This window comes from Arachis ipaensis, chromosome B3 (genome assembly GCF_059453495.1).
Source record: "Arachis ipaensis isolate K30076 ecotype BB chromosome B3, ASM5945349v1, whole genome shotgun sequence".
Taxonomy (NCBI): domain Eukaryota; kingdom Viridiplantae; phylum Streptophyta; class Magnoliopsida; order Fabales; family Fabaceae; genus Arachis; species Arachis ipaensis.
Genome location: NC_142438.1, coordinates 114,381,039 through 114,443,408, shown reverse-complemented (window position 1 = coordinate 114,443,408; position 62,370 = coordinate 114,381,039). Strand labels below are relative to the sequence as shown.

General features: G+C 39.6%; 1 non-coding gene and 1 pseudogene across 1 annotated transcript; one reads left to right on the top strand and one right to left on the bottom strand.

The window, feature by feature from the left end:
- Positions 1-11,593: 11,593 nt before the first annotated feature.
- On the bottom strand, positions 11,594-31,346 carry LOC107633465 (ATP-dependent DNA helicase 2 subunit KU80-like; annotated as a pseudogene).
- Positions 31,347-49,556: 18,210 nt separating this feature from the next.
- Positions 49,557-49,660, top strand: LOC148572112 (small nucleolar RNA R71). The gene has a single exon (XR_015880299.1). It is a non-coding gene; the product is annotated as a small nucleolar RNA R71 (small nucleolar RNA).
- The last annotated feature ends 12,710 nt before the right edge of the window (positions 49,661-62,370 follow it).

Below are 62,370 nucleotides of genomic sequence, written 5' to 3'. Positions count from 1 at the left end.
CTTGGTTTTTTTCCTATCTCTTTCGTTATTCCTAGTACTCAATTTTGTTTTATTGAGTTTTCATGACTTAGGTTATTTTTGCGATTCGTTTTCTATTTCTACTCGGTCTTTTCATTTCAAATTATGAGTCGGAATGTTTCCGAGTTTCTTACGATCACCTTTTATAACCTCTTTACACCGACTTGTACCTCGTCGTTTTATCCTGACGACCATCTAGGTCGGTTCATGGGATTTTCACGTTTTGTCGAGCTTAAGTCGGCGCGTTTCATAGAAAGAGAAAACAACAAAGGAATTTAAGAGATATTTGTAAAAAAGATCTTTATTAATTGGGGAGGTACTTTATTGCTGCTAAGGATTTTTGACAGTCTATTTCCCTTAGCCCCTACTATGATGCCTCGTTAAAAACCCTTCTCCAGAAAAAACCCTTTGGTTTTGGGAAAAAATCATGAAGTTGGGAAAAGAGTACATCAGGGAGTAGAGTTCGCTTTTAGCTATAGTACCTTTTCATATTACAAGCATGCCACGACCTTGGTAACTCGGTGCCGTCCAGGTCGGTCACTTTATAATAGCCTTTTCCTAAGACCTCATTGATTTTGTATGGTCCCTTCCAATTTGCAGCGAGCTTTCCTTCCCCTGATTTGTTGACTCCAATATCGTTTCTGATCAAGACCAAGTCACTTAAGGTGAATGCTCTTCGAATGACTTTTTTATTGTATCTTGTAGCCATCCTTTGCTTCAACGCTGCTTCTCTTATCTGGGCTTCTTCTCGGACTTCGGGGAGCAAGTCGAGCTCCTCTTTGTGCCCCTGTATATTTCCGATCTCGTCATGGAGAATTACTCTTGGGCTTTGCTCGTTGACTTCTATTGGGATCATGGCTTCTACCCCATAAACTAGTCGGAAGGGTGTTTCTCCAGTGGTGGATTGGGGGGTCGTCCTGTAGGCCCATAGCACTTGTGGGAGCTCTTCAGCCCAGGCTCCTTTTGCATCTTGTAGCCTTTTCTTTAGCCCTGCCAGTATGACTTTGTTGGCTGCCTCGGCTTGCCCATTGGCTTGCGGGTGTTCCACCGAGGTGAACTGGTGCTTGATTTTCATACTAGCTACTAGGCTTCTAAAGGTAGAGTCGGTGAACTGGGTTCCATTATCTATAGTAATGGAATAGGGTATCCCATATCTTGTGATGATATTTTTGTAGAGGAACCTCCGACTTCTCTGTGCGGTGATGGTGGCCAATGGTTCTGCTTCTATCCATTTTGTGAAGTAATCTATTCCCACTATCAGGTATTGACTTGTCCTGGCGCCTGGGGAAAAGGACCTAACAAATCCATTCCCTATTTCGCAAAGGGCCATGGAGAAGTAATGCTGATGAGCTCCTCCGGGGGAGCCACGTGGAAATTTGCATGCATCTGGCACGGTTGACACTTTTTCATAAATTCGGTCGCATCTTTCTGCAAGGTCGGCCAGTAGAATCTAGCTCGGATCACTTTCCTGGCTAATGACCTTGCTCCGAGATGATTTTCGCAGATCCCACTATGGACTTCTTCTAACACTTCGGTGGTTTTTGAGGTCGGTACGCACTTTAACAATGGTGTTGATATCCCCCTCATGTAGAGAATATTTTTCACCAAGGTGTAGTGTTGTGCTTCCCTCCGAATTTTCTTGGCCTCTCTTTCCTCTTTCGGGAGGATGTCGAATTTCATGTATTCGACCAAGGGGTTCATCCATCCGAGGCTTAATCCGACTACCTCAAGGACTTCTTGTTTGTCTTTTTCTTTTACTTCGGAGGGTTTCTGGAGAGTTTCCTGGATCAGACTTCTGTTATTCTCTCCTGGCTTGGTACTTGCTAACTTGGATAGGGCGTCTGCTCTGCTATTTAGATCCCGAGTTATGTGTTTGACCTCGGTTTCTGCAAAGCACCCAAGGTGTTCCAGAGTTTTTTCCAAGTACCTTTTCATATTTGGGTCCTTTGCCTGATACTCTCCACTTATCTGGGAGGTCACCACTTGCGAGTCGCTGTATATCATCACCTTTGTAGCGTCGACTCTTCCGCCAGCTTCAATCCAGCAATCAAGGCTTCATACTCTGCCTGATTATTTGAAGCTGAGAATTCAAATTTGAGGGAAACCTCTATTTGGGTTCTTCTTTCGTCCACCAATATTATGCCTGCACCGCTTCCTGTTTTGTTTGAGGATCCATCTACATAGAGTTCCCATGTAGTTGGTTTTTCCTCTTGGTCTCTTGCGTATTCTGCAATGAAGTCGGTGAGGCACTGGGCTTTAATCGCTGTCTGAGTTTCATACTTCAAGTCGAACTCGGAAAGCTCTATTGCCCATTGAACCATTCTCCCTGCAATATCCATTTTTTGGAGGATTTGCTTCATGGGTTGGTTTGTGCGGACTCTTATTGTGTGAGTTTGAAAGTAAGGTCGTAGCCTTCGTGAGGCTACTACTAAGGAGTAGGCAAACTTCTCTAGTTTGTGGTACCTTAGCTCAGGGCCTTGTAGAACTTTACTGATGAAATATACTGGGTGCTGACCGGCCTCGTCTTCTCTTATCAGGGCCGATGAGACGGCCTTGTCTGCTACATATAAGTATAGGACGAGGTCTTCTCCAGCTATAGGTCGGGTCAGAATAGGAGGTTGGCTCAAGAATCTTTTGAACTCCTGGAACGCCTCCTCGCATTCAGGAGTCCATTCAAACTGACATCCCTTTTCTCAATAAGGAGAACAGTGGGAGGGATTTTAGTGCTGATCCTGCCAAAAATCTGGAGAGGGCTGCAAGTTGGCCATTCAGTTGTTGGACCTCTCTTAAACAAGTCGGGCTTTTCATCTCCAGGATAGCTCTACACTTATCAGGATTTGCTTCGATCCCTCTTTGTGTCAGCATAAACCCTAGAAATTTTCCTGCCTCTACCGCGAAGGCACACTTTGCGGGATTTAGTCTCATCCCGTGTAACCTTATGGTGTCAAAGACCCGTGAGAGATCAGACAAGAGGTCGACTTCTTTTTCGGTTTTTACCAGCATGTCGTCGACGTATACTTCCATTAGGCTTCCAAGGTGAGAGGTGAACACCTTATTCATCAACCTCTGGTATGTGGCCCCTGCATTTTTCAGTCCAAATGGCATGACCACGTAGCAAAAATTAGCTCTGGGCGTGATGAATGATGTTTTCTCCTGGTCTGGCTCGTACATCGGGATTTGGTTATATCCCGAGTAGGCGTCCATAAACGACAAGTATTGATACCCCGAGCTGGAGTCCACTAGGGTGTCAATACTTGGCAGTGGATAAGGGTCCTTGGGACAGGCCTTATTTAAGTCGGTGTAGTCGACACACATTCTCCATTTGCCATTTTATTTTTTGACTAGCACTACATTGGCTAGCCATGTTGGGTACTTGACTTCTCTGATGAAGCCGGCTTCTAGGAGCGCTCGTACTTGCTCTTCTACTATTAGGGCTCGTTCTGGGCCGAGCTTGCGTCTCCTTTGTTGTACAGGTCGGGAACCCGAGTATACCGAAAGCTTATGGGTCATGAGCTCGGGATCTATCCCAGGCATATCGGAGGCCTTCCAGGCAAAAAGGTCGGAATTGTCTCTTAGGAGCTTGGTCAACCCTTGTTTTAGGGTTTCCCCTAGGTTGGCTCCTATGTGAGTATTTTTTCCTTCTTCTTTGCCGACCTGTATCTCCTCGGTTCTTCCTCTCGGCTGTGGTCGTAGCTCTTCTCTAGCTTTTGCCCCACCAAGTTCTATTGTGTGGACCTCTCTGCCTTTTCCTCTCAGGTTTAGGCTTTCATTGTAGCATTTCCTTGCCAATTTCTGATCTCCCCTCACCGTTGCTATTCCTGCTGAAGTCGGGAATTTCATACAAAGGTGGGGAGTGGATACCACCGCTCCGAGTCGATTGAGGGTAGCTCTGCCGATTAAAGCATTGTATGCTGACCCTACATCGATGACTATGAAGTCTATACTCAGAGTTTTTGATTTTTCCCCTTTTCCAAAAGTGGTGTGGAGGGGCAAAAATCCCAGTGGCTTTATTGGCGCGTCACCTAATCCGTACAAGGTGTCGGGGTAGGCTCTTAACTCTTTTTCATCCAACCCTAGTTTGTTGAAAGCGGGCTTGAAAAGAATGTCCGCTGAGCTTCCTTGGTCTACTAGGGTTCTATGGAGATGGGCATTTGCTAGGATCATAGTTATTACCACTGGATCATCGTGTCCAGGGATTATTCCTTGCCCATGTTCTTTTGTGAATGAAATGGTAGGGAGGTCGGATGACTCTCCTCCGACCTGGTAGACTCTCTTGAGATGCCTTTTGCGAGAGGATTTGGTGAGTCCCCCTCCCGCGAACCCTCCTGAGATCATATGGATATGTCTCTCCGGAGTCTGCGGTGGTGGGTCTCTTCTATCCGTATCATCTCGCTTTCTCTTCCCATGACTATCCGACCTTTCTATGAGATATCTGTCGAGCCGACCTTCCCTAGCCAGCTTTTCTATCACATTTTTAAGGTCGTAGCAGTTGTTTGTGGAGTGACCATATATTTTATGGTACTCACGGTAGTCGCTGCGGCTCCCCCCTTTTTTTATTTTTAATGGGTCTGGGGGGTGGCAGCCTTTCAGTATTACAAATCTCTCTGTATACATCCACTATGGAGACCTTTGGAGGAGTATAAGAGTGATATTTCCTTGGTCTATCGAGACCGAGTTCTTCCTTCTTCTTGGTTTCCCTCTCCCTCTCTTTTGTTGAGGGAGGGTGCCCAGGTTGCCAACTCAGGTCTCTTAGCTTAGCATTTTCCTCCATGTTGATGTACTTTTCAGCTCTTTCCTGCACATCACTTAAAGAGATGGGGTGTCTTTTGGATATGGACTGTGAGAAGGGACCTTCTCTAAGCCCATTGACTAACCCCATTATGACTGCCTCTGTGGGCAGGTCTTGAATCTCTAAACATGCTTTGTTGAACCTTTCCATATAGGCTCGTAAGGATTCTCCGACCTCCTGCTTTATTCCCAGGAGGCTTAGTGCATGTTTTACTTTGTCTTTCTGGATAGAGAACCTCATCAAGAACTTCCTTGAGAGGTCTTCAAAACTGGTAACCGACCTCGGGGGGAGGCTGTCGAACCACTTCATCGCCGCTTTCGACAAGGTTGTCGGAAAAGCTTTGCATCGCGTAGCATCAGAAGCGTCAGCCAGATACATCCGACTTTTAAAATTGCTCAAATGATGCTTCGGATCAGTGGTTCCGTCGTAGAGGTCCATATCGGGGCTTCTAAAGTTTCTCGGAACTTTTGCCCTCATTATGTCCTCACTAAAAGGATCCTCCCCCCTAGGGGCGACTTTTCTCTACCGTCACGGGAGTTCCGACCTTTGAGGGAGGATTCTAACTTTAAGAGCTTTTCCTCTAATTCTTTTCGTCGATCCATCTCCTCTCTTAGGTGCTTTTCTATCTCTCTTTGTCGCTCCCGTTCCTGTTCTAGTTGTTCCAAACGACTTTGGTGGACATGGACTAATCCCATAAGCTCAGTTGCGTGGGACTGTCCGTCCTTCTCCGATTCACGGCCTTCTGAGGAATTCACCTTCGGGGTTTTGACTCCGGAAGTTCCTTCTTTGTGTTGATCATTGGTTTCCTGATGGAGGGTTAGGTCCGCGTCATTATTTCCGGTATCCAGATTCTCTTGTTCAGAATCTGTTTCCACATGACCCTCCTCAGGGGATCTGTCCACCATCACTGGTTGATCTCTCGGGTCCCCGGCAACGGCGCCAATGTTACGGTAGGTAACCGGAGATTAATGGGATGGATGGCGTTGGTTGGCCCAATCGTCTGAGGAAGGAAGTCTTTGAGAGGGTCTGCGCCTTGGGGGCCTCTGTCCGACTTGTGAGTATGAATGAATGGGGGGTGGTACCTGCAAAGACACTCCGATGCCTAAGTCAGCAAGAGTGTTAGCAGGTCTAGAGAGTATTGGGACTTAGAGATACCTGAGGGGTGTCAGTGTATTTATAGTGGTGAACCAATAACCACCGTTGGAGTAGTGCCACTTTTTTAGGGTGTTAACCGTCCCTTTATCTTAGGAAAGTTAAGATATGGCTCGTGGAAGTGGTTAGAGAGATTTTAGAGGCAGTTACTCATACAAATGAGCGCTTATCTGCTAGCTAACCCTCGTTCCCGACTTCTTTAGAGCAAGTCGTGGCGAATACCGACTTCGTAGCGGCTGATTTGGTGAAGGGTGAGGTCAACCCTTTGGATTGGGCCTTTTTACTTGGATCCTGGGCCTTAGCGTTGGGCCAGGGTATGAACACTATCCATATTATGTACGAATAATATTTATTTTGTTGTATTTATATCTGAAATATATTTTTAAATATAATTAACTTATAGAAAATAATCTTCATATTTTTTGTTATTTATACGAATACCAAACAATGGAATAATAATAATAATAATAATAATAATAATAATAATAATAATAATAATAATATCATTTTGGATAGTAGCTAGAAATTAGTGATATATTATTAAAAATAGTAATACATAATTCTCTAAATATAAGGTTAATTTAATAGACAAAAATAAAATAAATATATCAAAGACATCAATACATTATACAAAAATTGTGTGAATTATATTCATTGTACTTTTAATGTCTTAGATGTGTCACAAAAATTTATTCTATCAGAATTATTTTTTAAATATGTGACAAAAAAAATACATTAACCAATGAAAACATATCTAATATTACTTGTACATTTATCTAAAGTTGAGTTCTATACTTCTATTCACCGAGACAAATTTGTATTTTTCTTTGTATGCCAAAATCTAAGCATCATCTTAGGACAACTTATTCAATATACGCTCATGGTTGATAGGAATTAATATTTTGCACTTCAACATTCATTTTAAAAAGTATAAGTTTGTCTCTAAATATACATATCCGTTCAAGGAAAGATATTTGCATTCAAACACTTTCACAATATCAAATAAATATATTAATTATTATAGTATATTAAAATATAATGATATTTGAGTTATTTTAAATATTATTTAAATACAAACATTTTTAAAGATAAAACAACACATTTTATTACAGCTCATTTTTAAAAAATTCTGAGCCTCACACTCAATTACTATGAATGAGACATTAGTCTCATCAATAATTATAAGATATATTTTGTATTTAAATATATGTATATATAGGTTTATAAATAAAAATATCATGCCTCACTAATCACATTCTCTTTATAAATTTAGGAATTCGATTCATGTTCACACGCCTAGGCGAGAACGCAAAATATTTTTTTTTCATAGTCACCACACTCGTACTTTTTTCTAATATCTTTCAAAGATCTAACACATAACCACAGTATCACCACTCATACTTGGTCTCACTTTTCACTGTTTAAAATTGTGATATAAGATTCAATCAAGCAGAAGATAAAAAAAATATGTTATTTAAAACACCATTAAAAAACATGTGAAATTTTATTTGTCAAGAAACAACAGATTTTTATATAAATTTGTAGAATCAATTTAAGGTCGGTAATTGGTTTATATTCTATTATCTTTAAGAAATCTTCTTTTAATTAGTATGTTTCGGGATGCAATAATGGAGTGAGGTCTTGATTTGAGTTTGAAACTCCTTGAAGAAGTCTCAAGTGTTTGTTTCAATAAATCATTCTGTATATGTTAATTATAAATTCTTTTCTAAAAATAAAATTATTACATATGTACCTTGTTTTAAATTCTTACACTTGCAAAAATTCTCCATTAATAAAAACTTGAGTAATACCTATATCAGTTGTTAAAATTTTTAACATCAGACACTTTAGTTTCTTAAAATTTAAAATATATAAAATAATTCCTAATTTTTATTTTTATTAGATAGTATAATCTTCTTTCAATTTTATCTATTTAATTAAAATAACTATTTTAAAATATTTCAAAAACTTTTTTGAAGTTTTATTTAACTCTTTGAAGAGAGAGAGTAAATTATATTGTCTATTCGAGTAATTATGCATATACTCGATGAATTATTTTATAAAATTTTTTCATAGTGTGAATCTCAACTTAGTTCTACTCTTATAACACATAAAGACAAATTTATAAACATAATAATATTTTACATCAAATTTTAAAATATTTTCACAATTATTTTAATTTACCACATGTCATTAAGTTCTAACACAATAAAAGATATTGTATAAAAAATTAAAAAAAATGTAAAAAAAAAAAATTATAATACTCTATTTAATAATATATTAAACTAAATGTTAAAATATAACTCGGTAGTCATGTGAATTGCTAACCAAAAATATAAGATTTTGATTGAAATCTCACGACAAAAATATTATAAATTAAATGTTAGAACATAACCTTGTAGCCATGCCAATTGTTAAACAAAAATATAAGATTTTGATTTAAAATATCAAATATCATTATAATTTATCTAAAAAATAATTTATATTTTATATATATCTCATGTTCCTATATCTTATACAAATTTAAAATTAAATGGGTTAATGTTCAAATTGGTCCCCAAAAGATTGCACGATCATCAATTTTGTCCCCGAAAAAATTTTTCAATCAAATTAATCCTCGAAAGATTAGACATCAATCACGTTTGTCCTTCTGTTAGTGGGCTCGAAAATTCCGTTAATGGCAATACAGGTGGACTGTTAAGTGACACCTAGATTCATCCAAAAACGACGCTGTATAGTAAGAAAGGCTATTACTGAAGTAACTCTCCCATTCCCCTTCTCCCTTTCACTTTCACTTACACTTTTTCCCCTATCACCCAAAACCAACGAAGAGTCATCGAAACAGAGTAACAAGAAGACGCTACTTTGATCACCCGTGGAAGCAATAACCAGCGACGCCGTTCGCCTTGCGATCGGTCCTCCTCGTCACAGTCTGAAGGCCACCAGTCTTCTGCGGTGGTAGGCGCTGTCTCCGGTGAGAGGTAAGTTCTCTTGCATGGCGAGTTCCTTCTCTACTTCTTTTTTCTTTTTTTTTTTTATAAATGTGTGGGATGCTATTCGATGATTTTGAACATTGGTTGATTTTGGGTTAGGGTTTTTGTGATGGGGGTAGTTGCTGCTAGGGTTTTGTAATGGTTCAAACATTGTGTATGTTGAAAAATGTGGATACTCTCTGTTTTGATATGGCCGAATGCAATGTGTGTGGATAGATTAAATGATTTGTTTTGTTTAGTTTATGTGAAGACAGGGTTTGATTCTTTGTGGTGTTCATTTTAGATGAAAGTAGTTCCTGAAATATCATTGATGAAACATAAATAAATTGTACTAAAAAATAAAAATAAAACAAAGTGCACTCTCATGATTCATTCTTGCTATTTTTAATTTGTAGATGGAAAATCATCCAATGACATTTGTTTTTCATCATGGTGGAAAGTTTAAGAATGATAAAGGTGGATCAAAAATTTATGAACCAGACAATACAAAGGTGTTAGCGGGAGTTGAAGGGGATACGCTAGATGTTTTCTTTGTAAAGGGATATTATAAGGAGTTAGGATATTCAGAGGTGGAGGGTTGTTGCTGGAAAGTACCCGGAATGTCACTTGAAGTTGGGTTGAGGAAGTTAGAAGTAGATGCTGATTTGTTGGAAATGGTGAAGGATTGTAGAATGACTCACAATTCGATCAACATTTATTTTGTGCATAGAGTCTCAGAGCCACACATGGTGGAGTGTATGAGTGAGGATGATGATGAGTTAGTTATATTAGAGAACCAGAGCACCTGTAAACCCAAGGCCACAAATACTTCCCAGTTGAATAAGAGATACTGTTTAAGGCCCAAATCACAGCCACTATCCCAACCCAAACCACAGCCCATGTCTATGCCCAACAATACACTACCACTGCCAAAATTCCAGCCCAAATCACAGTCCATGTGTCAGCCCAAATCCCAACCCAAATCACAGCCTGTATGAAAATATTATGTATGAAATATTATGTATGAAAATGTGTTTCTTTACTGTTTAGCTGGGCAGCTAGTGAATTCTGTTTGATTTGTAAATTTGTGCATTTAGTGAATTTGGCTGAGCTGTTAGTAAATTCTGTTAGATTTGTAATTTTGTGCTGTTAGTGAATTTGGCTGAGCTGTTAGTGAATTCTGTTAGATTTGTAAATTTGTGCATTTAGTGAATTTGGCTGAGCTGTTAGTGAATTTGTGCATTTAGTGAATTTGGCTGAGCTGTTAGTGAATTCTGTTAGTGAATTTATGCTGTTGTGCTTATGTCATATTATGCAAAGGTATGCGCTGTATGCATGCCATCGCTGCAATTCAAGACAAGAATGACAAGAGGCCTGAGGAGTATTGCCACGATTGATTAACGATGGATGCGTATAGAAGAACATATTACTTCAATGTGAATCCAATAAAGGGGCAAGATCTATGGGAAAAAACAGGGTCGCCAGCACCGGTTCCGCCTCCAGTCAAGATCAAGCCGGGTAGGCCCACATTGAACAGGAGAAAGGACAAAGATGAGCAACCTGTTAGTTCAAAAACACGGATGAAAAGAAAGTATAACCCAATACGGTGCCTGTATTGTGGTGAAGTTGGGCACAACAGAAGAACGTGCAAAGTGAAGAAACAAGAGGAAGCTTCTGAACAAGCAAGGCTTATGCAACTTCAGCTTGCAGTAGTTGCTGCCCCTGCTAATGCTAATGCTAAACATGCACCCAATGGAACTCCGATTGATCTTGTTACCCAAGATCCTACCAATCCACCAGCAGCAACTTCAAATGCACCAACTGAGATGATCATTGACCAATCAGAAGGAGTTCCAGTTACACAAGAATCTCAACCTTTATTTGTTTTCAGCCACGTATAATACTTTATGTTTAATCTATCTTTTATTATAAATTATAATGTTCCATAATGTGAAAATGATTAGTCAATTTGACTTTATCCTTCATGATGATAAAATGCAGGATAAAGTTAGAGCAAGGCCTCCAAAGCTTCATGTTAAAAAAGGAAAAACAACAATCCCAGCCTCACCACAACCGCCTGCAACTACAACAATTCCAATTTCAGCTGAAACAATCAAGGGCACTAGTTCTGCTACTGCAAAGAAACTCGCTGGTTTCATGACTTTTGTACCAACTCCCGGATTCAAACACCCGAGGAAGAAAGACAACGATGTTTGAGTTATGTTGTTCATTAAGGGCTAAATTATGTATTTTGTAAAAGGCTGCTACTTTAGAATCTTTATGCATTATAGACATATTGAAGTACTTGTTCATATTTTGGTATAGCCCAAAATTAAGTAACTTATGTTTGATATTATGAAGACTTCATTAATAGGTTTGGTATTATTGTAAAGACTATATTAGCATTCTTATATGGACATGCAAATACTTTGATTTTAATACATCTGGTTAGACTTAATTTATCTTATGCAAAAATGTTTAGACTTATTTTTTATTCATCTATTTTCAGAATTGTGTAAAAATTTGTTAAGCTAATGTCAAAATATGCAGGTTGCATGATTGTTAATGGATATTCAAAAATGTTCAAACTGATTTATTACATTTCACCAATATTCTTAACAAGATACAACAAAACAACATCACCAATGCTTTTACAACTTTTTCACTTTCCCACTGATTTGACACAAAATGCTCCAACCACTAACATAAGCATTATTACTAGGACAAACATGAAAAAAAACAACATCTTCACTACTCTGACTTCAGCTTCCAAACTACCCATTCTCCAACCTAGTTTCACTTTCCAATCTTCATAATCACTTTCAACTTCAAACTCTGCTTCTGCCCCACCATTTGCAACTTCAAAAGCATCATATTCATTATCATCTACCCAACTAAAGTAGTTACAATGGCTGCCTTTCTGCACATGTGAAGTGATAAATTTGAATCTCATATCAATGGTGAAAGAGGGGTTCAAGAAACTATGGTTCATACCAATTTAAACTCACCCCATATCTTGGACAAGTGTGAAACAACCTTCCTGGATTTTCTAGTGTTGAGGATTTCTTGATCACAGTTTTCAGCCTACAGAAACAAGTTCTGTCCATCTTCATCCTTCTTTTTCGCATGGACGAGCTAGAGCCGAAGCTACCAACCAATCGCGGTGATAACCCAGCACTTTGACCTCCACCGGTGCTCTGCATCCGAGCTTCTAAACCTGTGGTGATGTCTTTGCACTGCAATACCACTCCTTAATGTTTCCGTTCAATTTGGGGGTTAGGGTTTATAAAATGGGAATAGGGATTAATTTGACATAATAAGTACAACATATCTTGTCAGCTTCCAACTGGGTACACACCTATTAACACACATGTCACTTAACGGTCCACCTGTACAGCCGTTAACGGAATTTTCGAGCCCACTAACAGAAGGACAAACGTGATTGATGTCTAATCTTTCGAGGATTAATTTGATTAAAAATTTCTTTCGGGGACAAAATTGACGATCGTGCAATCTTTCGGGGACCAATTTGAACATTAACCCAAAATTAAATTCATGTATTTGCATATCTCGTGTCGTGTCTTATCTCGTGTTCATGTTATTATCCATACGTCATAGCATTTAATTATAATACTTTTAAGATTAAAAAAAATTATTAATTAATAACATAATAATTTTATTCTTTTATTTAAGAACAAATAATTATGTAAAATTGTTGTATAATTTAAATTTAGCATTATTAGTAATAAATTAAAATATTATCTTTCTTCTAAAAATATAATTATATATATATATAATTAACTTTAATTAACATTAATACATACAAATTAACTTTAATAATATATAAATGTTTTATTTTCTCGTAATCTTATGTTAATATACAGGGTTCTTCCACAAAGTATAATACATTTAAGATTAGAAAAAAAATTATTAATTATGATATAATAAAGAGTATACAAAAGCATACTCAATGCATCAAGAAATAAAATATCAAAGTAACTAAATACATTTAATTATAATAATTTTAGAATTAGAAAAAAAATTATTAATTAATAATAAAATAATTTGATTCTCTAATTTAAGAATAAATAATTATGTACAAATCAACATTTTTTTTGTCGAAGTCTTAGGATAAATGCCACTCTATGCTAAATTTATGAAAGAACTGCTGTCCAAGAAAAGAATCTTCAAAGAAAATGAGACGGTAATTCTCATCAAGGAATGTAGTGTCATAATTCAAAGGAAGCTACCAGAAAAATTAAAAGATCCCGATAATTTCTAAATCCCTGCACCATTAGGATGTCACCATTGGCAAAGTTCTTTGTGACTTAGGGACAAGCATCAATTTGATGCTCCTGTCCATGATAAGAAAGCTACAAATTGAGGAGATGAAGCCAACAAGAATTTCATTGCAACTAGCCGACCGATCAATAAAGTTTTCGCATAGGATAGTGAAAAACGCATTGGTCAATGTTGGAAAATTTATTTTCCTGCTGACTTTGTGATCTTCGACATGGAAAAAGATGAAGATGCTTCCATCATTTTAAGAAGACCATTTTTAGCCACAGGATGAGCACTTATAGATTAAATTTTTATAATCTAGTGAAGTAGAAATATTAAAAATACGAATTTTGATACTAATTTTAAAGATTTTGACCCAAAATTAGACCAACGGACCGAACCGGACCCAAACCGAGCCAAAGGTCCAATATATATAACATGTAACTTAGCCTTCCTTCCCCCAAAATTAGAAGAAGCACGTTGAGGAAGAAGCATTCCATCAAGAACCCTAACCTCCATTTTCAACTTAATCTTCAATCCTCCGTATCTCTCAATTTAGAGCTCCGATCGCTGCACTGTTTGCGGCCACGTGACCATCGCGTCAAGATCTTCGAAACCATCTAAACAAAGTGATAAGAAATTTACAATTTTGAAAATTTTGGATTATAGGCATTGAGATTTGTGATATTTTCATGTTTTAGGATCAAGCTAGCTTGTGAGAATTTATTGTGTTTTATCTAATTGGTCTGTCGGTATGGTAAGAAACTATTGAATCCTTTTGAATCATTGAATGAGTAAATCCTATATTAATTGTAGCAGGATTGTGTGAATTAGATTGTGTTTCTTGTTGATTTGGAGTTCAATTTGGAAGATTGGAACAAGATTCTGGTGTTTAAGCTTGTGAAGATGGTAATTGGTGAATTAAAACTTGAAAAGGAAGGATTTTGGGGTGTTATGATCTTAGGGAGAAATCGGCCAAAGAATTGTTTTGGTTTCTCATAGTTAATGTGTAATGTCCTGTGAAAACTTAGGCTCGTTGACTGTAGGATATGCTGAATTATGTGTATTGTTCATGTTTTGTGGATATAGAAAATGATTGTGGAATTTTTTATGTGCATTGTGGTTGGAGATTATTGAATAGATATGATATATGTATTTGATATGAAGGGTTAGTGGTGAGTGTTGTATTTGGTGAGATTGTATAAATGAACATGTTGAATAGATAATATGATTTTGAGTGTTAGCATGTTGTGGTATGAATAGCAAATATATGAACCTGACTAGGGACATTTGGGACTATTTTGGTTATGAAATTGTTAGTTTGGAATTGAGAATTTTGAAAAGTTAGAGGTTTTGTAAATTTTAGTAAAACCTAATTTTTGACCAACTTCGGTGGGTGATAACTTGACTTCTAGACCCTCAAATATTGTAAAAGTTTTTTTTGAATAAAAATTGGATTCGTGAAGTTTACAACGTTCGAAGATGACTAAAAACAATTTCTAATGAAAATTTATGCACGTTCGAAGTTTGGTGTGTAAAAACTGATTTCTGCTGACTTAGCAGCTTTTTGAAGATACAAGGCATGCGTACGCGGAAACATGCTTGCATACGCGAGAATTCTCTTTGTTCAACACACTCTCATACACATGGGGTGGACGCATATGCGAATATGTCAATTTTACACTCATGCATACGCGCGAACGTGTATGCGTACGCAAAAGTGCCTCATATACACCCATGCGTACGTGATTGAGCGCCTGTGTACATGGGTACCCCTTTCTGTTTCATGAGCCCGCGTATGCGGAAGGAGCTCGCGTACGTGACTTTGGCATTTAAATACTCATCTGTACGCGAGAGTGGCCATGCGTATGCATGACCCCTGTTTTGATGAAAAATACAGTTTTTAAGTTTTAAACTATTTCTCTAGCTTTCCAAACCTCTTTAATACCTGTTTAGGGTCCAATAGTGAGTTGTTAAGCCTTAGAACAAGGGTGGGATGCTGAATAGGTTAAGTAGACATTGAAGGGGATTTGTAAAGTGATTAACTAGATAATGAGGTGTTGGTAATGCTGAAAAAGAAGTAATTGATAATGATGAAGATAATAATGATGAATTTGAGATTGAATGAGACATGATTGAGAATGATATCGACAATGATGAATTGTGATTAAATTATTTGAGACACGAGTTTTTCTGGGCACTTGCTCCACGTTGAGACTCGATACTCTGTTAACTCTCTGTCGCAAGATGTGACCGGACACTTTATGGGCATATATATATATATATTAATTTGAGCTTATGATTTTCCCCATGGATATTTTTGAGCTTGGGGATGCATGCACAGAGAGTCTGTCCAATGGTTAGCTACCAGGACATGTCGGGTTGGCTATATAACCGACAGATGAGACTCATCAGCCATAGGACAAGCATACATCATATGCATTTGAATGTTTTGATTGAATGTGCATTAGTTTTGATTCGCCTAATTGCTTATCCATGTTTATCTGCTAATTGCTTACTTGCTGTATCTAAACCCTAGCTATGTTTTATTTGTTTGCCTTATTTGCGTACGTTCTCTGAGAGACCATCTTTTGGCAAATGAGTGATGAGGATTGTTCCACCGATTTTTAGGAGGTTTGAAAGAAACAAGGGTGAAAAATTAAATTAAGTTTAATTTATAAGTGTCGAAATTTCAGTATTGCCTCTGCCTTTCCTGAAACCTTAGCTTCTATATTATCTATGCTGGCACCAATACCATGTTGAGAATCCTCGGTTTTCATTCCATACATATTTCTACTGTTTTTCAGATGCAGGTCAAGAGGAACCTCGTTGAGAGTCTGGAGACCCTCCTTACAAGCGAAGAATTATTTTTTGGGCTATTATATTTTTTTAGGCTTTGTTTGTATATATATAGATTCTCCGCATGTATATTTTTGTAATTTTCCCTCTTAGAGATTGCTTTTGGAGAAACAGGTGTTTTACTTATGTTTTGGAATAACTTTGGGTTATATATATATATATATATATATATATATAATGTATACTCTGGCCGGCCTTAATTTTGCAGGTCAATTTTGGATCTTGATATTTGTATTTTTGGAACTCTAATATGTATATATTTGCTTTTAGTCTTCTCTGCGATTTTGTTTTATCCGGTCACGAGTGTGATGCGATTTTCTGTTTTCACTTTTGTTTAACTTCTTCTTCAAGGCTCCTAGTTACAAACTTCTTTTAACTATATATTTTTACTTCTTTTCCTTTTACAGGTCGTAATACATCTCCACTTCTACTTTATAACTTAAGCGTAAGGCTCTGTGTGGTATGGTGTTACATTATGATATAAGAGCAGTTCGTTCCTGTAGAGCTTGAAGGATGGATTGACTATGCTTCTGGGCATACTCTAGGTGTGTGTATATACTAATTTTAGGATATCTAACTGATATATGTGGCATATTTGTTCATGAGCATGTATTTGGGACTTTGAAGCACTAGATTTGAGATATTGAGATTGATAATCTTGATATCACCTATTCGGTGTGAACAGGGACCAAATGACGACTCGTGGACGCGGACGCGGTCGAGGTAGAGAACGGATTAGTAGTGCAGAACCTGGAACATCTATGAATATGATGCCAGGGCATCTTGGCCAGTTTCACTGACCTTTTCTTTACTGTTTTTAGGTTAGTTTCATGCATTTCCTTAGGAAATAAGCTAGTTTTGGGCAGATATTCACTTACACCTTGATTCAAGCATACATTGTACATTTTACTTTATTTAATGAGGATTTTGCATAAGTTTAGTGACAAATTGTATGTTGCATTGCCCATGACTTGGACTAGAACTTTGATGCACTCTATTGCTTGATTTTAGGACCAAAGGAAGCAAGGAATGAGAGGTAACTTGCAAAGTTAATGAGAAAAGTGATTGCCAATAACGCTCTCGAAGCCATCATTGACCACGTTAAGAGTCACGTTTACTAAGTTAACGTGAACTCTAACGTGGAGAAGGGAAGTTGAGCCAACGTTAGTGACACTTAACATTGTCACTAACATTGGCAAATGCTCATAAGTGGCCACGTTAGAGTCCACGTTAACTTAGTTAACGTGGCCTCTAACGCTAAAGAGGGGAAGAAACGCCAACGTTAGTGACATTCAACATTGTCACTAACGTTGGCCTAAGGAGAAATATACCACGTTAACTCCCACGTTAACTTGGTTAACGTGGGAGCTAACGTAAGAAGCAATAGTGGTCGACAACGTTAGTGACACCCAACATTGTCACTAACGTTGGAAGCAACCACACAACCCCCAAGGAGCCACGTTGGCTTCCACGTTAACTAAGTTAACGTGGAAGCCAACGTTGATGAGTGAAAGAATGGCCAATGTTAGTGACACTCAACATTGTCACTAACGTTGGGGATGGCTAAGCATGGCCACGTTAGAAGCCACGTTAACCTAGTTAATGTGGACTCTAACGTGAGGCATAGGGGCACCTTGGAACGTTAGTGACAATGTTGAGTGTCACTAACGTTCTCGAAGGATGGCAAGCCCACATTAAAGAGCCACGTTAACTAAGTTAACGTGAGCAGTTAACGTGGGCTCTAACGTGGGAACAAAGGGGGCTTTTCAAAGTTATTGGAAATGTTAAGTCTCAATAACGTGTGCGAAGGACTTAGAGGCAACGTTAGTGGCAACGTTTATGCCACTAACATTGAAGTTAACGTGGATTTTACTTAGTAACGTTAGTGAGAAATTTGATTGTCACTAACGTTCTCGAACTTATATTTTCACTAAACGTTAACACCCCTAACGTCCTGAGCTAAAATCTCTGCCCACTTCACATTTTCTCTCTGCAAGTAAAGCCAAGCCCAAATAAAGAAGAGAACTACTTCAAACTCAAGATCCAAAGGCCCAAGACTTGAAGAGCCAACTAGAAGCTGAGACAAGTAGTATATATAGGAGTAGCTTTGAATTGTAAAGGAGAGCTGGAAGTTGGAAAAAGAGAACTACTCTCTGTATTTTACTTTCTCTGCAATTTCTAGTTCTATGATGTATTCTCCATCTTTGTTTTCATTTTCTAGAGCTATGAACAACTAAACCCCTTTCATTGGGTTAGGGAGCTCTGTTGTAATTTGATGGATCAATACTAATTTTCATTCTTCTTCTTCTATCTTTTCTCTTGATTTTACTTGAAAGCTTTCGATCTTCATCCAATTGAGTAGTTATCTTGGAAAAGAAGCTATTCAAACTTGGATCTCTTTTGAACCTTGAAAGAGGAATGAAGAGATCAAGCTAGAAATGCTTTCTCATGCTGGACCAAATTGGGTTTGGATGGGTATGTGATTATAACCCTCTCAATACTTGATTTGGGAAATGCATGTGGTATAATCAGTGACCATACTTCATCTCTTCTCATGAGCAATTGACCAAGGAATTGGCTATTGATCAAGATTTGAGAGATTGAATTGCAAGAAATTGTAATTCAATCACTTAAGATTGCCAAGGAGATCAATGAGTGCATTGATTGAGGAAGAGATGAAAATGAACTTGATCCGGAGAATTGCAACATCTCCTAAGCCCAATGAACTCCCCATCTCTGATCTTACCCATTCTCTTTAATTTCTGCCATTTACTTTTATGAGCAAATTCCCTATTTCCATTTACAATTCTGCAATTTATTTTCAGTCATTTACTTCCAGTCCTTTAATTCTAGCATTTACTTTTCTGTTATTTACATTCCCGCCATTTTATTTTCTGCAACTCTCAACCCAAATTCTGGATTCGCTCAACTAGAACATTCTTCTAATTAAAGTTGCTTGATCAATCAATCCCTGTGGGATTCGACCTCACTCTATTGTGAGTTTTTACTTGACGACAAATTCGGTACACTTGCCGAAGGGAGATTTGTTGAGAGACAAATTTTCCGTGCATCAGAATAACCCTGTGAACTTCATAAGTGCCCTGAAAAATATGGTTGCTGCTATGCAGGCAACGACTGAGGTCCTTGGTCAGCAATTAATAATGACAATGAGGATAACAGCAAAAATGGCCCGATGACACTAGCAAGTGTCATCGGGCTAGAGTCTTAATAATATTTACAATGTATTGTTATAATGGCCTAACAGAGATTTTATAAAAGAAAGAAAGGCCCTAAATATTTCAACACAACGAGTTAAGTAATCATTCAACTTTTGGCTCAGATTTGACAAAGAAACTTCTTGCTTCATCTTTAGTAACTCCATTGTAAAGTTAAACTAAATAACAAGTTATGAAAGAAGAAACATTGAATTTTAAATGGTCCAACCAAGAAAAACAAAAAAAATGCAAAAACCTGTCTACAACTTTTGATTTGGGGATCAAGTGATTCCTTTTGAAGAAAAGAATCACAAAAACCATGAAGGTTCTTCTCTTGACAGAAACTCCAAATATCGCAAATGAAATCATTGAATTGTTTTAGTTCCTTCACAGAAAAAAAAGTTATCATTGACCTCAAATACAACCAAGAGGAATAATAGAGGAATAAAAGTTGGTTAGACATGGAAAGTCATGACTAGCTCTATGGTGCAAAAGCGAGGAAGATGGGTTACCTGCTTATTGATATATCCCTTGCAGAGCACAGCTAAACATTCCAATACTTTCAAATTGTTATCGCCTTCGTGGGAATCCTCTATGAGATCATAAATTTTATTGGCCATAGCATCGGTTGCTTTTACAACCCAATCTGGATTATCTCTACGCACAAACATGGCTTCAAAATCTTGTACAGGAGTCAGATCCCCAATGTTGTCGAGTTCAACATTCGATTTATCTTGAAGGAGATTTGAAGGTAGAACAAGTATTTTTCCTTTATCATTTTCCTTACCAGAACCATATTTTTCCTCTCTCAATAAACGCCTTGACTTTTAATGTTATAAGATAGTTCAATTCAAACATGAAATATATACAATGTTCGTATAATGTAAAAGAAGTTTGATATTTTGTATAAACTAGGAGAAAAGACACATGTCTTACCCTCGAGCTTTCCTTTAACTTAAAAGACTGACAAAATTTTTCTACCACAGATTTGTTTTGTTGAAAGAGCTTATCATCAAGTTTTATGATTTTCTTGTGGGTATCATTAAGAGGGGGTACTACAACATTTGCATGCTTTAACTTGAGCTCAAGATAGTGATACAATCATTGAAAAGATATATGAACATTCTTATGCTGACTTTTACACAATGGGGTAATAACTGATTGGCTCAAATAAGGATAGCAAGGACAAAGCATAATTGAAAATTTTGAAAAATATAAATTCACTACCCATAAGAAACAACCATTAGATAAAGAAATATCATGTCATGAATATCAAAATATAATCTTCTTTAAAAAATAAATAAGAAAAAAATGGAGGGAATGAATGAAACACGGGATATAAACTAGAAAACATAAGTGAGGGAATTCATGCCTCCAGGACTCGATTTGGTGTAAAATCAGGTAGCAAAACTTCCTCTTTTCCTTGTGGTGCAAGATCAAGTAGTTTAACTAAGTTAGCTTCAACCTCAAGCTATTGTTCATTTGGCTGCATCAGTGTAGGAAAATTACTGAAAGAATAGAATTGAAACTCTCGCACATCCTCAGCAAAAGGTAGTACATTGAATATAACGAATCAGGCTGCATAGCATGACCATGCAACAAAGAAATTATTTCAAAAAAAAATAAAAAAATCATGTCAGTGGAGGTAGACTAATTAAAAAATAAATTAAAAAAAAAGATGGAAAAAATGTACAATATTTTCCTTGTTAGAAAGATTGGGCGTCAGGACCCAATGACGACATTCGCTTGTCCTTGTCTCCAAACACAATGTAGTATTGCCACTTTATTCATTTTCTTTATAGCCTTTGCTAGTAAAGAAAGTGCAAGTGTGCCTTTTGTATTTCCTATTTCAGCTATGAAGACATTGACATCTTTCATGTATTGGTATCCTTATCAGATGGTATAGGAGAAAAGAAAAGAAATAGCAGAAACAGAGTAAGAAAATCTCCATCATCAAATTCAAATCAAATAAAGCATATACAATTTTACCTTAATACATAACTTTTTTTAGTTTGAACTTAATAGCATCCTACTTAGCTTGGGATATAGGAACTATTTGAGGCCCATATTGATAACCTTTAATTCTTTGATCTGGTAGGACAACTTTATCAGGATCTTGAGAACTCTTGTACTCATAATCCACTTTGACTTCTGGTGCACGAAATTGTGATCACAACTGCGCCAACATCTTAGTACGCACGATTGTAATCTCAATTATTCTTCACAATTCCGCACAACTAACCAGCAAGTGCACTGGGTCGTCTAAGTAATAAACCTTACGTGAGTAAGGGTCGATCCTACAGAGATTGTCGGCTTGAAGCAAGCTATGGTCATCCTTGTAAATCTCAGTCAGGCGGATTCAAATGGTTATAAGGTTTTGATAATTAAAAGATAAATAAAATATAAAATAGGATAGAAATACTTATGTAATTCATAGGTAGGAATTTCAGATAAGCGTCTGGAGATGCTTTGTTGCTTCAGAACCTCTGCTTTCCTATTGCCTTCTTCCAAACATGCGTTACCTCCTTCCATGACAAGCTGTATGATCCTCTCGGATGAAAACAAATCTATCTGTGCTGTCACCGCAGGGCTAATCATCTGTCGGTTCCGACTAGCGTCGGAATAGGACCATTGTTCTTTTGCACACTGTCACTTGTGCCCCACATTTGCAGGTTTGAAGCTCATCACAGTCATCCCTTCCCAGATCCTACTCGGAATACCACAGACAAGGTTTAGACTTTCCGGATCCCGGATCCTACTCGGAATACCACAGACAAAGTTTAGACTTTTCGGATCCCAGGAATGGCTGCCAATAATTCTAGCCTATACCACAAAGGTTCTAATCTTAGATTAGAAACCCAAGAGAATATACTCCAGCTCTCGTCCAATGACTACGTTGAACATCATGTAGATCGCTTTGTGGTTGTTAGGCACGCGACCTTGGCTAAGCAAGTACCGAAGATTGGGTGATTGTCACGGGTCACCCCTTCATTCTGACTTAACTGAATTAAGTACGAGAGTATATCTTGGAGAAGAAGTAGGCGTGAATTCAATAGAAAAATAGTAGTAATTGCATTAATTCATGAAGAACAGCAGAGCTCCACACCTTAATATATGGGGTGTAGAAACTCCATCGTTGAAAATACATAAGTGAAAGGTCTAGGCATGGCCATGAGGCCAGCTCCCAAACATGTACAATATGAAATGTAAAAATGTCATAAGTTGGTCAAAAGACTCTAAAAGTAGTTTTTATACTAAGCTAGCAACTAGGGTTTACAGAAAATGAGTAACTAAGTGTAGATAGTGCAAAAATCCACTTCCGGAGCCCACTTGGTGTGTGCTTGGGCTGAGCATTGAAGCTTTTTCATGCTTAGGCTGTTCCTGGAGTTAAACAACAGCTTTGGTGCCAATTTGGCATTTAACTCCAATTCTGGTGCCAGTTTGGGCGTTTTACGCCAAGATGTTTTAGGCTGACTTTGATAGCCAGTTTGGGCCATCAAATCTCGAGCAAAGTATGGATTATTATATATATCTGGAAAGCCTAGGATGTCTAATTTTCAACGCAATTAAGAGCGCGCCAATTGGGCTTCTGCAGCTCCAGAAAATCTACTTCGAGTGCAGGGAGGTCAGAACCCAACAGCATCTGCAGTCCTTTTTCAGCCTCTGGATCAGATTTTTGCTCAGGTCCCTCGATTTCAGCCAGAAAATACCTAAAATCACAGAAAAACACACAAACTCATAGTAAAGTCCAAAAATATAATTTTTGAATAAAAACTAATTAAAATAAAGTAACTAAAACATACTAAAAACTATGTAAAAAAATGCTAAAAAGGTATAAATTATCCGCTCATCACAACACGAAACTTAAATTGTTGCTTGTCCCCAAGCAACTGAAAACAAAATAAGATAAAAAGAAGAGAATATACAATGAATTCCAAACTTATCAATGAAGATTAGCTTCAATTAGATGAGCGGGGCTTATAGCCTTTTTGCTTCTGAAAATTTTTGGCATCTCACTTTATCCTTTGAAGTTTAGAATGATTGGCATCTATAAGAACTTAGAATTTAGATAGTGTTATTGATTCTCCTATTTCAGTATGTTGATTCTTGAACACAACTACTTTATGAGTCTTGGTCGTGACCCTAAGCATTTTGTTTTCCAGCATTACCACCGGATACATAAATGCCACAGACACATAACTAGGTGAACCTTTTTAGATTGTGACTCAACTTTGCTGGAGTCCCCAGTTAGAGGTGTCCAGAGCTCTTAAGCACACTCTTTTTGTTTTGGACCATGACTTTAACTGCTCAGTCTCAAGCTTTTCAGTTGACACATTCACGCCACAAGCACATGGTTAGGGACAGCTTGGTTTAGCCGCTTAGGCTAGGATTTTATTCCTGTGGGCCCTCCTATCCATTAATGCTCAAAGTCTTGGATCCTTTTTACCCTTGCCTTTTGGTTTAAAGGGCTATTGGCTTTTTCTGCTTGCTTTTTCTTTTTCTTTCTTTTTTTCACTTTTTTTTCTTTCTGCAAGCTTTTCACTGCTTTTTCTTGCTTCAAGAATCAATTTTATGATTTTTCAAATTATCAATAACATTTCTCCTTTTTCATTATTCTTTCAAGAGCCAACAATTTTAATATTCATAAACAACAAATTCAAAAATATGCACTGTTCAAGCATTCATTCAGAAAACAAAAGGTATTGCCACCACATCAAAATAATTAAACTAATTTCAAGATATAATTCGAAACCATGCACTTCTTGTTCTTTTGCAATTAAAAACATTTTTCATTTAAGAAAGGTGATGGATTCATAGGACATTCATAGCTTTAAGGCATAGACACTAGACACTAATGATCATGTAATAAAGACACAAACATAGACAAAACATAAAGCATAGGGAACGAAAAACAGAAAAATAAAGAACAAGGAAATTAAAGAACGGGTCCACCTTAGTGATGGTAGCTAGTTCTTCCTCTTGAAGATCTTATGGAGTGCTTTAGCTCCTCTATGTCTCTTTCTTGCCTTTGTTGCTCCTCCCTCATGGCTTTTTGGTCTTCTCTAATTTCATGGAGGAGGATGGAATGCTCTTGGTGCTCCACCCTTAGTTTTCCCATGTTGGAACTCAATTCTCCTAGGGAGGTATTGATTTGCTCCCAATAGTTTTGTGGAGGAAAGTGCATCCCTTGAGGCATCTCAGGGATTTCATGATGAGGAACTTCCTCATGCTCTTGTTGAGGTCCATGAGTGGGCTCTCTTGTTTGCTCCATCCTTTTCTTAGTGATGGACTTGTCCTCTTCAATGAGGGTGTCTTTCTCTATGACAATTCCAGCTGAATTACAGAGGTGACAAATGAGATGAAGGAAGGCTAACCTTGCCAAAGTAGAGGACTTGTCCGCCACCTTATAGAGTTCTAGGGATATGATCTCATGAACTTCTACTTCCTCTCCATTCATGATGCTATAGATCATGATAGCCCAGTCTACAGTAACTACAGACCATTTGCTAGTAGGAATTATAGAGCGTTGGATAAACTCCAACTATCCTCTAGCCACGGGTTTGAGGTCAAGCCTTCTTAGTTGAACCGGCTTGCCTCTTGAATCTCTCTTCCATTGAGCACCTTCCACACAAATGTCCCTAAGGACTTGGTCCAACCTTTGATCAAAGTTGACCCTTCTAGTGAAAGGGTGAGGATCTCCTTGCATTGTTGGTAAGTTGAATGCTATCCTCACATTTTCCGGACTAAAATCCAAGTAACCCGAACTTCATGTCGGATCTCCGGATACTCACTCTTTTTGAGTTTAAAGGGGACTTCGGGGATCACCTTTTTCTTGGCCACAACTTCATAGAAGTGGTCTTGATGGACCTTTGAGATGAATCTCTCCATCTCCCATGACTCGGAAGTGGAAGCAATTGCCTTCTCTTTCCTCTTTCTAGAGGTTTCTCCGGCCTTAGGTGCCATTAGTGGTTATGGAAAACAAAAAGCTTTAGCTTTTTCCACACCAAACTTAGAAGATTTGCTCGTCCTTGAGCAAAAGGAGAAAGAAAGGAGTAGAAGAAGAAGAAATGGAGGAGATGGAGGGGGGTATGTGTTTCGGCCAAGAGGGAGAGAAGTGTGTATGGCGTGTGAAAATGAAGGTGGTAAGGAGGGGTATTTATAGGGTAAGGAAGAGAGGGTATTCGGCCATGTGTGGGTGGGTTTGGGAGGGAAATGGTTTGAATTTGAATGGTGAGGTAGGTGGGGTTTAATGATGGATGGATGTGAGTGGTGAAGGAAATATCGGGAAGAGGGTAAGATTTGATAGGTGAAGGGTATTTGGGGAAGAGTTTTTGATGGGATTGGTCAATGGTGTTTGGGGAAGAGTGTTATGGAAATGTGTGAAGAGGAGAGAAGAAGAGGTGGGGTAGGTGGGGATCCTGTGGGATCCACAGATCTTGAGGTGTCAAGAAATTCAAGTCCCTGCACCATCCTAGCATTCAAACGCCTATTCTGTGCCAAAATCTGGCGTTTAATGCCAGCTCTGCTACCTTTCCTGGCGTTAAACGCCACTCTGCTGCCCATTTCTGGCGTTAAACGCCAGTCAGATGCCCATTTCTGGCGTTTAACGCCAGCCTGTGCCAAACAGCCCTTTCTGGCGTTAAACGCCCAGAATGCTGCCAGGCTGGGCATTAAACGCCCATTCTGCTATCCTTATTGGCGTTTAAATGCCAGTAAGCCTGTCCTCCAGGGTGTGCTATTTTTGATGCTGTTTTTCATTCTATTTTTGAATTTTTTTGTTGTTTTTATGACTTCACATGATCATCAACCTAAAGAAAACATAAAATAACAATGGAAAATAAATAAATATAATTAAATAACATTGGGTTGCCTCCCAACAAGCACTTCTTTAATGTCAATAGCTTGACAGTGAAGCTCCTAGAGAGCTTCACAGAGATTCAGAGCTTAATGTTGGCCTCCCGACACCAAACTTAGAAATTGAGTGTGGGGGCTCCTTTTGACTCTGTATTGAGAGAAGCTTTTCATGCTTCCTCTCCATGGTTACAGAAGAAGATCCTTGAGCCTTAAACACAAGGTAGTCCTCATTCAATTGAAGGACTAGCTCTCCTCTGTCCACATCAATCACAGCTCTTACTGTGGCTAGGAAGGGTCTTCCAAGGATGATGGAATCATCTTCATCCTTCCCAGTGTCTAGGATTATGAAGTCAGTAGGGATGTAATAGCCTTCAACCTTCACTAAGACATCCTCTACAAGTCCATAAGCCTATTTCCTTGAATTGTCTGCCATCTCTAGTGAGATTCTTGCAGCTTGTACCTCAAAGATCCCTAGTTTCTCCATTACAGAGAGGGACATGAGGTTTATACTTGACCCCAGATCACACAGAGCCTTCTTAAAGGTCATGGTGCCTATAGTACAAGGTATTAAGAACTTTCCAGGATTCTGTTTCTTCTGAGGTAATTTCAGTTGAACCAGATCATTTAGTTCTTTGATGAGCAATGGAGGTTCATCCTCCCAAGTCTCATTACCAAATAACTTGGCATTTAGCTTCATGATTGCTCTTAGATATTGAGCAACTTGCTCTTCAATAATATCTTCATCTTCTTCAGAGGAAGAATACTCATCAGAGCTCATGAATGGCAACAGTAAGTTCAGTGGAATCTCTATGGTCTCTGTATGAGCCTCAAATTCCTTTGGTTCCTCATTGGGGAACTTCTGAGTGGCCAGTGGACGTCCATTGAGGTCTTCCTCAATGGAATTCACTGCCTCTCCCTCTTCTATAGGTTCGGCTGTGTGGGTTATGTTGATGGCCTTGCACTCTTGATAAACCCATATTTTATGATATATATTGTGCTCAATTTAAGTGATTTATTCAACCCTTTACCCACTTATTCATGTAAATTGTATGGTTTCACTTTCCCTTCCTTATTATGTGATATATGTGAAATACATGTTTCCTATGCTTTGAAATTATTTATTTTAATTACCCTTTATTACCATTCGATGCCGTGATCTGTGTGTTGAGAAGTTTCAGATCTTCTAAGGCAAGAATGGCTTAAAGGATGGAAAGAAAACATACAAAAATGGAAGGAAAGCACAAAATGGAGTTTTTGTAGAAATTAGCAGCGACGCGAATGCATGGACAACGCGGTCGCATGCCTAGCGCAAAAAGGAAGCAACGCGAACGCGTGACTGACGCGGACGCGCGCCATGAGCAGAACACAGATGACGCGGATGTGTGACCGAAGCGAACACGTGATAAGGAAAACTCCAGATGACGCGACCGCGTGACCCACGCGGATGCGTGACAGACGCCACGCACCAGAAATTACAGAAAACGCTCTCAACGATTTCTGAAACCCTTTTTGGCCCAGATCCAAGTCCAGAAGGCACAGATTAAAGGTTGTAAAGTGGGGGAATGCATCCATTCATTATCATGTCTTCAATTATTCACTTTTCATAGTTTAGATGTAGTTTTTAGAGAGAGAGGCTCTCTCCTCTCTCTTAGGTTTTAGGATTAGGATTCCTCTTAAAGGTTTTAGAATTTCAACTCTTCATCAGGTTCAACATTCCTTTTACTTTATATTTCTCTTTTACTTTCAGATATTTTAATGCTATCCTTTAATTACTTATGTTGCCAGATTGGCTTATGAACTCTTTATGTTTAAATTGATTTTCTCTTATTAATGCAATTGAGGTATTTCAGATCATTGATTCTTATTTAGCTTTTTATGTTATTGGCTTTAATTGATTAACTGGAAGCTCTTGAGTTATCAACTATCCGTGATTGGTTGTTATGTCGGCTAAATTGACTGGTATTCCACTAATTCTAGTCTTTCCTTAGGAGTTGGCTAGGACTTGGGAATCTAACTAATTAGTTCACTTGACTTTCCCTTGCTTTCATAAGGGTTAACTAAGTGGGATTAACTTCCATTCTCATAGGAGTAACTAGGATAGGACTTCCGAATTTTCATACATTGCCAAGAGTTTATTTTACAGTTATTTATTTATTTTATTTGTCATTTAAATTACTTGTTCCTTACTTTCAAAACCCCTAATTTACAAAACTCATAACCAATAATAAGAACACCTCCCTGCAGTTCCTTGAGAAGACGACCCGAGGTTAAATACTTCGGTTATCAATTTCAAAGGGGTTTGTTACTTGTGACAACCAAAACTTTTGTAAGAAAGGTCGATTGCTCGGCTTAGAAACTATACTTGCAACGGGAATTTATTCTGAATTCTAAACCGTCAATCTTCAGTTCTTCAAAATGGCGCCGTTGCCGGGGAACTGCAAACGTGTGCCTTATTATTGGTTATTGTAAATATTTTTATTTTATTTGTTTATTTGTTTTTGTTTTTCCCTTTTATTTCTACTAGCTACTATGAATTCTCACCCTTCTCGCTTTGAGTTTGTCCTAAATTTGTTGAAAGGAGTGGAAACTATAACAGGAATATGCATCAAGGTCTGAGCAATCAAAGATGGATGGAGCCAAGAGGATATGATCAACCCTTTAGGCAACAACACCCTCCAAGATATCATTGGCAAGGACCACTCTACAATGCATACCAAGCTGATAGATATGGTGGACCCCCCGTAATCACCAACAAGCCCCACCCTGTGCCTATAGACCATCCTCTCAACATAGCTTTGAACCACCACACTCACAAGTTCCTTTTCACCACTCACCACTGTATGATCCTTATTTACCCCAATTCCAATCCAATTACTCCCTCACACCACCACTTCCCTATGTAGTCCATATCCATCACCTCAAGAATCACAGGCTCGCCTCAAGAAAACAGTAGATCAACTTCATACAACCCTTCATCAGCTGGAGCAAGCAATACATCAATTATCTTCCAGACGTTTAGACACTCAAGGAACTCCAATAGCTTTATGTGGAGAATCTAGGGATAAGCGTAGCATGAAGGAGATACTAGAAACCCCAGTAGGCAGTAATGAGCATAACTTTGTTCTGGAATAATTGGAGGAAGCTCAAATTATCCAAGAAGAAGAAGTACTGATTGAAGATTTAGGAGATGCTGAACCTCCATGGGAATCCAGAGTTGTGAAAAATTTTGTCAAGGACGTTACAATTGATGCTAAGGAGGATAGTGCACAACCCCCAAAGCAGGTATTTCATGAAGAACTAGACGGAATAACCCAAGACGCAAGTTTCCTTGACGATGATAGTCTCAAGTCAAGTCCTCCTAGTAATGAACTCGCATCCGCACGTGAATTCTCTGAGATTGAAGAACCTTATCCAAGTGAATACAAAGATGATATCGAGGTAGATTTTTCTCAACCTCCAACTTATGACTTGAGTGATGCAGAAGATATCGAAGACTTTGATCTAGACGTGGTTGTATTTGAAGAAGTTTGCAAAGAAGTGGAGGAATTCGCAGAGATTACAAGGGAGTAGATCTTACAGAACCACTGGAAACACCTATCCCATGGCCATTACCACCTAATACAAGCTTCAAGTGGGTACAATTCTTAACCTTTATCTTTACTTTTCCACTTGAATATGGTTTGCTTGAAACAGATGGCCAGCTTAGAGCTCTCTGCGGCTTTAAGAGTAAGAGGGAAATGGCTCGTACTCAGAGCTGGTGTACAAGATTCAATAAGGTCCCATGCTTCAATTCGAAGTGCAAGGATTGGTATCAAGTTCAATTGAATGGGTCACGGAAGACGTTTGGTCATCTTGGTGAGAATACAATTTCTAAACCGCCCGGATGGAAGCATATAGATCAAGACAAAGGCGGATTTAAAAGCAAAGTTTTGGATCCTGGAATCTATTCTGACATTCGTCACCCCGGGAGCCTGAGAACCTGTTTGAAGCTGCTCAAAAGCTTCACATGCCTAGTTTGGGACCCCGGAGGCTGCTGGAATTCCAAACATTGGTAGAGATTTCTAGATGAATTTAAGCATAAGCCACCATAACGAGAAGCTCATCAAATGCCCAACTTAAGAACTTTAACTAAAAGTGCTAGGTGGGAGACAACCCACCATGATATGGTCGTTTCTTTTTCAATTTTTATTCCGTACTGTTTGATTTTGTGTTATATTATTTTTATTGAACCTGGATGTTATTCATAACATTTGCATTAGCATTGCATACTGCATAATTGCATACCTGCATATATAAAAAAAGGAAGGCGTGCGACGCGACCGCACTACTAATGCGTTCACGTCAGTTGCGAAAACCACCTCCCACGCGTCCGCGTCAATCACACGAATGCGTGATCTGGAAATCAGCGTAAAAATCCAACGCCCAGAAATCTGGGCTGGAATCGTGTGGCTGGTGTGTGTTTAGCACAAAACGACCCACGCGTCTGCGTCCCTGACGCGAACGCGTCACTTGCAAAACACCCATCCCACGCGAAAGCGTGAGCGACGCGTTCACATCGCGTGGATATTATGGCACCCCAATGGAGACAGAGAGTTGCGCTAAAACGACGCTGGAATTGTGCGTTTAGCACAATTTCCAGCGACGCGGTCGCGTGCCTCACGCGACCGCGTCATTCATCCTTCTACCCATCCCATGCAACCGTGTCACTCACGCGATCGCGTCAACCCCATTCCACGCTGGCCACGCGATCGCGTGCCCCACGCGTTCGCGTGGATTCAAAATCACTAACCCAACCATGCGAAACCCTATTTTCCCCCCGCGTCACCACTCTCCTTCCCCAACCCCCTCTGTTCTCTCTCCCTCCTTCCTCTGCACCCATCGCCATCGCCAACCACCCCTGACCGCTAACCACCCAGACCCACTGCGACGCCCACCCCCTCTCCTTCTTCCCTCTCTTCTTTCCCTATGCCACTGCCCCCCACCGCGAACCAGCACCGTCCGCCCCCAGCACCACCTCCCACCGTCCCAACCACCCTCCGCCCCACAACCCTCGAACCCTCCTCCCTTCCCCTCCCTGTACCCCAACCCTAACCCAGCACCACCAAACCATCCCTGCCGCCACCAAGGTTCGCCGCCGCACCGCCCTACGTCACCGCCGCATTGCCGCCAACACCACCCCACTCCCACCATCTCTCTTAGTTCCATACTTGTGCCTCTAACCACCAGGTTTCACCGAACGCCACTTTTCCTTCATTCGTAGTTAGTTGCATATTTTTCAGTTTATGTTTAAAATTAGGATAGTTAGAGATGTATGTTGTAGTGGATTCTAGGTGGTTAGGTAGCTAGGATGTGGTTAGTAGATTTAGGTCTGATAATTGCACTGTTCGTGCTTATTGTTTTATCAATTTCGCAATTCTGATGTTGCTGTGATATTAATACTGTTCATATGTTGTTCTTTCCTGTTTCATGCTGCTGTTACCCTGCTCTTTCATGTTCATATTCCGTTTGTGTATTTGCAGATTTATTTTAATTTATATGAACTATTCTGCTTGCTGTTTATTACCCGGGAACATCTAATTTTAGCCGGAATGCTGCCCAATTTTCTGTAAATTATTTTAATTTTCATTCATGTTTTGGTTTTGGAAATTTGAATTTGGCATTACTTAGCTTTTCCGAAACCACTTCATGAATGCACGGGCCAGCATTCTTATTCCTTTCGATTTCCTGGTTAATAAATTGCACTTTTGATGATTCGATTTTAATTTTTGCTATTTTTATATCTTTATGAATCATCATCACTAACCTGATATTTTTGAATATGAGTTGACTAGTCTTTCAATTTATGAATTTCTTGTTCCTTAGGAAACATTTTTCAACGCCACTTACTTTGACTTTTTCCTCCTAACTCACTGCTTTCCACTTTTTCAATTTTCACCACTTTTAACTTTCTAACTTCTCCCTTTGCTTTTTAACTAACTCCTTCAACTTTTTACTTCATGGCATGATTATTGTTTTTCCTAATTAATAGGTATTCTACTTATAACATATTTTGGATTGTGATTTTTTTTATCTCAGCTTTTTAACTCCGAAACAATCCAAAATGCACAATTATTCAACTCATTTCATAATCCTACTGCTCTTTTGCCAACTATGTGCTTATATTGCTATTATTCTATCTGCCTACTTGTTTTTCTGCTTTTGTTCTTCAATTATATCCTAGATTTCTATTTTTCAGGATGTCTGACCCTCAAAGAAAAGGAAAAGGCAAGGCTACCACTGGTAAAAGGAAAAGAGGTGAATCCTCTATGACTATCCTGGACATTATGCATGATGACTCCTGGCGGGAAAAGCACTTTACCCCGCAGGAGAAGGCTGACCAGCTCCTCCCTGCCAATGATCCTATTAAATTTGTAAACATATACTGTGAGCTGAAGTATTCAGTGTTTGCCACCTCCAGGAACTTGTACCTGGAAAGGACTCTGAAAATTCCAGAAGAACTACAGCAGTACACCTTCGATCAGATCAAACAGCGAGGCTGGTTCTTCTTGGAGAGAAACCTGACAGAGGTCAATGCTTCCTGGGTAAGAGAGTGTTACTGCAACTATTTCAAGACTTCCCTGGATGCATTGCACCTCAGAGGGAAACAGATACTGGTCACTGAAGAGGCCATTGAGGATATTCTGTGCCTTCAGCCTAAGTCAGATCAGCCTGACGGTTACCAAAAGGCTGAAGAGGACATGCGCTTCATGAGATTTGACTGGGATGCTGTCAAGCAGAGGATAGCCCTTGATTCGACTGTCCCATGGGTCATGGGTAAGAACACCACAATGCCTAAAGGAATCAAGCTTATGTATCTGAATGATGAGGCTCGACTCTGGCACCAGATCCTGAGCAACTTTGTTATGCCGAGCACTCATGAGACAGAACTGCCTGCTACTATGATCACCCTCATCTGGTGTGTGCTGGAGGGTAAGGACCTGTATCTGCCACGATTCATCCGGCACTATATGGCTAGGGTCCATGTCAGAGGCACCCTTCCTTTCCCTTACCTGGTTACCCATCTAGGCCGTCGAGCTGACGTGCCTTGGGAAGATGCTGACGAGAAGCCACCTGCTGTAGATTGCAAGAAGATTATCCCTTACAGCAGGAAGTTTCGGGCTTTAGGCTATACACCTTCATTCCTCACCGCTTCTGATGAGACAGCCACCCTTCAGCTGCCCCTTCTTCATCCACTACTGCACCAGCCCCACCTGCTGCACCTCCACCTGCTCCTGAGCCTATTTATCATTTGGTGCATCGACTCTTCGCCTGCTTGGATCGTATGGAGCGTCGCAACAAGCGACGCTATGAGCACGTCAAGTTGATGATCCGATCCGGTGGCGACATCCCCTCCGAGTCTGACACCCCTTCTGATACATCTGAGGTGGAGGAGGACGATCACGAGGAGGAGACACCTACCCAGGCTGCACCGGCAGGACCAGAGCAGACTGCACCACAGCAGGAGGTGCCACACCTGATTTAGGCCGCAGATCCAGAGATTCCTATCCAGTCAGAGCCTCCACTGCAGCAGACAGATCCTCCTATACTTATCTAGTCTGCGGATCCTCAGGCCACTACAGAGACTCCAGCAGCCCATCCTTCCGGTGATGACACTCCTTAACACCCAGCTTGAGTGAGTATCGAGGACGATGCTTTATTTTAAGTGTGGGGAGGTAGCCATCCCTGGCATATCTTTTTGGTGAACCACTACAGACTCTTTTTATCTTATTTTATTTATTTTTCTGTATTTTTATCTTTGTTTTTATTTTTCAGTACTTGCACACTATTTTTTTGTTGTATTTTTACTCTATTTTGCACTTTAGTTTATACCTTAGCCAGTTAGTTTAGTTGCAATTCTAAACTTATTAGTTATAGAATATGTGGATTAATTAGTATAGTTTACCCTTTTAGCATATGATAGTTTGGTTTAAATTGAAAATAAAAAGGAAGTAAACTGGAGACTTTAACATAATCAATCCACACATCTTGTATATATAGCATTACATGTTAGTTAGTTAACAACATTTCTTCAAGGAGGAACACTAAAACTTTAAAGCCACCCAAAAAAAAATAAAAAAATTTTTACATTAAGAATAATGGAAACTCTTAACTTCTACTTGCATGACATGTATAACTGATATATGATTTTTGAGCTAGAGAACACACAGCCTGTGAGTTTTGAGTTTAATTGTATGGTTACATTCAAACCATAATTTTTATTCCTGTATGTTTTGCCCTTCTTTTTCATTCTGGTGTTCTTTACTTTGTTTTAATCTATATGTCCAATTATAGAGTATAGATACATACTAAGAGATGATTGAGACCATCATTTGAAATTTTCCTCATTTATCCCAAATTAGCCTACCTTTTACATCACCCTTGTTAGCCCCCTTGAGCTCTTTAATCCCCTCTTGTTCTATAAACCACATTACTAGCCTTAAGCAGAAAAACAAAATAAAAATCCCAAGTTAAATCCTTGGTTAGCTTAAAATAGAAATTGTGTATTGTTTAAGTGTGGGGAACTTTATGGGAACATGAATGATAGAAACAAAGGGTAGAAAGTTAAAAAGAATAAAGATGTTTCAAAATAAAAAAATTTGGGAAGCATGCTCATGTAAAATCAAAACAATTGAATTACCATGTGCATTAAAAAAATTATTTTCGGTATTTAATTAAGGGGATATAAAAAATTCCCCAATTGTAAAATAAAAAAATCAATGCACATGTGATAAAATTAAAGTTAATGCATGAGCTTGCAATACAAAGTGAGAAAATTTGGGCAAATAGGTTAAGAAACTTTGATTTATAAAATATGTATGTTAGGTGAGATCTTAGACTAATCAAGGATTCACTTATTAGCTTACTTAGCCTTATACATATACCTTTACCTTTACCTTGGCCCCATTACAACCTTGAAAAAGACCTCATGATTTTTGTATGCCTATATTCTATAATTGTTGATTGGTTAGATGAAGATCAAAGTTATAGAAAGTAAGGATAAAAAGAAGAATAAAGTGATTAACCCAATAAACACTGAGTGACTAGAGAGTAAACACAAAATCCAGTGAGGGTTCAATAGCTCATCACCATATATCTCTGCTTAAATTGTTAATTGTCTTGCAAGTTTGAAAAATATTTTTACCCATCTCAATTGTAAAAGTGCTTTAACATTATCTAGGGTTTGGCTATGCATATATGATTCCTTGAGAATGTGAATTAATTTAACTACATATAAGTTTTATATACAAGTGAATAATAATTAGAATTGCATGATTCATTTAGGTAGTTGCATTTAGGGTAGATTGCATTGCATGAGATTCCACCACTTTACCTTACTCTTTATCTTGGATTTAGCATGAGGACATGCTATTGTTTAAGTGTGGGGAGGTTGATAAACCCATATTTTATGATATATATTGTGCTCAATTTAAGTGATTTATTCAACCCTTCACCCACTTATTCATGTAAATTGCATGGTTTCACTTTTCCTTCCTTATTATGTGATATATGTGAAATACATGTTTCCTATGCTTTGAAATTATTTATTTTAATTACCCTTTATTACCATTCGATGCCGTGATCTATGTGTGGAGAAGTTTCAGATCTTCTAAGGAAAGAATGACTTAAAGGATGGAAAGGAAACATACAAAAATAGAAGGAAAACACAAAATGGAGTTTTTGTAGAACTGGCAGCGACGCGAACGCATGGACGACGCGGTCGCATGCGCAGCACGAAAAGGCAGCGACGTGAACGCGTGACTGACGCGGACACGCGCCATGAGCAGAACACAGATGACGCGGATGCGTGACCGAAGCGAACGCGTGATAAGGAAAACTCCAGATGACGCGACCGCGTGACCCATGCGGACGCGTGACAGACGCCACGCACCAGAAATTACAGAAAACGCTCCTAGTGATTTCTGAAACCCTTTTTGGCCCAGATCCAAGTCTAGAAGGCACATATTAGAGATTGTAAAGTGGGGGAATGCATCCATTCATTATCATGTCTCAATTATTCCCTTTTCATAGTTTAGATGTAGTTTTTAGAGAGAGAGAGAGGTTCTCTCCTTTCTCTTAGGTTTTAGGATTATGATTCCTCTTAAAGGATTTAGAATTTCAACTCTTCATCAGGTTCAACATTCCTTTTATTTTATATTTCTCTTTTACTTTCAGGTATTTTAATGCTATCCTTTATTTACTTATGTTGCCAGATTGGCTTATGAACTCATTATGTTTAAATTGATTTTCTCTTATTAACGCAATTGAGGTATTTCAGATCATTGATTCTTACTTAACTTTTTTTGTTATTTGCTTTAATTGATTAACTGGAAGCTCTTGAGTTATCAACTATCCGTGATTGGTTGTTATGTCGGCTAAATTGACTGGTATTCCACTAACTCTAGTCTTTCCTTAGGAGTTGGCTAGGACTTGGGAATCTAACTAATTAGTTCACTTGACTTTCCCTTGCTTTCATAAGGGTTAACTAAGTGGGATTAACTTCCATTCTCATAGGAGTAACTAGGATAGGACTTTTGAATTTTCATACCTTGCCAAGAGTTTATTTTACAGTTATTTATTTACTTTATTTGTCATTTAAATTACTTGTTCCTTAATTTCAAAACCCCCAATTTACAAAACTCATAACCAATAATAAGAATACCTCCCTGCAGTTCCTTGAGAAGATGACCCGAGGTTAAATACTTTGGTTATCAATTTCAACGGGGTTTGTTACTTGTGACAACCAAAACTTTTGTAAGAAAGGTCGATTGCTCGGCTTAGAAACTATACTTGCAACGGAAATTTATTCTGAATTCTAAACCGTCAATCTTCAGTTCTTCAACTCTCTTAATCTATATTACTTGGGAGAGTACTAGGAGGGAGTTCAGTAACTCTTTTACTCAGCTGACCCACTTGTGCCTCCAAATTTCTAATGGAGGACCTTATTTCAGTCATGAAACTGAGAGTGGTCTTAGATAGATCAGAGACTACAGTTGCTAAGTCAGAGTGGCTCTGCTTAGAATTCTCTGTCTGTTACTGAGAAGATGATGGAAAGGGTTTGCTATTGCCAAACCTGTTTCTTCCACCATTATTATTACTGAAGCCTTGATTCGGCTTCTTGATGGGAAGCAGAAGCTGGTGAATTAAAAATTTATTAAAATGGTTACGTTGCAAGTATAGTTCTTAACTCACCAAAAATCTGCCTATCAATTTAGAAATATGTCACAAAGAGTTTAAATTAAAATTACTGGGAGTTTTAAGTCCCAGGTCGTCTCCCAATGAGTTGCAGAAAAGTGTGTTGTTTTATTAATCAGATGTTCCAAGAAGTTGAGCTAGATAAATTGGAAATTAAATTGAGGAATATCAAGTAATATAAATAAAAGCCTTGACTGGGAATTGATTGGTTAGAATCTCTATCATTGATGGTGTGATTGTGAGATTAATTTATAATTAATGGTTGTTCTGTTTGGTTATCCTTTACTAGGTAAGGAAAAGTCAAACAAGTGGGAATGCCAGATCTGTTCACAAGTTGCAACCCACTTAGTTCAAAGGGATTGGCGTCGGCGACAGGATAGCAATCTAACATTTAACCTAATTACAAATTTTCTTTCAATCCTTCCAACTCAAGAGTTCCTTTTAATCAACTCCCCATCAAGTAAGGGAACTACTCACGCATTGTAAATAAAGAATCCATGGCATATAAAAGGGAATTAAAAGAAGACATGATTATTGGAATTGAAATTGAATTAAAGAGAAATAATCCTTGCATTAATTAATCATAAAAGTATCTGAATGACAAAATTGAACATAACAAAGAACATGGAAGGTTAAAACCAAGTTAAGAGAACAAAATAGAATGATGAAGTCTTGATGAGGAAATAACTTTTCTCAATGTTCCAATGCTAAGACCAATTGAAAATTAAAATCCTAAAAACTAGAGAGAAAAACCTAAGAGAGTGAAAAACTAGATCTCAAAACTACTGAATGAATGTCTGTGTTGTTTATGCATATTCTCTGACTCTAGTCTGCTGTTCCGGGCCAAAAACTGGGCCGGAACAAGGCCCAAAATCGCCCCCATCGAATTCTGTAGATTATGCAGATCGCACATGTCACGCGATCGCGTCGTCCATGCGGACGCGTTGCTTGCGCTTTTTCCTCTCCACGCGTTCGCGTCGTCTACGCTACCGCGTTGCTTGCACTTTCCAATCCGCGCGGCCGCGCAAGCCATGCGGCCGCGTCATTGCGATTTGTGCTCCTTCGCGCGGTCGCGTGAGCCATGCGACTACGTCACTTCTCGCTGGTTATCTCCTCAAATTCTTGTGTTCCTTCCATTTTTGCTAGCTTCCTCTCCAATCTCCATCTCATTCATGCCCTATAAGGCCTGAAACACTTGACACACAGATCACGGCATCGAATGGAATAAAGAAGAATTAAAAGTAAATAATTAAAGTCTCTAGGAAGCAATTTTCAAACATGTACTGAATTTAGGAAGGAAATCTAAATGCATGCTAAATTGATGAATAAGTGGGCAAGGATCATGACAAAACCACACAATTAAACATAATATAAACCATAAAATAGTGGTTTATCAACCTCCCCACACTTAAACATTAGCATGTCCTCATGCTAAATTGAAGGGGACAAGGAAATAAGTATGAACATGCAGAAACTCATGAAATGCAATGCAATCCTACATTTATAAATAAATGCAACTATATGATTATTGTCCACTTGATTAAAAGTAAATAAGCCCATCAAAACAATTACAACTCAAATTCCACTAATTCTATCATTATACAATAAAACCGATAAAAGTGCAAGAAGATAGCTTATGAAAGCAGGAAACATGAAATTTTAAGTATTGAACCCTCGCTGATAATGTATGTACGCTCTAATCTCTAGTGTATAGGGTAATCACTCTATTCTTCTCCAGTCATGTTTTCTAACTTTTGTTTTTCTCTTAACCAATCAACAACAGTTAATATACCGATGCAAACATCATGAGGTCTTTCCAGGGTTGTAATGGGGCCAAGGTGCAGGTAAGGATATACATATGGCTAAGTGAGCTTTATAAATTGAATCTTTAATTAACCTAAGCTCTCACCTAATATACATATATTCTATATACTTTTGAATTCATGCTTAGCTACCCATAATTCCCTTTTTCAACCCATACTCATGTTTCAACTTTGTATTTTAATTCTATCATATGTGCATTGATATTTGAATTCTGAATTTAACATTGGGGTAATTTTTGTCCCCTTATTTATTTGTTTATCATCTTTTTTTTTTTGAATTGAAATAAATAAAGCTTATCAACACACATAGATTTTTTTTTTTATTCTTATAGTTTCACATGAATAGGTATCCAAATTCCCTTTAAATTTTCATGACACATCCCCTTAACAACTTTTGTTTCCACAATTTCCCATACTTAACTAGTACACACAATTCTATCTTAAGCTAACCAAAGATTCAATTTGGGATATGCAATTGTTTTTTTAGCTTAAGGTTAGTAATGTGGTAAAATATAGAACAAATGGGGTTTTAAAGGCTCAAAGTGGTTAACAAAGGTAATTGAGAAGGGTAGGCTTGATTTGGATAAGTGAGTTTAAACAAATAATGGCCTCAATCATGTGCAAGCATGTAAATATAATAAATATTGGACATATAAGATAAAATAAAATATAGATTACAATCATAGAGAAGTAAACACACAAGAATAAAATGATTATGGCTAAATAATGTAACCATACATAAAGGCTCAAATCTTTCACAGGTTGTGTGTTCTTTAGCTCAAACATCATGTTCCAAATACAACTCAAGCAGATTTATCATAAAAATTTTGAAATTAGTGAAATTTTGTTCCAAAGATAGATTTTTAAAAGAAACTTATTGTCTTTTCAATCAAGTAGAACATGCATGCAACTATCCTAGCCTATGAAATTTATTCTATTCTATAAAAGAAAGAAAATCTAACTAAAATATGCTAATTATTGGTGCCAGAGAAGAGAATTTACCTCCGGAAGTCAGGTACTGACCGACCTCCCCACACTTAAGGCTTTGCACCGTCCTCGGTGCCGTCTGTCAGGAACATGGGTGGGCTGGTAGCAGTATCTCCATCTTCGGGACCGTCATGGCTCCCAGTGCTAGTAAAGGAAGTGGAGTCTGGGGTGTCTGAGTCTCTGAAGCGTCCCTTGAGTAGCTCTTTGAGGTGTTTGAATCGGTGCTCGTTACGGCGCTCTCTCATCTTAGCTTTCAGTTCATGCCGATCCAATTTTTCAAGTATCTGCTGGAGCAATTTCTCAGTTGTAGATGCTTGTGGTGTTGAAGAAGAATCATCTTCAACTGGCTCAGTAGGCTGGCTTGTAGGGGCTGCTGAAAGTCTGAGGTATTTCCCGTTAGGAACATATTGATCATCCCGTGGAAGCATGGCTTTGGTGTCCCCAGCTCTGTAGGAGACTCCGGCTGCTGAGACAAGATCTGAGACCAGGGCGGGAAAAGGTAAGTTGCCCGCAATTTGTACGTGTTCCATAGCATTCCGGATATGTCTTGAGAGATTCAGAGGCTGGTCTGTAAGGATACACCATAGTAGAACAACCATGTCTACAGTGAAAAAGGACTCATGAGTGCTCGGAAAGACGTAATGGGACATGATCTGTGCCCATACGCGAGCCTCCAAGGTAAGTGCGGAACCCAAGATTCCCTTAGGGCGGGTACGGTGGTATCCGTAGATCCAACGGCTGTCAGGTAAAGTGATGACTCCGAGAACAGAGTCCCAGTCAAATTGGTATCTCTGGCGCTGAAGGGTGGCTTCTTGAAAAGCGTCCATTCCTGCAGGAATAGGGGGAAGACTCAGAACTTGCTGAATGGCTTCTTCTGTGATGGGGACTTGCTTCTGCCGGACATAAACAGACTGCAGGGCCGGCATGTAGAAGTTGGAGAAGAACTCAACTACCCAAGAAAGATTGACCTGCCTTGGTTGTTTCCGTAGGAAACCCCATTGTCTTCGCTCAATTTGCGGCTCAACAAAGGTGGCAATATTGGACGGGAGGATAAAAAGGTATTCATTGTTATAGTTCCTTTCTGCCTGGATGGGGAACATCTGCTCACAGTAGCGATTGGGAAATCGCGCAGCGTCCTTTGCTGGAAAGGCTTTCTCCTTTTCGTCAACCTTTATTATCCTCTTGACTCGTTTTGTTGAGGGCTTGACTGCGGTTGTAGAAGGCTCTGCTACTAATGCTCTTTTAGTTCCTTTTCTTGCTGGTGGTTTGGAAGTAGCTTTCTCTTTTCCTTTCTTGGTGGCCATCCTGAAAGAAGGGAAGAGAAAGGGAATTAAATTCAAAGAGATAGAGCAATAGAGAGGGTATTATAAGTGATAGTCAATGCACGATAAAGATAAATGGCATTAACACATGGTCCGGATTACATGTGAAAAGCTCATCAATGTAAATATAGCAAGTGCATGTAGGACAAGTGAATGCAAGGTGTTTATTGGCATGCTGGCAAAGGGCATGAGTAGCATAGACCAAGCATTACTTTGTAACAAACCATCACGTTTGTATTGATAATTAAATTCAATTAATAAAATAAAAAAGGGAAAGTTGTGAAAAGAAAGCATTGAATAGTATAGTAACATAGAGAAGTGCATAATGCTATATGGGCATTTTCACAAACACATGGCGTGCATGTTAAACAAGATATAAAAAGTATGAAATTGAACTTGCAAGCAATCCCCTAAAAGTAATAATTGTCAATTGAATTGTAACAAGTCACAAGCATATAATGAGGGATAATGACTCAAAAAATTTCTAACACCATGTAAAAAGGGAAAAGAAGAATAAAGAAAAATAAAAGTTCAAAAAGAAGAAGAAAAGAAAAAGAATATAATAATATATACATAATATAATAAGAATGATAGAAAAGAGAAGAAGGAAGAAGAAGGTAAAACCTTGTTAATGGTGGTGAGAGAGATAGAGAGTGAAAGGTGAGATAGAAGGGGGAAGGGGGAAAGAAGAAAGAAGGAGGGAAAAGAAAAATTAGGATTTGGAGGAAAGAAAGATAAGATAATTTGGCAATTGAGGTTTAGCTGTGCGGCGCATGCGACGCGGCCGCGGAAGGCACGCGTTCGCGTGGGTGCGCATCAGGTAAGATGACGCGATCGGGTCAGTCACGCGGTCGCGTGACCCGTGTTGCACTGCTGGTGCGAGTGCAGCCTCGCTCCAGTACAACTCTCTGTTCGATTCATTTTAATTGCCGAAATTGGGTGACGCGATCGCATGGGTCACGCGATCGCATGAGTGTGCGTTATAAAATGGGGGATGCGGCCGCGTCGTTGACGCGGTCGCGTGACAAGGATTGTGCTTCCAGCACAAATCCAGCGCCACTCTCGCACAATATAGCATTAAACACCCTTTTACGTCGAAAATGCAGGGCACGCGGCCGCGTGGGGCACGCGGTCACGTGGGAGGCCATGATGTCCATGCGACGCGGTCGCGTCTGCGACGCGGTCGCGTGGGTAAATTTGTGCCATTGGCACGACTCCAGCGCTCCTCCTGCGTAACTTTCTGTTCATTTTTATTTTTCTGTACTCTTCCTGCCACGCGGATGCGTCGCTGGTGCGATCGCGTCGCGCGGCGAAATATATATATATATATATATATATATTTTAAAGAAAGATAAAGACATGCATATGAAAGAGCACGAATAAAGAGAAGAGTTATTTAAAGAAGAAAAACTAAAAGTGAAGAAAAGAACGATCATACCACGGTGGGTTGTCTCCCACCAAGCACTTTGCTTTTACGTCCGTAAGTTGGACGCTCCACTAGCTCAATCTGTTGCTATGTGGGGATCTTCCAAGCAGAAGATCTCAAGCTCCTTATTTTTCTGCACCTTCTCACCATGGTATAGCTTCAGGCGTTGTCCATTAACCTTAATAAGTTCAGAGCTTGAAGGATGGCTTAGGTGATAAACTCCGTACGGTTCAGCCTTCTCTATTCTGTATGGACCTTCCCATTTTGATCTCAACTTACCGGGCATGAGCCTCAGTCGAGATTTGTAAAGGAGAACAAAATCTCCAGGTTGGAACTCTCTCTTCTTGATGTTTTGATCATGCACAGCTTTCATCTTTTCCTTGTATATTCTGGAGTTCTCATAAGCTTCCAGGCGAAGGTTCTCCAGTTCCTGCAGTTGCAACTTTCTTTTAGCTCCAGCATTCTCAATTCCCATGTTGCACTCCTTAACTGCCCAGAAGGCTCTGTGTTCTATTTCAACTGGGAGATGGCAAGCTTTTCCGTAAACCAGGCGGAAGGGACTCATCCCAATGGGTGTCTTGTATGCTGTTCTATATGCCCACAGTGCATCTTGTAGTCTGGTGCTCCAGTCTTTTCTATGAGGCTTTACTATCTTCTGCAAGATACGCTTAATTTCTCTGTTTGACACCTCGGCTTGCCCATTAGTTTGGGGATGGTAAGCTGTTGCAACTTTATGGATTATCCCATGCTTCTTCATCAATCCTGTTAGTCTCCTGTTACAAAAATGGGTGCCTTGATCGCTCACGATCGCTCGTGGTGATCCAAAGCGGCATATAATATATTTCTCACAAAGGAAACAACAGTGTTAGCATCATCAGTGCGGGTAGGAATTGCTTCCACCCATTTGGAAACATAATCCACAGCTAACAATATATAAAAATATCCACTAGAATTTGGAAATGGACCCATGAAGTCAATGCCCCAGACATCAAAAATTTCACAGAAAAGCATATATTGTTGAGGCATCTCATCCCTCTTGGATATGTTACCAAATTTCTGGCATGGGTAACAAGATTTACAAAACTCAACAGCATCTCTAAAAAGAGTAGGCCACCAGAATCCGCAGTCTAAGATCTTTCTAGCTGTTCTTTGAGGGCCAAAGTGTCCTCCACTCTCAGATGAGTGACAGGCCTCTAAAATGGACTGGAATTCTGATTGAGCTACACATCGTCTAATTATCTGGTCAGCGCCACATCTCCATAAATATGGGTCATCCCATATATAATATTTAGACTCGCTTTTCAGCTTGTCTCTTTGATGTTTAGAGAAATGTGGAGGAAATGTGCGGCTAACTAAATAATTAGCAATAGGTGCGTACCAAGGGACTACCTCAGATACTGCTTGCAGGTTGTCAAAAGGAAAATTATCATCTATAGGAGTAGAATCATCCTTAATTTGTTCAAGGTGACTCAAGTGGTCCACTACTAAATTTTGATTACCACTCCTATCCTTTATTTCTAAATCAAATTCTTGTAACAGCAGTATCCAACGTATAAGTCTTGGTTTGGATTCCTTTTTAGCTAATAAATACTTTAGAGCTGCATGGTCCGAATACACTACTACTCTAGTACCAAGTAAATAAGCTCGGAATTTATCCAGAGCGAAAACAATAGCAAGTAGCTCTTTCTCAGTAGTAGTATAATTGGACTGGGCAGTGTCTAAAGTCTTAGACGCATAGGCAATAACAAAAGGATCCTTACCTTCACGCTGAGCCAGCGCCGCTCCTACTACATGGTTGGAAGCATCGCACATGATCTCAAACGGCTGGCTCCAGTCGTGTCCTCTCACAATTGGGGCTTGAGTTAGAGCAGTCTTCAGCTTATCAAATGCTTGTTTGCAATCTTCACTGAACTCGAACTCAATGTCCTTCTGCAGTAATCTGGATAAGGGAAGTGCCACCTTACTAAAGTCCTTAATAAATCTCCTGTAGAAACCTGCATGGCCAAGGAGCGAACGGACTTCCCTCACAGAAGAGGGGTAAGGTAAACTAGAAATAACATTCACCTTTGCTGGGTCTACAGAAATGCCATTATTAGATACCACATGTCCTAATACAATCCCTTGCTTTACCATAAAGTGGTATTTTTCGAAATTCAATACAAGGTTTGTATCAACACATCAATCTAATACTCTAGATAATCCATCTAAGCAAAGGTTAAAAGAATCACCATAAACGCTAAAATCGTCCATAAAAACTTTCATACAGTCCTCAATAAGATCAGAGAAAAGACTCATCATACATCTTTGGAAAGTAGCTGGTGCATTGCACAAGCCAAAGGGCATTCTCTTATAAGCATAAGTCCCAAAAGGACATGTAAAAGTAGTCTTTTCCTGATCCTCAGGAGCTATATGAATCTGGAAATAACCTGTGTAACCATCTAGAAAGCAATAATGTGATTTACCTGACAGGCGATCCAGCATTTGATCAATGAATGGAAGTGGGTAGTGATCCTTACGGGTAGCTTGGTTGAGACGCCTATAGTCAATGCAGACTCTCCAAGCATTCTGAACTCTAGTTGCTATGAGCTCTCCATGCTCATTCTTCACTGTAGTGACTCCGGACTTCTTGAGCACCACTTGTACTGGGCTTACCCATTCACTGTCTAAAATGGGATATATGATACCGGCTTCCAATAGTCTGGTCACTTCCTTTTTGACAACTTCCAAGATGGTGGGATTCAATCTTCTTTGTGGTTGACGGACAGGTCTTGCTCCCTCTTCTAAAAATATTCTGTGCTCGCATACTTGAGGGTCGATTCCCACTATGTCTGCCAAACTCCACCCAATTGCTTTCTTATGCTTCCTCAGCACATCAAGTAACTGCTCTTCTTGTTGAGAAGTCAGTTCTCTTGCAATAATAACCGGAAGCTTCTGCTCATCCTCAAGATAAGCATATTTGAGATGTAGAGGGAGAGGTTTCAATTCTAACTTCTGATCATGGGTAGGCTCTGGATTATCTGGGGCTTGTGAAAATGGTGAAGTGTCCTCATTGTCAGTCAAGAGGGTCCCCACACTTGGACCTTGTCCAGTGTGCCTCTCTTCAAACTCTTCTTTTTGAACTTCAGCCACACTTTCGTCTATGACATCACACTGGAAGATAGAACGATCTTCTGGGGGGTTGTCAATGACTCCATGCAGATTGAAGATCACCATGCGGCCATCTATTTCAAAGGAGTATGTCCCTGAAAAAGCATCCAATTTGAATTTTGATGTCTTCAGGAATGGTCTTCCAAGTAGGATTGATGATGGCTTATCTGAATCATTATGGGGCATCTCCAAGATATAAAAATCAGTGGGAAATGTGAGCCCTTTAATGTTCACCAAAACATCTTCAGCAACTCCAGCCACTGTAATAATGCTTTTATCTGCTAACACAAAACGAGCTGCCGACCTTTTTAAGGGAGGGAGCCTTAAAACATCATATATAGACAAAGGCATTATACTGACACATGCTCCTAAATCACACATGCACTCATAAATTACTACACCACCAATAGTACAATTAACTATGCAAGGACCTGGATCACTACATTTTTCAGGTAATCCTCCCATTAAAGCAGATATAGAACTACCTAAAGAAATAGTTTCTAATTCATTAATTTTGTCTTTATGGATACATAAGTCTTTTAGAAACTTTGCATATTTAGGTACCTACTGAATAACATAAAAAAGGGGAACAGTTACCTCAACCTTTTTGAATATTTCTACCATTTTAGGATCATGTTCCAGCTGCTTCCTGGGCTTCCTTGCAAGTTGTGGAAATGGAATGGGAGTAGTGTTTTCTGTGGGGCCTGCGTCTTTTTGTGCTTCTTCCTGTGGTTGAGCTATCTCTTCTTCAGCTATGTCCTGTATGTCCTCTTCCTCTTCAACATCTTCGATTTCTACCACATCTTCAGCTGAGGCGTATTCTGGTGAGCTTGGTTCTTCCTGATTCCTCTCTTGCAGTGTGGTTCCGGACCTCAGGGTGATGGCATTAATGCCTCCCTTTGGATTGGGTAATGGTTGAGAGGGGATTCCAGTGGTGCTTGAAGGTTGGTTACTGGGGTTTTGTGCTGAACCAAGTTGTGTCAATAAAGCTTGTAGAGTAGAGGTGAAACCATTCAGACTGGTGTTAATATTGTTCACGATGGTATTTTCCATGGCCAGTTGTCTTTTCTCAAAAGCTTGTAATAAATCTTCATTAGAAGATATAGAAGAATGAGTAAACTGAGAGGTTTGCTGCTGATTGTTCGGTGGTCCTTGGTTTTGCCTCAGGTGAGGTGCTCGGTAAGGTTGATTTTGCTGCCTGTTGTTGTTATTATTCCACTTTTGATTTCCCTGATTATCTCTGCCTCCCCTATTATTGTTGTCCCTCCAATTCTGGTTTGAATTGTCCTGCCATCCATGGTTATTATTTCCACTTTGATTGTACCCTTGGTTGGGGCGGTCATAGAAGTTGTGAGTGGATGCCACCATGTTGTCTTCTTGTTGGAGCTGCGGGTATTCATCAGTGTAATGACTATAATCAGCACAAATTTCGTAAATTCTTTGTGGGACTAGTTGTTGGTTTTGCTGCGGTTGAGTTTGCTGAGCTTGTTGATTCAACTGCATTTGTTTTAGCAGGTTGGTCATTTCACAGATGCTTTGATTTAGAGCAGCAGTCTCTATGCCAGAAGATACTTCTGCAACGGCTTTTGAACGGCCTTGCTTCTGTTTGTGGTTCCGAGTAGATTCAGCTAAATCACTGATCAATTGCCAAGCTTCATCAGTGGTCTTGTACTTCTTCATAGACCCATTGCTGGCACTTTCCAATGTGGTCTTATCTTGGGGCCTCATACCTTGTGTGATATAGCTGAGTAGCACAATCTTGTCAATCATGTGGTGGGGGTATGCTTCCAGAAGATTATTGAAGCGCTCCCAGTATTCAAAGAGAGTCTCATTGTCGTCCTGAACAATTGTAGAGATATCCTTCCTCAGTTTATCAGTAACTTCAGATGGAAAAAATTTCTCCAGAAACTCCTTTCTGAGTGTATCCCAGTTGGATACATTTGCTAGAGGTTGAGTGTAGTACCACTCTCTTGCTTTTCCCTCAAGAGAGAATGGAAAAGCTTTCAGCAGAATTGAAGTTTCATCAGTGCCATCACGCCTGACAGTAGAACAGGCTGCTCGGAAATCTCTCAAGTGCTTGATAGGCTCTTGAGCAGGTAGGCCATGAAACTTAGGCATCAAATTTAGCAGTGCAGTCTTTATTTCAAAATCCATAGCTACCGCTGGATGATGCGCTTGAAACGGTTGCATTGTAAAATCAGGAGCTCCTTCCTCCTGAATGGTAACTCTTCTAGCTGCCATGTTTTCTGCACGTAAAACAACCGAATCAGTAGAACGGGGGCTGGTTTCTTCCTCAAATTCACTTTCAGATCCGCCCTCAGAGCGGGCTAACCTACGTTGTTCTCGCCTTATTCGTGAAATTGTTCTTTCAATTTCAGGATCGAATATTAGCAAGCGCGGATCAGGAAGTGAACGTGTCATTTGACGGAAGAAACTTGCAGCTCATAGTAGCAAAATTAAATAAAATGCAAATAAATAAATTCTAATCAATAAAATTAGCACTCTATTGCAACTCCTCGGCAACGGCACCAAAAATTGATGGGAAGCAGAAGCTGGTGAATTAAAAATTTATTAAAATGGTTACGTTGCAAGTATAGTTCTTAACTCACCGAAAATCTGCCTATCAATTTAGAAATATGTCACAAAGAGTTTAAATTAAAATTACTGGGAGTTTTAAGTCCCATGTCGTCTCCCAACGAGTTGCAGAAAAGTGTGCTGTTTTATTAATCAGATGTTCCAAGAAGTTGAGCTAGATAAATTGGAAATTAAATTGAGGAATATCAAGTAATATAAATAAAAGCCTTGACTGGGAATTGATTGGTTAGAATCTCTATCATTGATGGTGTGATTGTGAGATTAATTTATAATTAATGGTTGTTCTGTTTGGTTATCCTTTACTAGGTAAGGGAAAGTCAAACAAGTGGGAATGTCAGATTTGTTCACAAGTTGCAACCCACTTAGTTCAAAGGGATTGGCGTCGGCGACAGGATAGCAATCCAACATTTAACCCAATTACAAATTTTCTTTCAATCCTTCCAACTCAAGAGTTCTTTTTAATCAACTCCCCATCAAGTAAGGGAACTACTCAAGCATTGTAAATAAAGAATCCATGGCATATAAAAGGGAATTAAAAGAAGACATGATTATTGGAATTGAAATTGAATTAAAGAGAAATAATCCTTGCATTAATTAATCATAAAAGTATCTAAATGACAAAATTGAACATAACAAAGAACATGGAAGGTTAAAACCAAGTTAAGAGAACAAACTAGAATGATGAAGTCTTGATGAGGAAATAACTCTTCTCAATGTTCCAATGCTAAGACCAATTGAAAATTAAAATCCTAAAAACTAGAGAGAAAAACCTAAGAGAGTGAAAAACTAGATCTCAAAACTACTGAATGAATGTCTGTGTTGTTTATGCATATTCTCAGACAGACCATCATAGAATATGCATATGATGCTCCATTCTGAAAGCATGCCAGAAGGACACCTTCTGATCAATTGCTTATATCTTTCCCAAGCTTCATAGAGGGATTCACCTTCCTTCTGTCTGAAAGTTTAGACTTCCACTCTAAGCTTGCTCAACTTTTGAGGTGGAAAGAATTTAGCCAAGAAAGCATTAACCAACTTTTCCCAAGAGTTCAGGCTATCTTTAGGTTGTGAGTCGAACCATGTCCTAGCTCTGTCTCTTACAGCAAAGGGAAAAAGTATAAGTCTGTAGACCTCAGGATTAAACCCATTGGTCTTAACAGTGTCACAGATTTACAAGAATTCAGCTAAGAACTGATGAGGATCTTCCAATGGAAGTCCATGAAACTTGTAATTCTGCTGCATCAGAGAAACTAATTGAGGCTTAAGCTCAACGTTGTTTGCTCCAATTGCAGGAATTGAGATGCTCCTTCCATAGAAGTCAGAAGAGGGTGCAATAAAGTCAACAAGCATCTTCCTTACATCTCCACCATTGTTATTGGGTTCGGCCATCTCTTCTTCTTTTTCGAAAAATTCTGTCAGGTTCTCTCTAGAGTGTTGTGCTTTAGCTTCTCTTAGCTTCCTCTTTAGAGTCCTTTCAGGTTCAGGATCAACTTCAACAAGAATGTTCTTATCCTTGTTCCTGCTCATATAAAAAAGAAGAGAACAGAAAAGAATAGGAATCCTCTATGTCACAGTATAGAGATTTCTTTATGTGAGTAGAAGAATAGAAGAGTAGAATGAATAAGAGAGAAGATGAAAAATTCGAACACAGAGAGGGGGAGAGGGTTCGAATTTTTAAGAAGAAGAGAGGTGTTAGTAAATAAATAAATAGAAAGAGATGAGAGAGAGAGAGAGAGAGAGAGAGAGAGAGAGAATTCGAAATTAAAATTAAAATAAAAAAATATTTTTGTTTTTATTTTAATTATTGGTTAGTGATAAACCCATATTTTATGATGTATTTTGTGCTTAATTTGAGTGATTTATTCAATCCTTCACCCACTTATTCATAATAATTGCATGATTTTACTTTCCCTTCCTTATTATGTGATGTATGTGAAAAACATGTTTTCTAAGCTTTAAAATTAATTATTTTAATTGCCTTTATTTCCATTCGATGCCGTGATTAGTGTGTTGAGTAGTTTCAGATTTTCTAAGGCAGAATGACTTAAAGGATAGAAAAGGAAACATACAAAATGGAAGGAGAAAGCAAAACGGAGCTTTAAGGAAACTGGTATCCACGCGACCGCATGGACGACGCGATCGCGTGCTAGAAGCGAAGATGCAGCGACGCGGCCGCATGACTGACGCGACCACGCGCCTTAAGCAGAACGCACATGACGCGGTCGCATGACTGACGCGACCGCGTGGCAAGGAAAAGCTCCGAATGACGCGACCGCGTGACTCACGCGGACGCGTGACAGAGGCCACGCACCAGAAATTGCAGAAAACGCTCAAAGCAGATTCTGAAGCCTTTTTGGCCTAAATCCAAGTCCAGAAGGCATAGACTAAAGGCTATAAAGTGGGAGAACGCATCCATTCAGGGAGAGCTCGCATATTTTATTTTTCAATGATTTAGATTTAGTTGAGAGGGAGATCTTATCCTCTCTCTTTTAGGATTAGGATTTAGGATTTCTTTTTGCTTTAAGAGTGACTCTCGATCCAGGTTTTACGTTTCTTTGTTTTAGCTTCCTTTTACTTTTATTTATTCCGGTACTTAGATTGATCAGTGAATTTATGAATTTCTTCCATGTTACAGACTGTTATTTGAATTAATGATAATTGAGATATTTTCAGTTTATGATTGTTCTCTTTGATTTAAGTTACCATTGCTTCCCATCTAAGGGCATTTTTATTATTCCAGCAATTTTACTTTTTCCCCTTTTGGTCCTGGTTAAGAATTCAGTAACTCAACAGTTATTAAACTCAACATAATTGATAATCGTTATCTTGCTAATTGAGCTGAACTTAAGTAATCCCAACCTTTTCTTAGGAAATAAATAGGATTCAAAGGTCAATTTAATTAGTCCCTTGACTTTCCTTTGGCCTAGTAAAGGTTGACCAATTGGAGTTTAGATTCAACTTTCATTATAGTTGAGAGAGATAACTACGTTGGACCTCCAACTTCTCTTACCTTGCCAAAAGTCTGCTTTACAGTATTTATTTATTTTAATTGCCATTTACTTTACTTGTTATTTAAATTACTTGCTTCTCATCTTCTAAACCCCGATTACAACCTTTATAGCCAATAATAAGAACATACTTCCTCGCAGTTCCTTGAGAAGATGACCCGAGGTCTGAATACTCGGTTAACAATTTTTAAAGGGATTTGTTACTTGTGACACCCAACACGTTTGTATGAAAGGACTTTTGAAAGTTTAGAAACTATACTTGCAACGAGGATCCATCCGCAATTTTCTAGACCACACAAAAGTTCTCTCATCAAAATGGCGCCGTTGCCGGGAAACTGCTAACGTGTGCCTTATTATTGGTTATTGTAAATATTTTTCTTTTGCTTGTTTATTTATTTTTGTTTTTTCTTGTTTATCTTTATTTGCTACCATGAACTCTCACCCCTCTCGCTTTGAGTTTGGTTCTAATATTGTTAAAGGAAATAGGAGTTACAGCAGGAACGCGCATCAAGGTCAGACCAATCAAGGATGGATGGAACCAAGAGGATCTAATCAACCCTTTTGGCAGCAACACCCTCCGAGATATCCTGAACAAAGACCATTCTACAATGCATACCCAGCTGAAAGATATGGTGGACAACCTTGTAACTACCAACAAGCCCCACCCCGTGCATGTAAACCATCCTTTCAATATAACCTCGAACCACCACACTCACAAGCTTCTCTTCACCATTCGCCACCATATGATCCTTCCTTACCCCAATACCAATCCAATCGCTCCCAATCACCACCACTTTCCTTTGTGTCATGTCCAAGTCCAGCAACCCGAGAAACAAAGGTTTGCCTAACGGAAACAGTAAATAAATTTCAAACAACCATTCAACAACTGGAGCAAGCAATAATTCAATGGGTTTCTAGGTGCTCAAATACACAAGGATCAGCCACAGCCCCATGTGAACAGTCTAACGAAGAGCGTAGCATGAAGGAGATACCGGAAACTCCAGTGGACAAGACAGAGAATGAATTCGTACTAGAACAAGTAGAAGAAGCTGTCATCGCTCAAGAAGAAGAGTTGGTTGAAGATCTAGGAGATGCTGAACCTCCATGGGAATCCAGAATTGAGGAACACGCCGTCAAGGAGACTACAGTTGATGCTAAGGAGGATATTTCTCCAAGGCAAGTCGTTTATGAAGAATCAGACGAAATAATCCAAGAAACAAATTCCCTCGATAGTGATAGTCACAAGTCTAGCTCTCTTAGTGATGAACTTGCATCCGCAAGTGAATTCTCTGAGATCGAAGAATCTTCCCCAAGTGAATATGAAGATGATGCAGAGGTAGATTTCTCTCAACCTCCAATCTATGACTCAAGTGATGAGGAAGACACAGAAGACTTCGACCAGGACACAGATACAATTGAAGATCTTTGCAAAGAAGTGGAGGAATTCACAGAAGAGCACAAAGAAATAGAACTTGCAGAACCACCAAAAACACCTATCCCAAGGCCATTACCACCTAATACAAGCTTCAAGTGGGTACAATCCTTAATTTATAACTTTACTTATTCACTTGAATATGGTTTGCTTGAAACAGATGGCCAGCTTAGAGCTCTCTGCGGCTTTAAGAGTAAGAGGGAAATGGCTTGTACTCAGAGCTGGTGCACAAGGTTCAATAAGGTTTCACGCTTCACCTCGAAGTACACGGATTGGTATCATGCTCAATTGCATGGATCACGAAAAACGTTTGGTCACCAAGGTGAGATTCTACTTTTTAAACCGCCCGAATGGAAACATGTAGATCAAGACGGAGGCGGATTTAAAAGCAAGGCTTGGAATCCTGGACTCTATCCTGACATTCGTCGTCCCGGGAGCCTGAAAATCTGTTTGGAGCTGCTCAGAAGCTTTGCATGCTTGGTTTGGGACCCCGGAGGCTATTGGCATTTCAAGCACTGATGGAGATTTTTAGATGAATTTAAACATAAGCCGCCATAACAGGATACTCCTCCAATGTCCAACTTAAGGACTTTAACTAAAAGTGCTAGGTGGGAGACAACCCACCATGGTATGGTCGCTTCTTTTTCAATTTATTTCTTATTAATTGCTTTCATTTTTTCTTTTTTATTTTAATTTATTAAACCTGGAATCATGCATAGCATTCATGTTAATCATTGCATTCTACATTTTTCATGCATATATAAAAAAAAAGGGTGCACGACGCGACCGCATGTCCTATGCGATCGCGTCATATTGCGAGAAACTCCACCCACGCGACCGCCTGACCCACGCGGCCGCGTGATATATATATATATCGGCGTAAGGATCCAACAAACAGAAAGTTAGGTTGGAATCGTGCGGCCCTTGTGCGTTTCGCACAAATTGGCCCACGCGATCGCATGCCCCATGCGATCGCGTCACTTGCACAATACCAATCCCACGCGACCGCGTGAGCGACGCGATCGCGTCGCATGGATTGCACATCACCCCAAAAGGAGACAGAGAGTTGCGCTAAAACGGCCCTGGAGTCATGCGTTTAGCACGAATTTCAGCGACGCGATCGCGCGACCCACGCGATCGCGTCACCCCTCTTTTCCCTTCTCATGCGATCGTGCGCCCCACGCGATTGCGTCACTCCCATTTTCACCCCAACCACGCGACCGCGTGCCCTACGCGGCCGCGTGGATTCGAAAATATAACCCCCACCACCCAGACGCCGCCGCCGTCCAGACACCGCCGCCGTACCACTCCCTCCCCCTTTTTTCTTCTTCTTTCTTCCTCTCTCATCCCCTCTCCGCCACCACCCAGAACCACCACCCACCACCGCCGGCCATCCAGCCGCGCCCCCCCTCCACCACCCACCCGCAACCCCCCTCCCTTTCTCTATCACTAACCCTAAGACCCTATCCCCATTCCCCCTCAGCCGCTACCGCGCCGCCGTGCCCCGCCACCACGCCGGACACCACCGCCGCCATCACCCAACCGTTCTGCTTCTTTTGCTTTCCAGGTTCCGCAAAACGCACTCCCTTTTATCTGTTCGTCATTTTTCTATATTTTTTTCCATTTTTGTTCATACTTAGGATAGATAGATACGCATGCTGTAGTGGATTTTTAGGTTGTTAGGTAGCTTAGGCTGTGGTTAGTGGATCTAGGTCTGTTTACTTGCACTGTTCCTGTTTCTGTTTTATCATAACTGCAATTCTGCTGTTCCTGTGACCTCGTTCATATGCTGTGATTTCTTGTATTTGCTGCTTGTTACTCTGAATTTTCCTGTTTCTATTAATTATAGGTAACTACAGCAAGTTTTTAGTTCATATGAACTGCTATGATTGCTGTTTATTTTCCGGGACAATCCAATTTTAGCCGGAATGCTGCCCAAATTTTTTGTAAATTATTTTCATTCATGTTTTAGTTTGGCATTTCTGAACTCTATTTTACTCTGCTTTACCCAAACTGTTTCATGAATGCTATGGCAGACTTTCTTATCCTCTTTGGTTTCCTGGTTCATAAACTGCATTTGTGATTCACTGATTCCAATTTTTGCTTTCTTTATTTCTATTCGAATCAGCATCACCCTGTTTTCCTTGTTCGATTATGAGTACTTCTATTCTTACCTGTGAATCCTTGTTATATGGAATTTTTCTCTATGCCACTTACTTTAACCCGCACTTTACTAACTCACTAATTTTAATTTACTAATTTCTTTTTCCAATTCTAACCATACTAATCCTTTTGATCTCTTTTCTGATTATTTTCACTTTCCTCTAACTTTCTAACCATGGCATATTGATTGTTTTTCCATTTAACCTAAATTCAATCACATTTCATATACTCATTTTCCTTATTTTATTTCTCCTTTGCCGCTTTGAGTTTCCTTTGTTTAATTGCCTATTTGCTTTACTATTTTTATCCATATCCTAGTTTTCTATTTTTCAGGATGTCTGCCTCACAAAGGAAAGGAAAAGGCAAGGCTACTGGCAAGCTCAAGCGAGGAGATTCCTCCCAGTCCATCATTGCCCTCATGCACGATTCCTCATGGCGGGAGAAGAACTTCACACAGCAGGAAAAAGCTGACCAGCTGCTCCCTGCAAATGATCCTATAAAATTTGCAAACCGGTACTGTGAGCTGAAGTACCCGGCTTTTGCAAACTCCAGAAATCTATACCTGGAGCGAACTCTGAAGATTCCAGAAGCACTCCAGCAGTACACCACTGAGCAAATCAAGCAAAGGGGCTGGTTCTTTCTGGAGAGAACACTGACAGAGGTCAACGCATCTTGGGTCTGGGAATTCCACTGCAACTACTACCTCACCACCCTAGATGCCGTAAACATGAGAGGAAAACAAATTCTGGTCACTGAAGAGGCCTTAGAGGACATTCTCCAGCTCCCAGCCAAGTCCGATAAGCCTGATGGTTATTCGAAGATTAAGGAGGACATGCGACAGATGCAGTTTGATTGGGATGCTGTGAAGGCACGGATAGCTCTGGACCCGACTGTTCCTTGGGAGATGGGTCAAGACACCACCATGCCTAGAGGGATCAAGAGGGCGTACTTAAATGATGAGGCTTGGTTATGGCACCAGATCTTGAGTAATTATGTGATGCCGAGTACTCACGAGACGGAGATCCCGGCTGCTATGATCACCCTCCTTTGGTGTGTGATGGAGGGGAAGGACCTTTATCTGCCACGCTTTATCCGGCATTTTATGGCCAGGGTCCACGTCCGAGGCACCCTTCCTTTTCCGTATCTGGTTACACAGCTAGGCCGTCGAACTGACGTGCCATGGGAGGATGCCGATGAGAGACCACCAGTGGCAGATTGCAGGAAGATCATTCGTCACAGCAGGAACTTCTTAGCTTTGGGCTACAGACCACCACCCTTCACTACTACTGATGAGCCAGCCCCACCGTCTGCTGGACCCTCTTCATCCACAGCTGCCACTGCTGCTCCTGCTGCCACCACTGCACCTTCACCTGCCTCTGAGCCTGTATACCGCCTCGTGCACCGCCTATTCCGACAGCTTGATCAGATGGAGTGCCGTAACCGGCGCCGGTATGAGAGATTAGAGCATTGCAACAAGCGACGCTATGAGCACCTGAAGCTGATGATACGATCCGGCGACATCCCCTCTGAGCCCGACACACCATCTGAGCCATCAGAGGAGGAGGACGATGGGCACGAGGAGGAGACTCATTTCCAGGAGGAGACCCATCAGCAGGCAGCCACAGAGCAGGCTGCCCCGCATCAGGAGGTTATGCCCCAGATAGAGGCTGCGGATCCGGAGATCCCGATCCAGTCAGCCCCACCTCTACAGCAGCCAGACCCTCAGCCCACCACCACCACAGAGCCTCCAGCTGCCATCCCTACCAGTGATGACACCCCTTCACACCCGACTTGATTGAGCATCAGGGACGATGCTTCATTTTAAGTGTGGGGAGGTCGCCATCTCTGGCGTTTATTTTGGTGAACCACTGATGAGATTTTTTTGAGGAAAAATAAATCTCTTCCAAAACACCCAAATCTAACCGGCAAGTGCACCGGGTCGCATCAAGTAATAATAGCTCACGGGAGTGAGGTCGATCCCACAGGGATTGAAGGATTGAGCAATTTTAGTTTAGTGGTTGATTTAGTCAAGCGAATCAGGATTTGGTTGATGGTTTTGTGACTTGCAGAATTAAATTGCATTGAAGTAAAGAGAACAAGAAATAAATGACTGAAACTTAAAGAACAAGAAATTAAATGGCAGAAACTTAGAGTGCAAGAAATGTAAATTGTGGAATCTTAAAGTGCAAGGAATGTAAATTGCTTGAAATGTAAAGGGGATTGGGATGTGGATTTGCAGAATTTAAACAAGGAAAAATTAAATTGCATCAAACAGAAGAGTAAAAGAGAATTGGGATTGAACCGGAAATGAAGCAGAAAAGTAAATGAACATAAGAAGCAGTAAATAGGGAATTGAAATGGAAATTTAGATCTCAGGGCCCAGAGACTAGAAAACCAAGTCTAGATCTCAATGCCTTCCTAGATCCAACAAGAACAATTGCAAGGGAATTGTAAATTGCAAAGGAATTAGATGAGAAGTAAGTAACAGAAATGGAAATTCAATTAAGCAGTAAATAAACAGAGAGATCCAAGATTGAGATTGAAACAGAATTTCTTCAATTCTCCAATCCAAGATCCAAGACAAAAGTAAAATGAAATTGAAAGCAAAGAAATTAAAGTTCACTCCAAAGCTCTCCCAAAAACTATTATGAAAATTCCAAAAGGAAAGCTCTCCGAAAACTGTTATGAAAATTCCAAAAGGAAAGCTCTCCGGAAAAGCTTGAATTCTATCCTATTTATACACTTTCAAAAATGATCTTCAAGCCTTGAGTTGGGCCTTTGCTCTTGGTGGAATTGGGTTGAAAGAGGCCTTGGTTGATTGCTCTTGAAGTTTGAAGAAGAACCAAAGTGAACCAATTGAACCGGGTTTGAGGTTAGCCAAAGTTGGACCTAAAGTTTGGTCTAACTTTGGCTCCAACTTTTCATAGCAGCAAGCAAAATTCTTCTGGTATGGACGTTGGTGCCAACGTTAGGGGTCTAACTTTGACCCTAACGTTGGCAATGCTTTGTGCTAGTGGCGCCAACGTTAGCCTCCAAGTTAGGGGGCTAACGTTGGCACAAACGTTGGCCCTTCCCCCTTTGTAATTTATGTGCCAACGTTAGCCTCCAAGTTAGGGGGCTAACGTTGGCGCAAACGTTGGTGCCCAGGGGAGAAACTCTCAAGTTCCAACGTTAGCCTCCAAGTTAGGGGGCTAACGTTGGGGCTAACTTTTGCCTCTTCCTTGAATGTTCATGTGCCAACGTTAGCCTCCAAGTTAGGGGTCTAACGTTGGCGCAAACGTTGGTGCCCAGGGAAGAAGTTTCTCTTGCCAACGTTAGCCTCCAAGTTAGGGGGCTAACGTTGGGGCTAACTTCATGCCTCCTGGTTCAATTTCACTTATTCCATTGTCCTCTCTTCACTTCTAGCCATTCCTCTTTGCTTCAACCTTTCTCCAAGCTTTCTTCACCTATCATTAATCAACCAAACTAATCAAAGCTATGCTCAAAATCATGAGATCTTCATTCTTTCATAATATGCAACAAATATAGCACAAAACCTCATGAAATGGCATGCATTCATATATGGTTGGTTCAATCAAGGGAAAGATGAAAATCTACTCAATTAGCTTGCTTGTAGCTCAAGAAAGTGCATAATTCTAATGAAAACAAAAGAAAAAGACTAGCTAAAATAGGCTAGGATAACTTGTCATCACAACACCAAACTTAAAGCTTGCTTGTCCTCAAGCAAGAAATGAATTATGCTCAGAGATTCTTTCAATTAAGATGGATTGAGGAACACTTGTAAAGTACAGTGAGTGAAGTGATCAAGTATCAGTGGGTTGAACTCTAAATCATATGCTTATGCAAGGGCTTCAGTGCTCACTAGTCCTTACATATTGGGAGTCGTAGGTCTTAGGATTTTCATCCAAATGGTATCATGGAGATCTCTTTATATGTAATCACCTTGAAGCAGCTTATAGTTTATGTGCTTTGGCCTCGACTCTAAGTATCATGTCTCAAAGCGGCTCTTTAGATAAGCTTTCAATCAATACTCCTAAACCAGTTGGTTTTAAGGTATTAGGTGTTAAAGCACCCCTAAGGATTTACTTGCTCAAGCCTCTATCCTTGACACACTTCAACCACAAGCATTTACTAGGATAACAACTCTTTGAGTTTCTGTTTCTTTCTTTCTTTTTCTGCCTAGTAATTGATGCTCAGAGCCTTGGGCCATATTCTTTTTGTTTTTGTATTTTCTTTTCTTTCTTTTGTTTTGTTTGCTGCTTCTTGGATCAATAGATTTTTGAGAATCTCCACAATACTTCTTTGAACTTCATGTCCCGCCTATGAGCTCCCTTGCAAGTTTTCACAAGCATGCAACCTCAATACAAAATCATATAACTAGAACCACCACTTCTCCTAATCTTTTGCTTGCCTCAAAATTGTTTATTTCCTCAATCCTTCTTTTCAAAGAACTTTTATGTGATGCATTTCTTGGAAATTGAGTGCAAACAAGTTTTGAAGATGAGAATGTTGTGAATGATCAAACATCTTGCTTATTGAATTATAAAGACAGACTATGCTATGTATGCAGGCAGGGGTATATATAAAAGAAACTATACTATGCAGACAGGCAGGGCAAATAGGGATACAATCCAACTTGCAATAGCAGCAATATTTGATGTAAACAATCACTTAACAATACAACCTGTTGGAGTTCACTTGCTTTCCTTCTCATCACCATTGCTGGCCTTTATATTCATCTTTTGTTTCTTTGGTTGATGATTCTTAATCCTTCCATCAGCTTGTATGGACCTCTGCAATGATATTGAAAGTTTCTTGTTCCCCAAGCACTTGAAAAATGGTTAGCTTGCACGATTTATTTGTGGGCCTTTGTACTTACTTTGGTGTGGGAACACCAAACTTAGTACCTTGCCAATGCATCAGATTAACCATGTGCGAAACTCTTTTTCATCTTTTTCAAAAGCAATAAAACTGAAAACTAGGAAACAGCAGAATAGTTGACTAGTTTATCCAACATGCTTGAAACCAGCATTATGCAGAAAATGAGAATGTGTTTTGTGATGGGATTTTGGTGAAACACCAAACTTAGAATCCTTCATTCTCCCTTACATTGTTTTGGTGTGCAACACCAAACTTAGCTTCTTGCAATGTAGATAAACTAATTAACCTTCTTATTAAAATAGTTATGGAAGGAAAACTACCTCAGGTTGGGTTGCCTCCCAACAAGCGCTCTTTTATTGTCACTAGCTTGACATCCTCTGTGCTTGCTTATTTCAGATTCTGAGCTTTCTTCTCCTTGTCCCATTGTCCATCTAAGTGAGGCTTTGCTTCCTTCTTACTTGTTTCTGTGGGGTTTTTGGCTAATTGTTCTATTTGCTTCCCAATTTCCCCGAGTAGGTCCTCATAGTGTTTGTTCATCCTCTTTAGATGTGTCATCATTCTCTCTACTCCACTTTCTAGATTGGAGATCCTTTGAGAATTCTGTGAGATTGTGTGGTGATGTTGTTGCAAATTTGGGATTGTGTCACTGGGCAGTGAGCTTGAAGGTCTCTCAATAGAAATTTGCTTGGAGAGCTGCCCAATCTGCCTCTCCAGGGTCTTCAATGAGGTTTCATGGTTTTTGTTTGTTATTTCTTGGTGTTTCATCATTTTTTCTATCAAGGTCTCCAAGTTGGTGAGTCTTTGAGGTTCAGGTGGTGCTTGTGGTGGGTTGTGAGATGTGGGTGGTGGGTGGCAGGCATTTTGGTTAGTGAGTTGGTTGTTGGAGTTGAAGTTCATTGGTTCCTGATGTTGAGGTTCTCTCATTCTGAAATAAGAGTGTGGCTTCCATGGTGGAAATTTTTCATTCATTGTGGTGGAGTGGAGAAAATCAATTTGTCTGGCCATTGACTCCAATTGTTGCTGAGTTTGCTGATGTAGCTGTTTGCTTTGATTCATGACTGCCTTCACTCCTTCAGAATTCATTGTATCTTCCTCCAAAGCTGCATTCGGTGGTGTCTCAAATGAGTGTTGGTTGTTGGTTCTCTTATCGTTGAACCTTGCAGTTCCTTGACTAGTTGCTGTTGCTCTGAGTAAATCATTTGAGGAGTGCTCTACTGCTCTTCTCATCTCTGGGGTTAATCCTTCATAAAATGCTTGGAAAGCCACTTTGTCATTTGCTTTCATGTATCTTTCCCATGCTTTGAGCAATGGTTCTTCCTCTCCTTGCATGAATGGATGTGTTCCCTCTTTCATCTTGATGTTTTGTCGGGATGTAGAGAATTTGGCTAGAAATTTGGCAACCAGACCATCCCAACTAGTGATACTTCCTTGGGGGAGAGTTTCAAGCCATTGTGCTGCCTCATCCTTTAGTGAGAAAGGGAATAGCAAGAGCTTGTAGACATCATGATTGACAACATCACAGATCCTCAGAAAAATAGATAGATGCTGTTCAGAATCTTCCAAGGGATTTCCACCATAAGAACAATTGTTCTCTATTAGTGTAATGAGTTGCGGCTTCATGTTGGGATGTTCTTCTTTCCTGTGACATATGAATCAATCAATAGAAAACACAGTGATTCTCTTGAAAATTGAGTGTAGCCGGTTGAGACAAAACTTCAAACAGTTAGTGGGTTAGTCAAAAATTAAAGAAAAAGTGCTTGATCTAGATCACCACCTCACTTAATCATTGTCAATCTAATCAATCCCCGGCAACGGCGCCAAAAACTTGATGAGATATTTTGGAGGAAAAATAAATCTCTTCCAAAATACCCAAATCTAACCGACAAGTGCACCGGGTCGCATCAAGTAATAATAACTCATGGGAGTGAGGTCGATCCCACAGGGATTGAAAGATTGAGCAATTTTAGTTTAGTGGTTGATTTAGTCAAGCGAATCAAGATTTGGTTGATGGTTTTGTGACTTGCAGAATTAAATTGCATTGAAGTAAAGAGAACAAGAAATAAATGACTGAAACTTAAAGAACAAGAAATTAAATGGCAGAAACTTAGAGTGCAAGAAATGTAAATTGCGGAATCTTAAAGTGCAAGGAATGTAAATTGCTTGAAATGTAAAGGGGATTGGGATGTGGATTTGCAGAATTTAAACAAGGAAAA